Source organism: Erithacus rubecula (assembly GCF_903797595.1).
Source record: "Erithacus rubecula genome assembly, chromosome: 3".
Lineage (NCBI taxonomy): Eukaryota > Metazoa > Chordata > Aves > Passeriformes > Muscicapidae > Erithacus > Erithacus rubecula.
Genome location: NC_136689.1, coordinates 26,917,655 through 26,983,038, shown reverse-complemented (window position 1 = coordinate 26,983,038; position 65,384 = coordinate 26,917,655). Strand labels below are relative to the sequence as shown.

At 41.2% G+C, this 65,384-nt stretch overlaps 1 protein-coding gene across 4 annotated transcripts; it reads left to right on the top strand.

Moving 5' to 3' along the window:
- The first annotated feature begins 19,064 nt into the window (after window positions 1-19,064).
- On the top strand, window positions 19,065-62,391 carry SNX10 (sorting nexin 10). 4 transcript variants are annotated; one of them, XM_079302363.1, is made up of 7 exons: window positions 19,065-19,169; window positions 43,671-43,726; window positions 48,953-49,039; window positions 51,651-51,751; window positions 52,338-52,436; window positions 60,350-60,565; window positions 61,007-62,391. In XM_079302363.1, exons 2-7 carry the CDS (start codon window positions 43,703-43,705, stop codon window positions 61,083-61,085), a joined length of 606 nt encoding a protein of 201 aa, XP_079158489.1. In that variant the 5' UTR covers window positions 19,065-19,169; window positions 43,671-43,702; the 3' UTR covers window positions 61,086-62,391. The 4 variants fall into 4 exon arrangements, with proteins under 4 accessions (XP_079158489.1, XP_079158491.1, XP_079158488.1 ...); XM_079302365.1 differs by having other exon boundaries at window positions 19,144-19,166; XM_079302362.1 differs by lacking the exon at window positions 19,065-19,169 and adding an exon at window positions 19,411-19,523.
- Window positions 62,392-65,384: the final 2,993 nt, after the last annotated feature.

Genomic DNA, 65,384 nt, shown 5'->3' with positions numbered 1-65,384 from the left:
CTCTCCTGAAATGAAAAGTAGCTGCACAAACCTACTGCACCTTAGAAGCTGAAGTGCAAATGGAAGTAGGGCTGCGTGGTTCCTGGAACAAAATGTCACAGGATCAAACAGAACCATGTTTTTCCCTCTAGGTTTACAAGGCTATGTCTCCACCAGCTCAAGGTGTTGTGCTTTGTTTTGCAGGGTGAATATCCTGACTAGCTCTTGTAGGTTTACCTGACTGATGTATACTTTCACAGGTGGTTTCCACCTGACAGTGTTTTCCTATTCTCTTAGCCTTTAGTTGTGACAGCACTTGAGGGCTTGCAGCAGTGGAGCTAAAAGTGTTTGGTAGTACCTTCATCTCAGCAGGGCCAGGAAAGAGTTGCAGAGGCTTTGTGCTTCATTCCTGCTGCCTTTTGTTGGCACAGTCCCAGCCATGAGTTTGGGTAATACCACATCCTTTTGAACTTTAAATGGAAAACTTCCATGTCCCAAAAAGCCTGTCAGGGACTCCTATGAAAGCATTCTGGGTTCTGATTTCAAATAAATGATAGACGGTTTAAGCTAAAAAACTATTAGATTATGCCAAGCAAAATTGAAACACTTGTCTCAAAAAAGCGAGCCTGCAATTGTTCCAGTCTGATGCAAGTAGAAATGGTGCTTTTCTTCCTCGTAGAGTGCTGTAGCATTTTTTAATTTGGTGAGAGAATTAAATATGATTCCCAGGGCTCCAGATGGCACCTGCCAGATGGAAGCTCATATTGTCTTAAGATACTGGCATTGATGGCATGGTGTTTGAGAATACAATAACCTTTTGTGATGGGTTTTCTTACTAGATAAAGTGGTCAAGTATTTACTTGCATTGCAGTATCTGCCAAAATATTTTAATCTGGTGAAAAGGTCACGCTTTTGAGGATGGGATGGCAGAGTTTGGTTTCTTTTTTTTCTTTGACTAAATCTACAAATCCCTCAGATTTGCTTAGACAAGAGGAAGCATCATTGGCATCTATATACAATTTCTTCTTCCCAGAAATGTTATCCAGGTACATTGTTCTGCACAGAGTTACAATTGGAAATGTGTGTAGTTTTGCTTCAGAATTTTTGTTGAAAAGCACTGGGTCTTGTTGCCTGAGTTTTTACAAGCAGGATCAACAATCAGGAAGTTCTGTCTTTATAAAGAAAAGGCATGTTAAAGAAACTTAGAATCAAAGAATCATTTAGGTTGGAAAAGACCTTTAAGGTCATTGAGTCCAAACATTAACCTAGCACTGCCAAGTCCATTGCTAAACTATGTCCCTAAGTGTCACATATACACATCTTTTTAATACTTCTAGGGATGGTGAATCTACTACTACTTCCCATGGGGCAGCCTGTTCCAATGTCTGACAAGCTTTTCAGCAAAAGAAATGTCCTAATATTCAATCCAAACTTCCTCTGGTGCAACTTGAGGCCATTTCCTCTCATCCTGTAGCTTGTTTGGGAAAAGAGACTGACATCAACCTAGCTACAACCTCCTCTCAGGCAGCTATAGAGAGTGACAAGCCCCTTCTGAGCCTTCTCCAGGCTAAGCAACCCCAGCTGCCTCAGACATTCCAAATAGGACTCACTCTCCAGACCTTTCCCCAGCTACATTGCCCTCCTCTGGACACTCTCCAGCATCTCAGTGTATTTCTTGTCATGAGGGGCCCAAAACTGAACAGGGGATTTGAAGTGTAGCCTCACCAGTGCCCAGTAGAGTGACAATCACTGCCCTGGTCCTGCTGGCCATATTATCCCTGATCCAAGCCAAGCTGCCATTGGCCCTCTTGACCACCTGGACACACACTGGGTGTATGTTCAGCTGCTGTTCACCAGCACCCCCAGGTCCTTTTCCACTGGACCACTTTCCAGCCACTCTGCCCCAGCCTGTAGCACTGCCTGCATTGTTGTGACCCAAATGCAGGACCCAACATTTTGCCTTGTTGAACCACAGACCATGGGCTTTGGCCCATCAATCCAGCCTGTCCGAATCCCCCTGCAGAGCCTTCCTACCCTCCTGCAGATCAGCACTCCCTCTTGCCTTAGTGTTGTCCCTGATCTGACTGAGGGTGCACTCAATCCCCTCATGCATGTCATCAATAAAGATCTGGAACTGGGCTGTCCCAGTGCTGAGCCCTCTGGAACCTCTGGTGACTGACCAACAACTGGATGTAGCACCATTCATCACCACTCTCTGGGATCAGCCATGCAGCCAGCTTTTTACCCAGTGAACAGTGTACCTGTCCAAGCTCCAAGCCATGAGCAGACAGTCTCTCCAGGGGAATGCTGTGAGAAGTGTGTCCAAGACTTTGCTGAAGTGCAGATGACAAAATCCACAGCCTCTCCTTCTTCACTAAGTGGGTCACAAGGTCAAAGGAGATGAGGTTGGTCAACCCATGCTGGCTGGGCCTAATCCCCTGGTTATTCTGCACTTGCTGGATATATGATGAGCTGCTCACTGACCTTCCCCAGCACCAAGGGTAGACTGACAGTCCTGTAGTTCCCCAAATCTTTTCAGCCCCTCATACAGATGGGTCTCACATTTGCTGACTTCCAGTCAACTCAGACCTCCCTGGTTAGCACAGGCTGCTGGTAAATGATGGACAGTAGCTTGCTGAGCATTTTCATCAGCTCCCTCTGTACCCTTGGATGGATCTCATCCAGTCCCAATAGCTTGTGTTTCTCTAAGTGGTGTAGCAGGTTGATCACCATTTCCCCTTGGATTATGGGAGCTGCATTCTGCTACCTGCCCCTCTCTTGCAGATCAAGAGGCCAAATACATGAACTAATGGACAATACATGACAAATCCATGAACAACTGGACTTGCCATTAAAGACTGCAGCAAAGGAGGTATTAAGTATCAGACTGAGCTCTAGCCAAAGCTATCTGTTCAGCCAGGGTGGTTTTCTCCACTGGTTCATCTTTTGCATATAGGGACAGTCTGCTTCTCTGCCTTCAAGATTTCCCTGTTGAGAAATTCCAGCCTTCCTGGACCCCTTTTCCCCTCAGGACTGCCTCCCAAGGGACATGTTGGCCTGCTAAACAGGCCAAAGTCTGCCCTCCAGAAGTCCAAGGTGCAGTTCTGCTGACCGTCTTTTTTACTTCTCTGGGAATTAAAAACTCTGTCAGTGATGGCTATATCATAGATAGGTATGGAGACAGAATACAGTGTAGTAGCACACAATTTTAAGTGGAGCACCATCACCCATCCAAAGTAAAAATGAGCATGTCTCTTTGGATGGAAGAGGAGCAAATTACCTTATTCTCAGCTTGAAGGTATTTTAAATTCTGGAACTGAGAATATTTTTTCACACATTTAAAGGCACACATCTGCTCTGGGAAATCATAATGAAAAGAAGATAGTGTCAATTTTTTTTTCTTCTCAATAATTTCTAGATTAATTTATTTCAATCAGGAGTAGTCTGTTTCTTTTTTTAAGGAAGTCACTATTTCCTATCATATTATTCTTTCCCCTTTTGTTTTCATCTCTGCCCCTATGTGCTGCACAGGCCTGGGATGTGCAAATCAAAGAGATGCTCTCCTGGATGGATCCCTCATTTCTACATCAGAGTTTGTCATGCATAAAGCTGGGCTTAACACCACATAACAATTCTATTTGATTCATAGAATCATAAAATGGCCTGGGTTGGAAATCTTAAACATCATCTAGTTTCAATTGCCTCACTGTAGACAGGGGAATTTATCTTCCTCTCACTAGTCCAAGTTGCTCAGAGCTCCATCCAACCTGGCCTTAAATGCTTCCAGGGATGGAGCATCCACAACTTCTTGGAGCATTCTATTCCAGTGCCTCACCACCCAGTAAAGATCTGTTTCAGAGTTGATGCTCACAACAATGTGCATGTGGGTCAGGCAGGCTTGTAGCATTTCAGAAATCTCTTGCATTTTTTCCAGAGAGTGTTTATAAATTTGCTGGTGTTAACAATAATGTGTCTAGTCTGGGGGCTTATTTATTGCATTGCTACTTAATGCAACACTTCACTGATTGCTGCTTAATTCCACACTGTGGACAGATCAATAAAGCATTCTGATCCCAATTTAAAGCTCTGTGGACTGAGCAGGTTTTCCCTGCAAAACTCAGGAAAAACAAGAGTTTAAAAAACCTCAGCTAAGGATCACTTAAGATCAGAATGACTGTTGATCTTTCCCCCAGTAAGGCTTATTTTGTTTTTGGAGGTATTGCTGTAGGCTACAGAAGACAGCCCCAAATGGGCTGCTATCTGAAATAAGAAAATTTTTGTGCTTGTTTGAACAAACTGTTCTTTTAGGCACAACACTATTATTCACATTCAAAACAACAGTAGAAAGTGCTGCTGTCTCTGCCCACTCCTGAAACAAAATGAGCAAAATCACCTCTCAGAAACCACCAGGAAAAAAACACATACACATATCTATCTCTCTCTCTCTCTCTCTCTCTCTCTCTATCTATCTATCTATCTATCTATCTATCTATCTATCTATCTATCTATCTATCTATCTATCATCTATCTAAGTTGAAGGTGTGTGCTGAGAACACCAGTTTAACACATCAGCACTGCAGCCAAGGCAGAGGGAGACAAGCTGGATGGAATTGCAGCAGCAATGCTATTGCAAGAGAGGAACAAAATTAAAAGCAGGAAACAGGAGAAGCCATGAAATCAGGTTGCTGATTCATGCTATAGCCTGAGTTGGCTCTCAGGGAAAAGGCATCTCCATAATTTTTGCAGGTAGTGAATCAGTTTTGCACACAGAGTTGCACATCACTTCTACATCACCACAGAAAAGGAGCTCTTAGAGAAAATTGGGTGAGGTCTAATGATTCTACCAGACCCTACTGTAATTCAAGACTTTGTGTTCAGTGGATTGTTTACCATCATTTGAAATTACTGACCCGAAACAAAAAAGCCCTGCAAAAAAGCATGTATTAATGTTTCAGAAAAGCTGGCATTGCTGAAATCAGAGATACATAAAGGAATCTTCTTTGCATAACAAAGAAATTGTAGTTCTATTAATTATTTTTTATCATATAAACAGAGTTGCAGTTGGTTTTTCAGTTAATTTTCATTTATTGATTAATTGAAAAAAAAAAATCCAGACGTACGCCTGTAAAACTAGAAAGGAGAAATTTTTCATCTGGGCAAGGAAAGCAATCACCTTATATGCTGAATCTTTAAACTTGATACTCCAATAGTTGTACTAAACCAATTCCCTATGAAGGCAGTAAAATCAGAGATTGAAGGGAGAAACAGCATCTCACATGGTTGTCACAGACATTCTGCAGTTGTTGCAGGAACATCACTGCCTCTTACTGAGCAGCATTTCTGATTATTCTCTATGATTCAATCTACTGCAGCTGATTAATCTACAGTTTTGGATGTTGCTGCTAAATATTTCTTGATTTTGACATGTCACAGCATGGTTGATTTTCTAGTATAAATGCATTTCTCTGAAATCAGGATTTTATATTTGGCAACTCCCCCCTTTCTCTCACTGCAGTGTAAAATCCGACAAAGAAATAGGTCAGTGCAACTCTCTGGATGAAGAAATTTAAGGCAAGAGATACTACAAAGATATATCTGAGATGTATGCAAAGGTGAATAAAGAGCACTTGCTTTCTTGAGAAATTAGGAATTATGAATTTTGATTTTTAATATAATTCTCAGCGATGTCAGCTCTAATAGACTAAGTTACAAATTTTCAAGTACTCCATAAATGATGTTAGAAAGTCAGATCTTCTCTTCCTGTAATGACAACCAAAAGCTAGTTTAAACTAGATAACTACAGTAAAACACAAATAAAACAGGAAAATACTGAGAAATACATTAAAGCAGATCTCAGCTACAGAGAACAATAACACTTACCACCACAATATTGACTTGTATTGTCTTTTGTTGTCCCATAGGCAGTAACAATTTCTCCTTAGTGTGCACATGCAATGGCCAGCATGCTAAAAATATCTCTCATTTTTGTGGTGTCTTAAGTTACAATGCAAAATATAACCAACAGTATGATTTCTATCACCATCTACTAAAACCAAGTAGGGAATCTTTATCTCCAGGGAGGGATATTATCTATTAATGGCTCATCCCTTAAAACCACGTGGGACAGTGTTCTTTATCTTTCCACAACCTATCCTTCCTCCAAAAAGGTGTATTTTGTTAATTAAGTCCCACTACATAGCTAATAAAATTACATCATCCCAATATAAAATGCTCCACCCAGGGGGAGGAGCCAAGCATTCCCGACCTAAATAAAATCTAAAATTTAAAACATCACCCTTTTCCCACTGGATTCCCAGAGGAAAACCAGACCCTTCTACATCATCATTAAACCTAAAAAAAAAAAAACAGAAAAAAGAAAAAAGAAAAAAAAAGCCCTACACCCTTCTACAGGACCACTGCTTCAATGAAAGCACATCTGTCACTCCAAGAGGGCTGCAGCCACCATTTAATCAAACTACTATCAACATCCTGACAGACAAAGTGTCAGGTTGTATTCTGACTCTGTCAGTGTTTTTGTATTACTGCATTTTATTTTAATTTTCCTATGAACTTGTAGTTTGTTTCTTTAGTTAGTTAGGGCTGGTTTGTTTGTTTGTTGGGTTTTTTTAATATTTACACATACTAAAAAAGAACTGTTATTCCTATTCCCATATCTTTACCTGAGAGCCCTTTAATTTCAAAATTATTATAATTCAGAGAGAAGGAGTTTACATCTGCCATTTCAAGGGAGCCTCCTCCCTTCCTTAGCAGACATCTGTCTCTCAAACCAAGATATGTGGACAATCTGTTTCAAAAGAAGCCAAGAGAATGTCACCAATCAAGATAAATACAGTAATGGAGGCTACTATACAGGAGCCAATATGTTCACACAAGTTGGACAACAGAAGGCTGCTAAATGCATTTCATTCTTCCACTGTCTGCAATTCAAAGGCTGCTTGAACTTCTTTACTCCACCTGTTAAATTACCAATCAAAAGGCAGGCAATGAATTGTGGCTTTGGCTTTCCCAAAACCACCAAATGCTCTTTGTACTAAATATATTGGGATGGTGAGGAACTGAAAACCTATTTACTCCTTCAATCACCATGCACCACAAGAACCCTGGACAGGACACAACATTTCTGTTGAACAAAAGCCAGGTGAAACAGTGTGCAGGCAGCACACCTCCAGTCACCTGAGAAATGCTTGTGTCCTGACAGTGTTAATAGCCATTGTATTCATGATCCAGGTGGAAGTGCTTAAAACTTTTGCTTTTACAGAATCATACCTGGTAGTTCTTAGATAAATAGAAGAATTTGTGTGCTTCTCATTGAAATTTTGCTGTTTCACTAAACTGTCACAGATGTACAGGTGGTGTGTCTCAGTATTCTGCACATCACTGCTTAGAAAATGTATGTTATCCCCTCAATTTAGAAAAGAACCTAGTTAAATCTTTTTTTTTTTTTTTGTTGCCTTATAACTGATTTTACTCCTAGAGGGGCAATGGAGAACAAAACTACTAGGTTTAAGCATTTAAACATGTGGTTAGATATAAGACATATCTTAAATAAAGGTGTTGCTGCTTTTATTTCACCTTCTGGATGACCAAAGTGCCGGGGTAGCAGTGGTGGTGATTCAGCAGATGGCACTCCAGCCTGGGAGTCACGCTGCTGCCTGCACCCAGCCCTGCCAGCCCCCAGCAGGTGGAGTGGCCGTGCCTGCACTGCCTGCAGGAGATGATTGGGAGCCACAGGCACCTGTGACAACACCTGGCTGTGCATGGTGTGAACGGTGTCATGGTCTTGCTGGCATTCAGCCATCCTTGTGCCATCCTGCTGTTGACTCTTCCATGAGTTTCATGGCTAAAGGGGCCCTAAGCTGTTGTGTTTCAACAGCAGATTGCTGCAGTCTGTTCTTCCCCTTTCACAAAGGTGATGTTTGGGTTTCCCCATGAAACTGCAGAGAATTAATAGCCTGTGTGCTATTCTGCAATGAAATACCTTTTGTCTGCCCTATGTAAGGTGTTTTACAACCTATCAGAATACTAAGGATTGGGGTCAAACCAACAATATACCCCTTTTCCATGTTCAGTGCTCCAGAGTAAATGTGCTGATAGCGTTCTGGGTGCCATATTCAAAATACCAGATGATGCACCATCTTTCTGACAGACACTAATAATGGACTGCTCTTCAGCCATATTGGCCCTGATCTTGGTGGATGACTTCAAAGAGTTGGAAGATGGGGCTTTGAGCAACATGGTCTCATGGAAAGTGTCCCTGCTCATGGCAGGGGAGGTGGATCAGGTGATCCTTAGGGTCCCTTCCAGACCATTCTGTGATTCTATGATTCTATGCCACTGCAATATAACATATGGAAAAGGGGAACCATGAAAGCAGCTGCTCCTATAGGGTCATCTCCTTGTGAAGGTCCACTCAGGATGTGCTAGTCCCAAGAATGGAATGGCAAACAGTGGCCAAAGAATTTCAGAGACGAATGGTGACTTCCCTCAAGATGGTTTTAGGTATTGACATCTCATCCAGGAATCTAATTATGCTCATTGCTTGCTAGTGACCAATCTATTTGCTGCCAGTAGATCAGCAGTCAGAGCTCCTGTCATGAAGATTAGTGCCTCCATTAAGAGGATGTTGTGATCATTTAGAGGGAAGTAAGTGAACCAGGGGAATAGAGATAGTAACATAAGTCTTCGATATTAACTGCTTAAGTACGGGTCAAGGCTTGAATAATGAAGTTTTGATTTTCTTTGTCTCATGGCAGATATGTAAGATCCATGCTGAAGTTTGTAAATGCATTTTTAGGATGAATGACAAACTAAATATTAAACAAAAATTCAAAAGGTATGTAAAATGGCATGGATTAAAATCCCTGACCAAAGACATTGTAAAGGGTTATTTTAAGCTACCAACAATTCTGATGAAAAATAACAGCTTTCCAAGCTGAGTTTGAGGGAGTCATGGTTGCCTTCTGGCTTGTGATTTCATGGCTGCATGTCACACTGGTGGTGGTGTGATGTCCTAAATATAAGACTTACTATTTGCTTCACTGGCTTACAAATGACCTTGTTGAACATTTGGGCAGGAGGCAGAAGTTGTTTTACTCCATCCAGGACAGGTGTGGAGTGGCAGGAGAGAGCAGATATGGAGGAGTGCACACCAGCTGTACACAGAGATGTGCAGCTTGCCTGTGCAAATGTCCAAGGGCAACAGGAGAACCAGAGCAAATGGTGATAAACAGAGATTTGGGAAACGTCTCAACAGCTGAAGTGCTGCCTCTGCAAAATACAAATATTTCAAATTGGTTTAAAGATTATGCATTGATAAATTGCCATTTTTCCAATAAAACTGTAGTGCTGAAACGGCCCTTGGAGCAGCATCTACCAAAATATTCCTGTTCCTTTTGCAGTAGCACCACTCACATCCTACAACATACAAATGCTGGACTCTACTCACAGAGCTGACCTGCAAGGCTGAGGATGCAGAAAAGCACCTGAAGAAGAACAGTGAAAATAAATGAGAGCATTTTGCCCATATAGACAGAATGATTGAGTATATACTGGGGATGTTATGTAAAAACAAAAGACACAGAGCTTTTTCTTTTCTTACACAACTGCAAGAAATCTGTAACACTAAAGCCATCACAGGCTTGATTCCTATTCCTTCACTCTTTCCCATGACGGATATAAACTTCTCTCAAAATAAGCAATGCTGCATTTATAAAAAAAGAGACAAATTTATTTGATAGTGCTTTGAAGAAGCAAAATTAAAGTTTAAGGCAATACCAAAGCTTGAATTAGCAGAGGACAAGGTATGTCCTTAAAGACATTGGCACAGAAGTAGATGACAAGAACAGTTACAATCTTAAGAGATAATCTCTCTTAGTGGAGAAATGAGGTTCAGATATTTCAACCAAAACTGAGATTCAACATCCTTCTCTTGCTTATCATCCTTCATATTCCTTGCCATCTGAAGCTGCTCAATTAGAATGGCCACAGACAGCCTGCTGTTTGTGTCCATTTTGAATAAGCAGAAAACCAGATCCAACCTCATCTTTTTGTGTCTGACCCAGCCACATATCATTATAAAGACAATTTGGCAGAGTCTCACTAGAAATTTACATGCCACTTTCCTGTACTTAGTGATAAATTAACTCTATAGCTGCTAAGGCTGGTCTGAGGGGAGGTCAGTGTATCAAGGCCTAAAGATATATTGCAGATATGAATGAATACATACTCAGCAAAGGCAGGTGAGTGCTACAGGTAAAGAGCTGCTTATGTAGTCCCTTGAAATCTCAGTTCTTCTCTCTGTTCCCCAGATATTGCACAATTTTTCTGTAATCAGAGTATAATCTCTGTAACAGCAGCAGCAAGCCCAACTACCATGCTCTCCATTCGCAAGGGCAAAATGCTTCTTTATTATTTTGTTTTGGTTTGGCTTAGTAATACAAAAACTTTCTGGGAAAATAAATAAATTATTGCAAAACTGCTTCTGGTTTCTTGCTTAACTGTGCTAATGAACTGAGAGAATGCAGTGCAGTACAGCATGGAAATAATTACATGAAATCACAGCAAGTGCATACTGGAGTCCCACATCCCAAACTGAGATGAGACAGGAGGCATTAAAAATCTCTCTAGGAATAGTGCAATGTCAACAAATCTGAAGGTCAGACTAAAGACTTTTGTAAAAATTTAACTAAGAACCACTCTTCTCATATTATGTTATTATCCAACATTGGTAATTTACAAGGTATTTGAAAAAAAACCTCAAATGTTTTGAAATTTGGAGTCAGAAAGAGGAAATCAAGCCACAGGTAGAAATTAAAGACAATCAAATGCCTAAAGCTATATCTAGTTAAGTGACATGTTTCAGACAGGTCTTGGCATTAGCTTTTTTTTGGCCATGTAATATAATTTAAAAGCCTCACACAAGAACATTAAGGGCAGACAAAGCAATGATCTACATCCAGGACTTGTCTACACAGGAAAGAGCTAAGAATAACCACCACAGAGTATCTGCTCTGCAACAGCTTTCCATGGGGACATTTTTTTTTTTTTTGCCCTAAGTATGCATTTGTGTGGTTTAGCTGACCATGAGAAGTGAGCTGTGTTAAAAGCAAACAAAAGCATCCATCATGGAAAACAAGAGCATCTTCTTTAGGAACTGGTACACCACAGCTTCTGGGCTCTCAATTCTGCACTTCAGATTGTTTCCCAGTAACCACTTTACATGGATCAATCCAAAGTGCACTACTCCTGCACTGTAAATGTACAAAATGAAGGAAATGGAACAACAGACCACATGGATTCATGATGAGGTAATGGTCAGAAGCTGCTGAATTGTGGTGCTGAGCTACTGCTGCAACTCACACATTTCATCTCACAAAGCCCAGGCTGCCAACTGCAAAGAAGCAACAATAGCCCAGCACTACTCATACCCTACAACATGTTTCTTTGGCTGCAAATGGCATTGCAGGTGTTTCTCAGGCAATCAAGAAGCTCTTTCAAATATACTAGTGCATACGGTGTAATTGTAAGTTCAAATACTACACAAATGTGACTGTTTATTCCATGTAGATTTTAGACTGAGTCTCGAATAAGTAGCATCTTTCCTTCACTGTAATAACCTTAAGACAATGGATACACTCTTCTGAAAGGAACAGAATATGTGGGAAACAGGGATGGCCAAACCTGTCTCATGTGCCAGGCAGCAGGAGGCATCTGATGCATCCGACTTTCTATTAAAAGAATGAAGCAAAACATTCTAAAACACAAAAGGTGATTCTGAACAACTGATAGTTTTGCTTGCCCATCTTCTTTGCCACAATTTAACTGGCCTGCTACCAACACCCTGACTGACAGGGTGTCAGACTGTATTCTGACTCTGTCAGTGTTTTTGTACTGCTGCATTTTATTTTAATTTTCCAAGTAAAGAGTTGCTATTCCTATTCCCATATCTTTGCCTGAGAGTTCCTTAATTTCAAAATAGTAATAATTTGGAGGGAGGGTGTTTACATTTTCTATTTTGAGGGAGGCTCCTGCCTTCCTTAGCAGACACCTGTCTTTTCAAACCAAGACACACATGTTCTTGTAAAATTTATTTGCAGCAATGAGGTATTGATATAACTAAAAGTGACAGCCATTGACATGTCAAAATGCTGTAGGTACAGGTTGCCTATGGGAATCTTAGTTTAATTATGCAGGTTTTCCTAAAATAATAAACTCTTGTCAAAGAGTTCATCAAATTGGCATTTGGAGGGTATATGCTTATTCCTGGGCTGAGGAAGAGACTAAGTTACACTGAGGCAACATAGTTTTAAATCAACTTAGCACATTAATACTAGGAACTGTACCAGTATATTTATTCTGGCAAAAAAAACCACCTTAAATGGCTTCTACAGGAGCACAAACCAGCATGTAACCACATGGCCAAGGCAGGGGAAATGGCAGGAGGAGTCCACCATTGGAGCAAGCATCGTTCCTCAGCCTGGAGAGATCCATCCACAGGCAGCATCTCAGAGCACTGGGAAAGCAAGGGGACAGCCTTTAGCTTAAACCTCTATTGTTTCCTGCTAATGAGATTCCATGAACCAACAGAAGTCATTGGTGCACAGTGACTTGTTTGGCTGCCACATCTTCAGCAGGGGTGTAAGCCCTGAGACTTTGCTGTCAAAGCACCGATGGGAGAGGCTTGCTCTGGGTGTGACTAGGATGTTAGGATGTCTTTGGAAAAGCAATCTGTTGCCCAGTACCCTGACCACTGCCAGACACTGTAAACCTTCTTGTTTCCAAGCCTCCTTCTCCTAGTTGCATCTCTGCTGCTCTGAATCTTCTAACTCCATTGGTATCCACCTGGCTTCAGCTTGCCTTCAAATATTCACCACTAACTTGACCCCTCCCATCCGTGCTAATCTCAGACAAAAACAATAAATCCAAATACCTTTAAAAATTACTAATTCCTCCCAGCCTCTTTATTGTCACACCTGGTTCCCATTGCTGGTACTCCAACTTCCTTCTGCCTGAGGGGAACAAAAATTTACCTCACCAAGCCATTGCACAGACACTGCCTAGAAGTCAGCTGCAGGAGTCTCACCCTCCTCACCAGGTGAGACCCACTTGCCCCTCAGGTTTGGGGTCCCATCAGCAAAAGAAGCAAGTTTCCAAGGATTCAGGAGTGTGGTGAGAACTGTGGGGTAATCTGCCAAAGGAAATAGATGCTCATTTGGAAATACACAAATACAACCTGCTTAAAGCAGAGCTCCATCTAAAGTCTATGAAGAATGGCTAATTTTTGAAGTTTTATTTTACTTTTTCCTGATATGGAATAAATGGCACATGATAATTTATTGCTGATTTCTTTTTGTCAAAAGGAAAAACAGAAAGAATTATACCAACTGAGAGTGTTTGGACTGAAAATATCAGAAGCCTCTTCTTATTCTACCTCTTTTTATGAATGTATCAGGACAACAGTGGGCACTACACAGTCATCCACATAGGCTCTGCCTTTTATATGACATGCATATTTTCTGTGCTAACAAAATGGCAGCTCAAAGCCAAGCTTCTGGAAACTTTATAAAAAGCTACCATTTTATAGCCAGTCTGACCCAGACATCTCCCACTTGAGGTATAGAATTGCCTTCGGCTGCTGCTCTGGACCTGGGGGCACAGGTGCTTTTAGAGGACCAATTAAATCCTGGGCAATCTGAATGGTGTGAAGGAGATATTTGCATCTGCCTGGACTACAAACATCTAATTACGTTGTATAAGCAGGGAAAATAGGGCAGCCAGCTGCTTGGCTTTTGTGCCCTGGATGCTGTAGAAAGGGACACAAATAGAAAGGGAAGATAGGAAAGATGGAAAAACCCCACCTACTTGGAGTCCCCTTCAAGAACAAGATTGTTCTGGTCTCACATTCTGCAAGAAACTAGCACAATAAGAAACTGCATCCAATAGGAAACTGCAGATTGAAAGCCAGCGTATGAGACTCTCCCAATCAAGCACTGCTTTAGACTATTATAACCTTCTCTGAAATAGCCACAATTATCAAGCCAAATTTTAGGGCTCTGTATCTTTTGTTACTTTAGAATTCAACTTTGATGTTTATTTTAAATGGTCAGTCTGGTGTATTCATGCAAATAAACAGTGGCTCTATGCCACTTTATTAAACCTGACTTTGAGAAATGAAACTAAGCAGAATAAAAATCGCCTAGAAAGAAAGGAAGGAAAAAACTTGTAAGAAACAACTACAGGAGAGAAAAATGAAAAGAAAATCTGTATTACTCTGCTCTTACCAAACATGTAAAGGAGGAGTCCCTTTAAAAGTATTAATGTTTCTTTCATCCTTGTTTATTTTTTTCCTTGCAGAGTATGCAAGTCCAGCAGGTTGACTAGACAACGCTATGCAAAACCAAGTGTGTGGCAATGAACCATAGCTCTTTCTGATGGTTTTCAGTTTTTAATAAGGCTCTTGGCTTCAGCTCAAGTTGAAAAGATGGAAAAGGAATTTCATTAATAATCCTTTTCTTGTCATATGATAATTTTCTTCTTCACACTAAAAACACCAAGGCCTTGCATTAGACCTTGCCTTCAGATCAGATATAGTATGTTAAACTGGAATTAATTATTGGTAAAAAATGAAAAAAGTGAAACAAAATAAACAGTCCTTTTACATATTACATGCAAATCCAAATAATCCTCTCCCTGCCACAGTCTGACCCAATTTTGCTTGGGCAGACTTTGTGCTTCTAAGGCCGGCACTTTTGAGACTGCAATTTAGCAGATACTGGTGAATTTGAGAGCACAGTAATTGCAAAAACAAGTCTAAAGCTGCTGAACTCATTGCACTAAAATGTCCAACTTGTTTATTCTAACCAAAAGTCCTTCCTTAGCCATGGTCATCTAATTGGACAAACTAAAGCCAAGAGTTCCATTCTTTCAGCAGTTTAGATAGGAGAACATTTGCCCAAGATGCATGAGGGAACATCCTGTTTGCAAGTGGGAGTATTTAAATTTGTTCAACTGCTTATTGCCACACATACTTGGAAAATGGATACAAAGTAGTAGCAAGACACTGAAAAATGTGCTGATTTCATGCTTTATTGAAAATAAGCTACAAAGAAATCCCTCCTTGCCAAACATGACACTATAGTTGAGGGACAGTTGTTTTCCACCACAGAAACAAACCAGTAAGGGGAAATGTTTGCAGAGTTCCTTCTTTTGCTCATCTCACTCTTTTCTTAATCCTTACACCTTCCATGAGATGAAAACACTGAGCATGTTTACCAAGCATTTTTCAGAACTGCCACCATTGACACAACTCCTCTCATTTTTTATTAATGCTTTCTAAGAGTAATGTCTAAGAATCCCACTGCAGCCTAAAGCTGTGTGATTTCCTCCTCTTCAGCCGTGAAAAGGAAATGATGGGAAAGTCTTAAAAATAATACTTTAATTTGTGTTCATAATATCCCACATTTCTTTGTTCTTTAACTCTAGTTATTTAGTTTGAAGCAGTGTATTTTGCAATTTAAGAACCTTCCTTTTCATCTGGAATTTTTCATTATATGATCAAGCAGTCAGGATGCAGTACTGTGACGTTCTCTGGATGCAGAAATTTATTCATCTTGAATTAAATAATTGAGGTATTATAAACATGGGGTAACACAACCAGCATTGTAATCCCTCTGTGACTTTGGCTAGGTCTATGTTAGCAAGCAGCAGGATTCCAGCAGGAAAAGCTCCTCAATACAAACCAGTTTACGTGGAAGTTGTAACCTTCTTTTTCTGTGTGCTCTGGAAGATTTATTCCAGGCTAGCTCCATCAGTGGTTGGAATGCAGCTTTTTGTTATGTTTCATACATTTCTTCCTGTGTCTTTTGGGGCTGCTCCACAAAATGAACCAAAGACCAGGAAGGAAGGGTAACCAGAGATTTGGTCCAAAAAATACATACCGCACCTAAAACAAAAATGTCAGTGTAGATGAATGTGCACTTAAGTTTACGCTTATGAATAAATGGAGGGTCATATCTGTGTCAGATTTAATTTGAAATATATCAAACTGATGGAAACATAGCAGAATAAAATATTTTTCCTGTGGAAATTTTAAGAAAGAGATGTTGTGGAATAAAGTAATAAAATTCCCGCTTCTTTTTGTTGTTGAAATGTGGAAAAAATACTTTACATAGATTTGATAACTCCCTGAAGCACAGGGAGTTTATCATAGCATTGAGAGGCAAGTTCTTGGAGTAGGGAAAGAAGTCCCCTGGAACCAGCAGGTCAGCCAATGCCAGCAGCAGGCCCCATCACCCATTCCAGCTGCACCCTGAGAAACACTTGGACATCATGACAGGACACAGTGCTACTGGCAGAAGGAAACTGGATAAAAATATCTTGAGGACTTCACAAGAACGCACAGGAATTTCCTTGATAAAAATTTTCATCTGTCAATAGAACTAAATTGACAACACCAGTTTTAGAAAACTCCCCCTCACCATGATTTGTGTCTCTTTCCTAGGAAATCAATCTCCTTTTTCCAGTCCTTTTGTTGTTTTTCTCCTTCATCTTTCCTGATCAGCTGTAATAATCTTGAAGTTTGCTGTTGAGCTGAAAGCTGTTTCCACTTCAGTAGGTCTGTTGGTAGATGCTCTGAGCAATAACCAACTGGTCCCTCTGAATTCTTCCATGAGACAGCTTTATATAGATCAAGGCAGAGAGCCTGCTTTTCTGGCAAAAGCAAGGAGGAAAAGCAGTTGGAGTGTACAGCCCTCATCATCCATGAATAAATGGAGAGAAGAACATAAAATAAACATAATGAAGGTGGCTTAGATTAGGAAAATTTTGTCCATGCTAACAAAAACTGGGTACACTGACCAAACTAGGTTATGGAAAGAGAAACCCAGCCCTGTGAGGAAATCCATCAAGAAGAGATCTTTCACTTCAGAACAGAAAATGTGAATATTATGATGATTGGCATATGGCCCTCCTGATGCAAGCTTTCCTATAAAAATAGGAAGGGAGAAAAATTCTGTAGGGTCATCATTCACATCTTCATTCTGCTGCTTGTCACAATCATCTTAGTAAGGTCTTTCATTTACCATTCTCTCCTGAAATATATCTGTGCACCATAGCCTTATGAAAGGTGATTATTCAGTACAGCACTGAAGTGGGAGAGAATAAAAAAATGTCTGGAAAATGAATGAAGGACTGAAATCCTACAAATAAACAGTTTGGAAGTTTGAACAGGCCAAAAGAAAAAAAAAAATGTGCCCTGTCATAATTGTTCTTTATTCCATTAAGAACAATTGGCTTTATAGTCCCTATTGTCAAATCTCTAATTTGACTATAGCTAATTACAATTTTTTTTTGGTGGCAAATTGTGTGGCTTATAGGTAGCACTATTTCACATTTATGCAGAGATAATGAAGGTTTATAAATCATACTGATATTAATTTTTGAATGCTAGAATATAAGAAAAAATTGATTTGTGAAAATGAGTTTATACTGACAATCCCACAGAGGGCTATTTAATTATGTTAGTCTCATTCTTTCATTTCAGTCTTTTCCTATTCTGGCCATCCTTTGTGAATCTTTTTTTGGACAGGGTGGTTGCTCAGAGCCACCACTCAGCACAACATCTGACAGCAATAGCAAAAAAGGTGATTTTCAGCCTTTAGGTGTTTCCACCATCCTACCACAAAATTTGGAACTACAGGACAAGTGACATTTGGAGCCCTATCTACACTCACATGGGGTGTCCACTGCCAGTGATGGTGAACCACCCTTGCCAGATATTTTGTGGAAAAAACTGATGCAGACGCTTCATGTAACATCCCTGTAATTCTCTGTACCCTGTTACTGTGTTCCAATAGTTGTTCATCTTGATCTCTACCTGTCTCTGCAGCGTTTTGATTAAGAGCTCTTATCAGATAAAAAGTTTTGGAGTACTCAAGACAAATTATTAACTATTTTCTTTGAGAATTTTTATCCTAGAACTTGCTTCATATTTTGATGTATTATGAAAAAAGTTAGTCCACAGTACAGAAAAAAAAAAAAAAAAGCTAATAAAAATTATAGCCTTTTCAGTACCTAGAAATTAAATAAGTATGTATAATGGTACTAAACTTATTTTTCTTTTTCAAAATAGGAGAAGTTGCTCAGATTTTCTGAGGATTCTTATCAGTACTGAGATAAGCAAAGATCATTCAAGCTCTTCAGAAGCAGAAACCCTTACTCCTTCTTATTGCAACAGAAAATTAACTCTTTTCCTTCCACCCTCATCAGTGGATATTTTCCAAGGCTCTTTCATTTATTACTCTTAAACAAATTTCATCAGGAAAGAAAAGCCTTAACAGCAAGAGACAAGAGCTGTCACAGATAGACTATTTCCCCCAGCTTGTCAAGCTCTTTCTCAGAAGACAGATTCCAAAACCCAGGAATCCAAGGTTTCAGGGTTGTGACATAATCGCTATTACGAAGAAAATCTCCAGGTGATGGCACAGAACATTAATCATGTATTTTACCCTCCTCTTGGAATTTTAACACCTAGTCAGTGAGGAAACAAAATTACTAGAACACTGATTTCCTGAGAAACCAAGTAAAGCCAAGAATAAACTTTCAGGAGATACTTTATTCATCTTTTAAAAACTAGTTAATTGGATCAATCACAGAACAACAGGATCATTTAGGTTGGAAAATATCCCGAAGATAATAAAATTCAACCTTTGACCTATCATCACCTTATCAACTAGAGCACAGCATTAACTCCTGCGTCCAGTCATTTATTGTAAAATTGCAGGGATAACTTTAATTTCTTCTTAACTAAAATGCTTCTTAAAAACTCCCAGTAAACCTGGACTTTTTCAGTCTGAGCACGACGCGTCCTTAGGGTGCGATCCCACGAGGCGCAAGCGGCGCCTCCGGCTGAGGCATCACAGGCTGTAAACACCCAAGAGCCCGACTCACTCCAGGGGACGCCATCACGGGATGTGGGGAGGATGCAGATCCCATCAGGATCACAGGACACCTCCATCCCTCAGGCTGGGGCTGTCAAACCCTCGGCTCGAGGAAAGCCATCCCTCCACGGCTCCTCTGCGGCTCCAGGCCCGGGCGGGGCGGGCAGCGCGGCCCCGCCCGCTCCCGGTGACGCGCCGGCTTCTCCCGGCTCTGGGCGGCGGCGGCGGCGGCGGGTGAGCTGTGCGGGACCGGGACCGGGATCGGGATCGGGATCGGGATCGGGATCGCGGCCGCGGCTGTCAGACCCTCCGGACAGCGGGGGTCACCGGAGCGGTGGGGCTGTGCGTGTGGAGCCGGGAGTGAGAGGTGCGGGCCGTGCCGGGGCAGCGGGTGACGGGAGGGCACAGCTCGGGGGCACGGCCGCGCTGCAGGGCGGCTCGGGAATCCCTGGCCCGGTAACCAGCCCTGGTTCGGCAACCAGCCCGGTTCGGAAACCAGCCCCGGCCCGGCAGCCAGCCCTGGTTCGGCTCCTCCCGGCCCTTCCGAGTGTTTTCCCCCCCCGATCTTTGATAGAGAGCTCCGCCGCGGTAAGTGACTGCCCTTAGCAATGATTAACGCCGGGCAGGGAGATGATTTGGTTTAAGCAACTGCTAATCTTGTTTTGGTCCGCTCTCTTTGTTTTGCTGTAGCGAATCCATCGCCTTTGGCAAGTGTGATGTAAATATCACAGGGATGTGCTAAAGCTCTGTGTGTGTGTATATACTATACATACATATCGTGTATATACATTATGTAACATGCAATATACATATACATATATAAATACATAATGAATATCACAGCATGCTTTTGTATTAAGTGCATTATATTCGATGTGCTGTCCTGTTAATCAGGAGACTGCCTTATGTTATTTTTAAGTTCTGTGTTATCTAAGTTAAGCAGCATGAGAAATTTTTAGGTGCAGAGTGAACAAAACTGAAAGTGAAATCTGCAGACAGCCTATGGAAACAGAGTATGCAATTAAAACTAACGGATTGATAAAGCAGTGGGAGTTCCAGCGTCTGAGGGCTGCTGGGTTTGCCTCGGTGGTGTTTCTGGAGCTGGGCACAAAGGCAGGAGAGCAGCTGCCGGTGCTTTCCTCAAGGCGCCCTGTTTGCTGCTCATCTCACCCTTGCTGGGATCACACCCCTGTGGACACAATCACCCTCGGATCAGGACAGCTGGCTGGCTGTTCTCACAGCCCTTCAAGGATAGGGCACTTCTGAGTCAATATTGCCTAATTCTGCCAGCAGTGTCCAGGGGATAAGTAAAAGCAGGCAGAAATGTGGAGCCAAGCCCTTGGGGATGAGGGTCTGGCTCACTCGGGTGTGTTTGAGGCACCCACCTGGCACATCCCCACTTCACCCATGACCCGGGGGAAACTGCAGCTGGAGTTTGCACTGCCCACTCTGCTTCTCACATTGACAGAAATAGCTCAGATGAAGGAAAAGGATTTCCTGTTTGTGCTGGGGACAGCTGAAACTGAAAGTAATGCAAGGCAGGGTTTCCCTGAATGGCACAATACTGGACTTCTTTTAGAAAAGTGGAAATACCAATGTTTTCTTTGTGTAGAAATATGCAAGTAATAATTATGCCTGACTCAGCCTGGGGTATTATTTATGATGCTTGACTTGAAATCCAGAAATCTCTTGTTTATGATGTATATTTTGTGTTGGATCTGATAAGTATTTGCCTTTTAATGAGTTAAAAAACTTTGCATTGATACACCATGGTTATAGTCATAGAAATACATGTACCTTTATTATAGATTATGATGATGGTTTTAAATTTTATTAGGAAAATAATTATACTTAATTTTTTTTTTTTTTAGAAAAGAGGGAAATATTTTGAGAATATTACTATTAAGGATTAGTGCTCTTCTATCATTGCAAAACAGCTGTGCTTCTCCAGATAAACTCCTGAAGAACAGCTGTTCTGGAGGTTATCCAGCCCTGGTAGATCTTCTTGAGCTAATTCTGTGATCTCTGCATGCCCACAGTGCCAAGATGATTTTAGCATGGGTGCAATGTACAGGTCACACGTGAGTGATGCCCTGCTGTGCTGAGGCTCCAAATGTCCTGAATTTTCCTTTCCCAAGCACTCTGCCATACTGAGCAAAAACACTGAAGGTTTGGGTCAAACTGAGCAGTTCTCCAGCTTGAGAACTGTGAAGTGGGCTGTCACTATTGAGCCAGGACTGGTGACATGACTGATGCAAGGCAGTTCGGTGCTGCCACGAACAGGTGAGGAACAGACAATAATAAGGGTGTTGACAGAAATTTCAGATCCATTGTGCTGCTGCACATGGATCTCTTACAGAATAGCTTTTTCCACCCAGACACAGGCCATGGCAGTCATCAGTTTGAACATACCTAGCTAAGCTAGCCTAAAGCACCTTTCCTTGATGCTTCCCTCCTCCCTTCCCCTGGCAGCTTATTGCCCCTGCCACAGAGCAGCATTGCCTTTGGCCTCCTGGGATCAGGCACTTGCTGCACTGGTGCTCCCCTCCTTCTCCTGGGCAACTCTTCTCCTGTGCACTGAGAGATGCTCTCAAAGATACCAATGCAGAAGTTGGGTCTTTCTGACCGTAAAGATCTGAATCAGTCTTGTGGCCTCATTTTAGTCAATTTCTGCTCAGTATATTTCCTAATTGCCATCGTTTCAGGCAACTGTATAACCTTCTCTGCTTTTGTCACACAATTTTGTAACTTCTCCATGTGAAAGAAGGAAGCACTCCTCTGGCAGGTCAATTTAAAAAAGAAAATGCAAACAAAAGCCCAAAACCACAAAAGAACAAACCCCACGCTATGATAAATCACAGAGCAAGAAAGTTGTGAATATTTACTCAGCAGCATGTACTGCTGGGGCTGTTTCTTGCTTCCTGGAAGTAGGTTGGTAGACAGGTATAAGACAGGTGACAACTTTAGTGTATTGTATCTCTGCCATGTGTCACATGGATCTTATTTCCATGTGTGTGGTGTAGTATGCACAAGGTTTTGGCTTTTGTAGACAGAGAAGTGAAAGAGATCTCGATAATTTAAGTTATTGTGTTTTTTCTTTCTTCTCATTAAACATTTTGCATATTTTTATTATCTAAAAAAATCCAAACTCTTACCAACTTTTTTTGTTTTTCCAATAAGAATACAAAGAGAAAAGCACAGCTGTGTGTCCTACAGGAATTTCCTGAGTTCTTGGCAAGATGGGTCTTGGAAAAGAGAAGCAAATCATGCTTTGTGTCTACAGGGAGTTACGTACACAAGGTTGCTGTGTAGTGTTTGGCTCTGGATCTTTGTATCATTGCTTGCTAAATCTCTACACAGAACTTAAGAATAGAAACACCTTTCGTAAGCATTCTTCTTCCCCAGCTTGGAGGGGAAAAAAAGAAACCCAGAAGAATCCTTGATTAGTATGTTTACAAAACATTCATGTTTTGTATATAGACACTGAAAGGCAGGAAGGCAGAAATAAAGAGCTGGTCATGCCACTTCATTGGTGGCTGCAGGTGTGACCTCTCCACCCACAGAAAGCGAGCTGCCATCACGATTTCCTTGTTGGCAGAAGCTCCAACTGAATCACACGCTTGGTCAACAGCTCTCTGTGCTGTTAAAATGGGCATCTGTGGGAGGGAAAGAAGAAGCAGAGAGACTGCACAGACAGCTTTCAGCAAAGGAGCTGAAACCACCTGCAGCATGGACAGACCCTCACGGTGGGAGATGTTGCAGAAGGAGCAGGGTCTCCTGAGGAATCCATCTACACTGCACATAGCACCAAAGTGCTGCCTGGGCAGCATCCAGCAGTTTGGGCACAGACCAATGGCCTGATGTGTGTGACTGGTGCCTTCCAAGATGACTGTCCAGAGGGATCCAGAGCCTTAGTGTGAGGCTAGCACATGACCTACAGTTAATCCACCCTCTTCTTGAGCAGCAGCTGAAGAGTGAATAGGACACCTTGTGAGCGTTCACAAAGACACCGAACGTCTAAGTTTAGCTGTCTGAATCTTGTCCAGATTTCTGCAGACCAGGCAGAACAGTGGGAGTTTTAATGGAACATAATCCAATGATGAAACCACAAGTAGTTCTGCAATTCCCACAGTGTTCCTCCAGGGATCCTCTTGCGACTTGGAGAAATTCAAACCAGTATTTTTTTTTTCTCAAGGCCTAATTAATGAAATATCTTCAAAGAATCCTTAAATGTCCCCAGGGCTCTTGGTTTCAGTTTCCTTTCTGATTTTGTTGGGCCTGTTTTCCACAGAGAAAAGAGTCCAAACTGTCTGCCAGCCTTTGTGCTGGCACTTGACTTGCTCTCTGGTGCATTTACTCCTTAGGGGACAGACATAAAGTTCTTGCTTGTTTTCTTCTGCTTTGCTGAAAGTCTGCAGTTAAAAGGAGTATGTCTCTGAATTGATGCTTTGCAGGTGTTGTTCAGGGTGTTCACACTACACCAACACTGCACATTGTCTCACTGGCACCTCAGCATGACTTATGGCAAACTGTCTCCCACTATGGCAGATTAATTCATCAATACGTATGAACTTTGAAAAAACTATTACAAAAAGCCTCACACTGTGGGTCTGGCCCAAAAGGAAGTACTTGAAGGACTAAAGGGAATATCTCTTTGCTCCAGCATTTTCATGTTACAGATTGTCACAGAGCTGAGGGACAGGATGCACACCAGCAAGTTCCATTTGTTTGAAAACAGATAAACCAGCAATGATTTCATTATGGACCTTCTCTCTTGTGCATGAAAAGAGGAAGCAATTTACCCTCCATGCCTGCTTTTTTGTGGTGTGAAGGAATTCCTGTTTCCTGATATTGAAAGGATTAATGGCTTAAGAAAATCACTTCTTCCTTTCCCTTTCTTCTCCACCAGAGATGTCTTGGAAGATGGACTCACTTACAGCTATAGCTGCATTTCAAAGCCAGTTGTTCTACTCTGTAATAAAGCATCTATTTTACTGTAGAATTGACAATGGATAATTTACTCTGACCTCTGTTGGTGTGCTGCCCACGCATCCTTCAAGTTCCTGCTCCTCCTTTCCCTCAGGGGAGCCCTAGCTGCTCACCTACCTTGCTTCTTGTGTACAGGAGCAGTCACCAGGTTATAAGTTTTGCCTTCTAATAGTCTCATTGTTTTAATTGTGTAATGGTGATGTGTGGTTTTAAATTAGTCATAACTTCAGCTTCTGTTTTAATGAGCTCTTCAGTTGCCTTCCCAGAGGGGAAGGCTTTGTTTTCTCATGAGCAGTGTGTCTTTTCCCAGAAGAAATGAATTTTTACATAAAAAAAGGTGAGGTGGCAGTGGAGGTGTTGGGGAGTGATTATGGGGAGAAGGGACGTATCTGCAAGTCTCAGGCACTGAAGAACATCTTGATAATGCCAGAGCCTATGACGTGCCAGGCATTCGTGTATAAATAGTCACGTTGGCATGTAGTGTCATTGCAGTCATGCTTTGAGAACAGCTGAGTCTAACAGCCTTGCACAGCCCAAAGACACCCTCACATGTCTTCAGAAATAATAAGACTGGTGTTTAATGCCTGAGACACGAGCTGTCCTCCCCAAGGATTTAAGACTACGTGGCATTTGTTAGATCTGTTTGGCCACTGTTTGCAGGTATGACTGGAGTTGGGGAGGCAGGAAAGCAAATCACCCATTCCAGATGGGAGAAGGCCCTTTGTCTCCCCCTCTCTGGGTGGATGAAGATGAATCACAGAATATCCCGAGTTGGAAGATCTGTTTGACCTCCTGGCTGGGAAGAAGATGTCAGCAGTAGGTGTGCAATCCAGTGCCAAACCTTAGAGTGGAAATGCAAGATCCTCTCCCAGCTGAGGCCTTTTTTTGTGAGCTTTCCACAGCTGAGTTGCAGGGGTTTAATGCACAGGGGTTTAATGGTAGGTTGCTGTTAATAATCCAGGTCAGCTTGCAAAGAAAGCATCTTGATTTTCTCAGGAAAGCTATCCATCAGTATTTGCACCAAACCTTGTGACTAATGCAAGACAACCACAAAGATAATTTGGGGTCCTGTGAGCTATTTTAAAGAAAACATAAGGCAATCTTTAGTCTTCAGTCAGACTGGGAAAATAATATCCTGAATTATGGCATATGTACATAAGCAATGATTGTCTTTCAAAAAAGGATTATTTCCTTTTCTCCAGGGTTTCCAGAGGCATAGATCCTTTGGACCAAGGAGAGTTGTACACATTTAATATCTGTTCTTAGAGTAATAACTTTGCTTGAATAAATAAGACTTTGGGACTTATAGCCAGTGAACAACACTATGTAAACACTAGTTGACACTCCAGCCTGAGGATCACTAGAGCTTCTGTCATTCCAACCTTGAGTGGAAATTGACTTGTCCTAGACATCTGAAATAGAAGTTTGTTAGCAGTGTGGAAATATCATAAGCGGGTTCATGTATATGATTGCCCTTTCATTGGATTTCTAGCAAAGCTTAATTCTAAGGAGTGCTGTCTTTTCTCTGTAAGCTTGGCTAAGCTAGATAACTTTCCAACCTTGAATAGCTTCAGTCTCTCTTTAAAGTAGATGAAATTCTAGATTTCAGTGCTCAGTTAATAAGTGTCTTTTACAATTGCAAAAGTTGTGTTGTTTTTAGTCTAGATAACTAAAACCTCTAATCATTCTCCTTCCTGTTCTCCTGCTAGAACAATAATACAGACCTTGTCAAGGACAGTACTGTATTTACAAAATGCTTTCCAAGTATGTAAGGTACTTGCTGTGCATTATGTAGTGCAGGGTTTGAAACTCACCTATGAAGGGGAGATGCATCCTCAGTAATGGGTTGTTTATATCTCCAGTGGCTCTAAGTGACCCAACTGTGTCAGTTCTCCAGAAAAGTTTCAAGCAGTGAGGAGTAGGCTGGATACCTGCAGTGGGGCTTTCCTCCATGGGCTTCCAGCTGCAGGGGGTGTTTGGTACCTGGTACCTTTGGTCTGAGCCATCGAGGTGCTGTGACTGTGATTTCATTCTGAGATCTGTGTGCAGCCCTTGCCCAAAAAGCCATTTTCTCTGCAACATCACTGTGTTCCTACAAACCAGTAGTGCTGGAGAGGATCTCTTGGTGGTTATCAGATCCTACCAGCCATGTGATGGACATTAGTATGGATTTAATTGTAGGACCACAAAGTAGTAGTTCTAATACATCCATACATAATGTGTAAGTTTCAACTGGTTTAGTTAAAGGTGTGGTTATATGAATTGATGCTTGTTCTGTTTTAAGACTGGATTGTGCTTTTTTTTTGGCCTGAAGTGAATTTATTTACGTGAACTTGGAATAAGTGTTATTTAACACAAACCAGTTTTCTCTCAATCCACAGTTTTCCCGTAGGCTTGCCATATGGATCTGTGCATTCTGCTCATTCCAGCAGCGTGTGCTCTATGAGTGTGAAATCTTTCTCCTACTGAAGACAGAAGTTGTTGTTCAGACCACTTAGTGGTTTACTTGAACTCATCATTGGAAAAATATCACATGGTTTGGGCACTGTGAAAGCAAGCTGTGAGCTGTACTTGTCCTGCAAGCACAGTTTTCTACCTCTGCTTCTCTTACCACTTTATCTTGAACAGTTTGTTCCAGGCTTGAACCAGCAACTTCTTTGACTTGGCTGTGATGGTGGAGCAGTCAAACCCAAGCTCTGTTTTTCTTCTCTCCCTCCCATTTTTGTGTATTTGCTGTGCCTCCTACTGCTCTCTCACAACTTCTTTATGAAGTTTGCCACATCACCTCCTATGCCAGGAGTTGGCCAAAAGCTGATATCAGTCTTAAAAAGTCAGGGTGCAGCAGTGGGGTGAAAGCAACCAAAATCACATCTTAATTTTTAGTAGGCACAGAATAAATGAGAGGTAGAAAATCCAAGTATACGGATGAATCACTGATTTCTGGCTTGTTTTTCTTACTGGTCAGTCTCATGAAAAGTTTCTCCTGCCAAATGCTGTTTCTTTCTCAGAATTGCCTGCTTTACTAATAAGTAACACTATTTAGAAGCTATTTGCTTCCAAAATACTGTTTTCATGCCACTGGCACAGTCTAGCATCTAGAAAAACAGCAAAGTGAACTGCCCAGTCAAATTCACTGTTAATACATTATTGAATTGGTAATTTGATGGTTGATTGACCCAGCCCACAAACTAAAGCAATATGTGGATACAGCTACACAAATGTGACAGTGATAAGATCTTGTGTCAGTGGCCATCTGATGCATTCTTCAGGGGAAGAGAGGCCAAGGAGTGAATTGTCATTGTGTGAAAGACTGGAGTATGATCCAGCTGTGCTGTTGTAATGATCCGTCATGGGTTTGGACAACTTGAAAGACACAAGAGTTTGAAGAGAGCTATGCTTTGTGGGCACACTGTATTGGCTGCAGTATTTCCTGTCTTACCCACTCTTTTGAGCTGCAGTTATACAGACTACTTAGGATCAGTCTGTCTCAGGATGTTACTGCTTAGCTGTTTGTTTTATTTTTCACTATATCTGTGCTGGGTCTTTCCCAGCCATCTCCCCAGACACATATCATGAGACTGGGACTTCTAATTCTGCAGTTGTGGCCAAAACTATAACTCTTGCTTTACTTTTCTCTCTGGGCACAAGATCAAACACTAACACTTCCTGGATTGGAGCAGGTAGCACATCACAAAAATAGATGTTTTGATAGCATATCCACAGCTGGAAAAAAGCCAAGCTAAAACATGTAGTGCTAAGTTACAGCAATTGAAGCAGCAGACAGAAATTGTGTCATAAATTAAAAGATTTTGAAATAAATAAAAAATGAGACGTTTCTGGCACATGAGATTCAAAGTGTTCCAGTGGGTGGTCAGGAAAGAAAGGGTTGGGTGATGGCAGCCTCTGCAACTGAGACAGAGAAGGAAATGTAGCAATAAGGCTGCATAGTATTTGCTGACTTTTGCTCTGCTTACTCAGCAGCAAAGATACAGCTTCCATCAGCCCTTCTTTTCCTGTGATAAGAAAAAATTATTGATTACAGAGATACCTTGAGAAAGATACTATTTTAAGGTGACTTAATTTGATTTAATGCAATGAAATACTTAATTCCTGAGATAAACATGAATTTTTGAAAGATGTATGCATTCTCTGAACATTCCTTCAGAAACCGCATTTTATACTTTTCTTAGGAATTTAGTCTGTATTCTGGAATGCTGAGACCTTAGTCTCGCTTTACAGTTCCCACCTTGTTGGTTTCAAAAAGTAACAGCTGTCTGATGTGTTGTTTGTAACTCACTTCATGCAAAAAATACCTAGGGGTGGCTTATCTGTCTGTGTTGGTGTACCTTGTAAGATCAGGGTATGGTTTATGAGTGCACAGTGTGTATGTCCTCACTTACCACTTCTACAACTGAACTGACATTTGCAAAGTACACAGTGCTATTCAGCAAGTGGTTTAGCCTGGAAATTACTTGCTCCTTTCCCTTCTCAGAGGTAGTTTCAGTGCCAGTGGTGTGCTGTTCTGTGTAAGTATCAGAAGCCTAGTGCCTGTCCAGTGTTTTCCATGTTGAGTACAGCTGAAAAGATGGTTGAATTTGCCAACTTGCCAAGGCTGCTGTTTCTTCTGAAATTGATTCCTTCTAGCTCAAGGGATCTCCAAAGCTCTCTGGAACAAGCACACTTCCTGAAACTTTACCTTGAAGGTAACCAGTGCTTCCTTCAAAGACTGCCTTATCTCTTTGTCTAGCTTCTGGAAATGTCCTAGCAACAAAATTTGGGATTATGTTATGGCAAAAAATCATTTTGCATAGTTTAATCTACTTCTTATGCACCATAAGAATTGGAAAGAGTAGGAGAGGCAGGCTCACATGACAGACCAGCTTGACAGGCTCCCTGGAAAGCACAGGAGCTGGAGCTGCAGGAAAGTTTTGGGTGGTCCTCTGGTTGTCTTCAGAAGCAGTGGCAAGCATTAGCCCTGAGTAATAAATAATTACCATGACCGGCTCTGCCATGTACTATTCTTTCAGCTGACCCACAATCACCATTCTGTAGTCATTGCCTAAAATCCCAAGATGCCAGTGTTAGCCTTACCAGTAGTTTATATTATGAGAAAGCCAAAGTAATAGTTGCTGTAAGATCAGAAACCCACTGAAACTGCAGAATATTCATGAAGTCCTTTGGTTGCATATATGTCTGCAATTTGAGCCAGAAAAAACTAAAAACAAAACTAACAAAACCACCTTTCCCCCCCCCCCCAAAAAAAAAACAAACTGACCCAACAACGATGACAAAAAGAGGAGAATGGGGAAACATCTGATGCTCTCTCCTACTCTGGACAGATTCCTTAGTACTTCTTCCTTGTTTATCTTTAGGCTTTTAGAGGTTTCAGAAAGGCTTGGCACATAAGTCATGCTACTGTCCAGCAATATGGTATTAACTTGAAGTAATTCAAAGCGTGGTATAATGCCACTGTAATTGGAAATCTGTGACCCACACCTGACACTGTAATCCTTGTGATGTATTTACTTTGGAGGGTAGAGGGAAATTAGTATTTTTCATTAACTCATTGATTCTCAAGTTCCTCTGAACTGAAAGAAATTAAAATTTCTTATATATTGTCTTTTTTTTTTCTCTATTTTTAATGATCTCAATTCATTCTTCTGGTAAAACATGTCATAATAGCCAGGAAGATTGCAGGACAAGGAGATAGCTGACTGGGGAGAAATGCTAATGTAATGGTTAAGGAGAAGCTGTCTTATACCTTGTGGCCATAAACAAGTGTTTATGGAGTGAAATGGAGTGAAATTCCATAGGAAGGAGTAGTTAACTAAGCATCTTGGCAACAGTGCCTGGGAATTTCAAGTGCAACCACAAAGACATGATATTTGGCAGTGCATTTCTGCATTGCATTGTAGTGGAAGGGAAGGTTTGTGAATTCTGTCAGTGGTTTGGAAAGCTCTTTTTAAAAGCAGTTTAGACAGTGTGCTTGTTTTTTGCTCAGCAGTGAAGTAATCATGCTCCTACTGTGATACAATACTGATGAAACAGGTACCTTGACCCTGGGAAGTGAGAAGGATTTGCTCAAGGGGTACTTCACTTTTGTTGACTTCACTAAGCAGGTTGTGGACTACTGACTGTTGTGTAGAGAGTATAGATGAAAATGTTGATGTCTTTTGTACTCTTTTCACTTCTGACTAACAGATCCTTATGGTAATTTGCTGAGGGAGGATGAGGCAAATAACCATCAGGATAGATGAAAGGAGGAACCTGCTCTGTGACCTGCACTGTTTGGTTTTAGAGGTTTAGGGTTTTTTTGAACTCTCCAGAGCTTCTCTTATTTATCCTTCCTGTTTCTCCCTCTTCCACCATCATCTCTGCACACAGATAACTTGCCTTTCAGGAGCGTGGTGTGGCCAAGTGCACATGGGCATGTTCTTTGACAGTGAATTCCATGTATGGATGCAGCTGAACTTTCTACATGCTGAAAATGAAAATTATTATTACTTTGAGTCTTAAGCTGAGCAAAACATAAGATGCAGGAAAGACTTGTAAGCATTTAGAGATTCATTTTTTTTCTCTCTCTCTTTTGGTCATATTGAAACCTTGAATTTAAATTTCATTTGATACTGATGATGGGAACAACCTTGAAAGCAGAGCTGAGGACTTTGCTTGTGACTGGATAGTACTTTCAATCATAACCAAGGCCTAAAACTAAATCACACTTCCCCATTAAAGCCTGAAGGTGGTGATTTAGTGATATGATTAGAAATAACCAAAGATGGATGGATGGATGGATGGATGAGCTGACTACCAGCATTTATCACTGAGAGGAAACACTGGCCACATGGAGTGCATGAGCACTCCCAGAGCAGGTAAGGATACTGCACAGGCCACGGTCAAATAATGAGTGAAATTGTAAAATTTCACTGCAGCTGAATAGAGCTACTGGTGAGGCAGCCAGGAGGGCTTGCATTTGTTCGTGGAGCAAGTTGATGTGGTTTTTGTCTGTGTTAGTGTGTGAGTTTTCATCTTTCAGTATGGGAATGCTGGGGAGAAATCAATTCCTCCTTTAGTAGCAGTTGATCTACATGATAAAATGGTATTTCCCTAACAATGGTAGATTAGTATAATTTAGATTTTAAAATAGAAACTAATCTCTAAAATATGAAATAAAATACAATACTTGGTGTGGTAAAAAGTCTTAGCTGAAAACCATAAAACAACATTGCTAGAAGAGTTAAAAAGATTGTTGCTTACCTTATCGTTCTATCCACTCATTCGTTTGTTGGTTCTTTGATCAAGTTGTTATGTTCTTTTCCCCAGTTAAATGTAGTCCCTATGTAATTCAAACCCTGGTTTATTGTATTTCCCCTATCCCAGTTACTTCCTCCTTCCGCCCTTCCCCTTACCTCATTTCCGGCCTTACCATTTCCGCCCTTTCCCTTACCTCATTTCCGGCCTGCTGCTGCCTGCCTATCAAGTTAGCCACACCCTATATGTAAATCTCCAGAAGTTTCCCAGTACCACCATTACTGGAAGTTGTTGTTGAAGAAAAGATTCACAAAAATAGTCAACCAACACCGAACCCAAGTTCACAGATCATCTCAACTAACAAGCCAAGTCACCTGCAATATGTCCTTTGTAACTGTTTAATCACCACAACCTTAAGGGCAGTTAAGAAGAATGACACCCCCAGACCAATGAGCCACTATTGAGATCTCGGACGTGTCCATGAGGCTGAGACTCCCATCCCTACGTTCGTCGGGATCAGCAGGACCTCCTCCCGGCGTTGCCTGGCAGCAGCAGCAGCAGCAGGCGTAGGGCCTATTCCCTGTGACCCCCCATTAATAAAGAGCTGTTTAATAAAGGCCTTGGCCCTGCTACATTCATTACAACTTGGGGGCTCGTCCGGGATCGGCCACGCCCAGAAGAGGACGTCGGAGGGGGAGGCACCACCCCGAAGAGGCCCTCTGGGACAGCTGGCCACCCCGGACCCGGAGCTGCGCGGAACCAGGACAACGCCTGGAGCACCGGTAAGTAGACCGGTGGCGGGCACGGGAGGCGAGCGAGTGTGGTGTGGATGAGACGGGGGCTGGCAGCTCAGACCCCCGAAGCGAGTGTGGACCCCTGAGTACCGCGGTTCCGGACTCCCGCGAGGGGGCCGGCCGGGAAAAGGGGGAAGCGAGTGAGGCCTACCAAGGCCTACAGTGTGAAAGAGGCGCCTCCTTGGGGCCTAGGCCCAAGCTTGGGGAAGAAGGAGAACCTTCGCTAGGACCCAGCTTTCTGTCGGTTGGGGAAGGAGGGGAACCTTCGCTAGGACCCAGCTTTCTCTTGCTTGGGGAAGAAGGAGAACCTTCGCTAGGACCCAGCTTTCTCTTGCTTGGGGAAGAAGGAGAACCTTCGCTAGGACCCAGGTTTCTGTCGGTTGGGAAAGAGGAGAGAACCTCACTAGGACCCACCACTGTGTTATTTTCAAAGAAGGGGGGGTGCAGGAAGGGGCAGCCGGCGCCCCGCTGGGACCGAGCCCCCAGGGACGAGGGTTTAGGAAGGGGTATCCGGGCCCCGCTGGGACCTTGCCTGACTCCCACTGGTGGAACTGAGAAGAGTAGAGGGAGGGGGCGACCGGGGCCCCGTTAGAGACCGGCTCTATCTCAGTTTAACTGTGGGCCAGGAAGGAGCATAGGGAGGGGGATATAGGTAAACCCCAGTAGTGACCAGCTCTTTCCTTTGCCCTGTTTTAGTTGCCCGTCATTAAATTTGCTTTGAAGTAGGGGCACCGTATATTTTTTTTTTTAAAGAAAGAAATTATACGTTAAGTTAGAAAGGGCCAAATTTTTTGTTGAGTGTGTCTTTAGTTGCCTGTCAGTTGTTTCCTTTCGAGTAGAGGCACAGTGAGTTTCTGTTAGGCCCGTTTGAAAAATCACTATGGGGTCTTGTATGAGTCAAAAGAGTAGAGCGAAAGAGAACAAAAATGTAAAGAACATCCCTCCTGATAGCCCTTTGGCGATAATGTTAAATAAGTGGGATACTTGTGAAGCTACTAAAAAGTTAGATAAAATAAAAATGATCCATTATTGTGTTGAAGTATGGCCAAAGTTAGATTTACCAGGAGCATGGCCATGGTTCGGTACCCAAGATCCATGGATGTGTACAATGCTGAATCAATATTTAAAGACTTGGGGAGGATCAAATGTGGAACAACTTGAATACGCAGCTTGTTGGAGAGGGAGTAGAGCAAAAGAAGAACCAATAAAGATATGTAAAGTAGTAGAGAAAAAGGGACAAAGGAACGAGGAAGAGAAAAATAAAAGTAAATGGGACCCCCTTGATTATCTTCCCCCTCTTCCCCCGCCTGTCAATAACCCCGATTACCCACTTCCTCCTCCTCCGACCGTCACTCCCCTTCAACCTCCTCTTCCTCCTCTTCCGTCCATTACTTCCTTCGAACCCCCTGCTGTTTCTCTACCCACCAATGCTTCCAATAACCTTCCTTCTGCTCCATCTGTCAATTCTCCTCCTACCTCCTCTCCACCCACCAACACCCCCACTTACTTTCCTTCTTCTGTTCCACTTGTCAATTCTCCTCCTCCTCCTCCTCAAGCATCTAGCATAACTCCCCTGTCACCACCTTCCCTTAGTACCCCTATTCCAAATCAGCTTTTTTTACCTATGTGCCCACTTCCCAACCTGCCTTCACCCCTAGTATCTCCACAAACCCCAATTCCTCCTGCCTTGGTTCAGGCCCCTCCACCAATAGGTGTCCCTTCACCTCCTTCCAATTGGGAACTGAGTCTATCTCCATCCAACAGTAGCTCTTCCTCCAGTAATCAACAGAACCCTGTACCGGCACAAGCAGAGGGACTATATTATAATACGAGGTCAAGGGCAGCAAAAGCAGAAAGGATGTTTCCACTCAGGGAAGTCCCTATGGGAGGAATAGAGGGCAGACTTGGGTTTGTAGACGCACCGTTGACGGCCTCAGAAGTGAGAGGATTTAAAAAAGAAATTGGGAATTTAGTGGAAGATCCCGTAGGCATTGCCGAACAGGTAGATCAGTTCTTAGGACCTAGCATTTATACTTGGAGAGAAATGAATTCAGTTATAAATATACTATTCAACCCAGAGGAAGTTAGGATGATTAGAGAAGCCGGCCTACGCATATGGGAGAGGGAAAACCGGCAAGGACCACCGGGTGACTATAAACTACCTCTCACAGACCCGGGATGGAACCCAAACCAAGAAGAGGGGAGGCGGAATATGATTGACTATCGAGCTTTAATAGTGAGAGGAATAAGAGAGTCTGTTCCTCGCCAAAGTAACACCAAATTGGCCTTTGGAGCAGTACAAGAAAAAGATGAAACCCCATCCGCGTGGTTAAATCGGTTAAGGAAGAACTTTCAGCTGTACTCTAGTATAGATCCTGATAGTCCGGATGGCCAAGCAGTATTAAGAGTACATTTTGTCACCAAATCTTGGCCTGACATCCGAAGGAAATTAGAAAAGATGGAAGACTGGCAGGAAAAAGGGATAAATGAACTACTTAAAGAGGCTCTAAGGGTGTATCTGAGAAGGGAAGAGGAGAAAGCGAAATCGAACGCCCGAGTGATGGTAGCGATAGCTAGAGAATGTATAAATGCAACTGGAAATAAGCTAGAGAAGCCATGTGGATCTAGAGAAGGAGAACCTAAGATTGCGCCAGGCGCAGGAGGTTCTAATGCCAACCCTTGGCAGAAGGTCGGAAAATTTCAGGGCAGATGTTATTACTGTGGTGAAGTGGGTCATCTCAAAAGGTACTGTAAAAAGATTGCCATCGATGAAGCAATTGAAAAAGAACAGGAAAATTTAGAAAAGATTCTGAGAGGGGAAGATTAGGGGTGTCAGGGGCTCTTCCCTTTAGGGGACCCAATGAAACATCTAGATGAGCCCTTGATAAACCTCAATGTTGGTCCCCAGAATTTAAGTTTTGAGTTCTTAGTTGACACGGGAGCTGATCGGTCCAGTTTGAAAGATCTTCCAGTAGGAGTCCATATTAGTAATTGAACGTGCGAAGTAATAGGAGCTGAAGGGACACCCTTCAAAGCACCAATAATTGAAGGAGTAGACTTAAAAGGAAACTTTAAACAGTGTGTGGCAGAGATGATTTATTTACCACATTTAGAAAAGAATTTGTTAGGGAGAGATTTACAAGTTAAGTTAGGAATAGCAGTTATTCCAGAAAATGGGAGGATGGTTGTGCGTATTATGAAATTGACCGAAAAAGATATAAGTGAAATCAATCCCCAAGTATGGGCAGAAGAAGGGAAAACTGGCTTTTTAGACATCACGCCAATAAAAGTGCAAATGCAAGAAGGAACTACCCCAGTCAAGGTAAAACAGTACCCAATATCAGAAAAGGGTAGAGAAGGACTAGCCCAAATTATAGACCACCTTCTGGCGGAAGGTGTATTAGAACCATGCATGTCCCCCCATAACACCCCAATTTTAGCAGTCAAAAAGGCAGAGGGAAAATATAGATTAGTCCAGGATTTGAGAGAAATTAATAAAAAAATCATCGCTAGACATCCTGTGGTGTCTAACCCTTACACTCTGTTGAGTAAAATTCCCAGGGAACATGCATGGTTCACCACCATAGATTTGAAAGATGCCTTTTGGGCGTGTCCGCTAGCAGAAGAATGCCGTGACTGGTTTGCATTCGAGTGGGAGTACCCAGGAGGGAAGAGAAAACAACAATTAAGGTGGACCCGTCTACCTCAAGGATTTACTGAGTCCCCCAATCTTTTCGGACAGGCTCTAGAAGAACTATTAGACCAGTTCACCCCTGAAAATGAGACACGAATCCTCCAATATGTAGATGATTTGTTAATATCTGGAAAAGAACAACAGCTAGTTAGAACAACTAGTATAAAACTCCTTAACTTTCTGGGAGAAAAGGGTCTAAAAGTATCCCGGAACAAATTGCAGTTCGTTGAACCAGAAGTGACATACCTTGGTCATATAATTGGAAATGGATACAAAAAGTTAAGCCCCGAAAGAATTTCGGGCATACTAGCCATTTCGACCCCAAAAACTAAACATGACATTCGAAAACTTTTAGGCTTGTTTGGATACTGTAAATTATGGTTAGACAAATATACTCAAAGTGTAAAATTTCTTTATGAAAAATTAGTAAACCCTGAACCCATAAATTGGACTGCACAAGACGAAAAACAATTAGAAGAATTAAAAGAGAAATTATCTTCGGCCCCAGTCCTAAGTTTACCAGATCTCACAAAGGAGTTTGAACTATTCACGAACACTGAAAGGGGAGTAGCTTACGGTGTACTAACTCAGGAATGGGGGGGTTTTCGAAAGCCAATAGCTTACCTCTCTAAATTATTAGATCCAGTAGCAAAAGGATGGCCACTATGTCTCCAAGCAATTGCGGCTGCAGTAATTTTGATAGAGGACGCACAAAAACTGACATTTCAGGGAAAACTTAAAGTATATACTCCACATGATATTAAGACTATCCTCAGCCAAGGGGCCCAGCAATGGCTAACAGAAGCCAGAATACTAAAATATGAAATTATATTAATGAATGCAAGTAATTTAGAATTGGCCACCTCTAAAAGTATTAATCCGGCTCAATTTCTCTCAGGGGAACCCTTGCCAGAGCTAGAGCACAATTGCCTGGAGCTTATAAATTTCCAAACCAAAGTAAGGGAAGATCTACAAAGTACATCGTTGCCATATGGAGAAGTATTGTTTACCGATGGTTCATCTAGAGTAGTAGATGGAAAAAGGGTATCTGGGTATGCAGTAGTAAAAAGAGCAGAAGGAAAAGAGCTAGAAGTGATAGAAAAGAGGAAGCTACCATCCAATTGGTCTGCACAATGTTGTGAGATCTATGCGTTAAAAAGAGGTCTAGACTCATTAGAAGGAAAACCAGGAACCATTTACACTGATTCAAAATATGCATTTGGAATAGTCCACACATTTGGAAAAATCTGGGCAGAACGCGGGTATTTAAACTCAAAGGGGAAAGATTTGGTACATAAAACCTTAATAAAATCCGTATTAGAATCCTTGCTCAAACCAACAGAAATTGCAGTTGTGCACATAAGAGGGCACCAAAAGGGAAATACCTTAGAAGAAAGAGGAAATCGGTATGCTGACAAAATAGCCAAAGAAGTCTCATTAAGTTCCGAAGGGCCTATAGAAGTCTTTAAATTAAATGAGATACCAGAGAAATCAGAAATTACAAAGCCCATTTTTAGTGAAGAAGAGTTAAAGATAATAAAAAAGTTAGAAATACATCAAGGAAATCAAGGAGAGTGGGTAATGAAAGATGGGCGCAAATTTTTAAACAAAAGTCTAGCCAGAAAGGTATTGGCAGAAATCCATGAACTGACCCACTGGGGTGTTCAAGGATTATGTGACCACTTCCTCAGAGAAAATTTTTGTATTGGGATATATAATCTGGCTAAATCAATAACTAAAGGGTGTTTAATCTGCCAAAAAGCTAATCAAAAAGTTATGCGAAAAATTGAATATGGGGGAAGGGAATTAGCATTAAGACCATTTCAAAGTGTTCAAATTGACTTCACCGAAATGCCCCCAGTTCAAAAATATAAACATTTATTAGTTATTGTGGACCATCTTACCCATTGGGTGGAGGCCTTCCCCACTATTAAAGAAACCTCAGAAGTGGTCATAAAAATAATCCTTGAACAAATTATTCCTAGATATGGATTAATTAATCACATCGATTCTGATAGAGGCCCACATTTTACGTCACATATATTACATCGAGTCATTGAAGCACTGGGAATGAAATGGAGGTTGCATACTCCATGGCATCCCCAAAGTTCCGGCCGAGTAGAAAGAATGAACAAAACCTTGAAAAATGTATTAACAAAATTAATTGAAGAGACCCAAATGAATTGGCTCAAATGCCTACCTCTTGCCCTATTACGCATTAGGACCAGACCGCGTGCAGACATAGGAGTTTCACCCTATGAAATGATGTTTGGGCTTCCCTTTTTAATTACCCCTTTTAGCTCTGCAAACTATCTAGAAGGAGAAGCTGCCACCCAAGAGTATTTAAGAATCATTGGAAGAACAATAGAGCAACTAAAGAAAAAAGGATACCTGCCCCAAACCTCTCCCTTAGATTCAAATGCTCATCAGATCAACCCTGGGGACTGGGTTCTTGTTAAATCCTTAAGTCACACATCTCTATCTCCTAGGTATGAAGGCCCCTTCCTAGTCCTCCTAACTACACACACTGCTGTAAGAACAAAAGAAAAAGGTTGGACTCACATATCACAAATTAAAGGACCAATTCCACCTTCCCCTGGTGAATCGGACTCCACAGTATTTCAGCCAAAGGCACCTGAATGGACCATTACAAAAGGAACTACAGACCTCCAACTTAAGTTTAAGCGAAAAGAAAAAGACAGCTGAAAAGACTTAGACAGTTCCAATTTGAAAGCAAAGTGTTACTGTACGCAGTTTATGTTAACTCTAGTTGTTGTTATAACGTTGTTGTTGCACACCTGCAGTAGTCTTTCAAGTTCCCAGTAGTTCACTAAAGTTCTTGTTGTTACAAAATTGTTGTATCATACATCCTTCTCCGATTGTAAGTATCATTCAATCCTCTGTCGAAATCCTCAAATTAGAAGTTTGCCAAACCATAAAGACCAATTCCCCTACAGAACACTTTCTAAAAACACCTAAATTAGTATAAAAAGGGGATGAGAGAACTCTGGGAAAGTAAAATCTTACCTAAGGGGACCCCCACCTCCAAGAGGCAAGCCCGGGTGAGACTGAAAGCAGTTCATACCGGACTCTTGAGAGGAGTGTTGCTGGCCTTGCTAACAAATAACCTGATAAGCAGCGAAGAGGTTAAATGCAGCAAGTGTTACCATCGGATATATGATGGGGAGACCCAAGAGTCCCTAATAAGAATTCACACCAACGTGAATCCCAGCTGTTTCAATCATTCCCAGATCTCCACTTGTCAAGAAAGTGGAAAAACGTATTGGATTGCTAAGAATACTGCCACTTTTCGGCAGCGGTTGCTCGGAGAATGTCCTATAGGGGAAGCCTGGTTTTGCTTTGAACATGAGAATAATCAAGGAGAATTAATAGATTTGATCAAAGAAAAACAATTAGTAATAAATACCAAAAAGGAAAACGAATTGGAAATACCTTTAGGGAAAAATTTATTCATAGATTTAGTTGAAAGAATTAGTAAAGAATTAAATATAACCAATTGCTGGGTATGCGGTAATACACAAATGTCTGAGATTTGGCCATGGGAAGGGATCAGTTTAAGCCCATTGGAAATTCTAAAATGGAAGCAAACTAACCAAACATCTCAATTACCTAAGCAAAAACGAAAGAAAGAACAATGGAATTTAAAATATAAACCTATTGGAGAAGAATGTATTAAAAGAGTTGGAAACCCATATAGAACATTTGTAGGAACTATGCCCTGCAAAAGGTACCTAACTATAAAAAAGTCAATTATAAGGTGGATACCTAAGGAGCCAAACAAATATTGGACAATACACCAAAAGGAAAAAGGATGTGTTTATCACGAAGGATATGATTTACATGAATGTGCTGGAAAGAAAATAAATCCCTTTTGGGGATTAGAGGAATTATCCAAGTATTGGTCATGTCCCACCGAAACCAAACCTTTTGGACAGCACCCGAGTATCTATTCTGGATATGCGGAGACACTGCATATACCAATCTTCCAGGAGATTGGGCCGGGAGCTGTACAATTGGGATTATAAAACCTTCATTCTTCCTACTTCCCAAAAATTCGGGGTCTAAATTAGGAATTCCCTTGTACGATGATTTGAAAAGGGCTAACCGAAAGAAAAGGAGTATGATTAATTTAAGAAGTACTCAAAAATGGAAGGGACAAGTGTGGACACCTGAACGCATCATGGAAGTATATGGGCCAGCTACGTGGGCACAGGATGGGTCGTGGGGATACCGTACTCCCATTTATATGCTGAACCGAATCATCAGACTCCAAGCAGTATTAGAAATAATATCTAATCGAACAGCCCTCGCATTAGACCACATTACCGAACAGTTAACTCAGACCCGAGCAGTGGTCTATCAAATTCGGCTTGCAGTAGATTATTTATTGGCCGATGAAGGAGGTATTTGTGGAAAATTTAATACATCCGAATGCTGCCTGGAAATTGATGATAAAAGCGAAGTAATACGAAACATATCTAAAGAAATCCGAAAAATAGCATATGTAGGAAACCAACAATGGACCCCTCTAATGGACACTAGCTGGTGGGATGACTTCTGGTCCCTAAAAAATAAATGGTGGAAAAAAGTAGTAATTCAAACCCTGGTTTATTGTATTTCCCCTATCCCAGTTACTTCCTCCTTCCGCCCTTCCCCTTACCTCATTTCCGGCCTTACCATTTCCGCCCTTTCCCTTACCTCATTTCCGGCCTGCTGCTGCCTGCCTATCAAGTTAGCCACACCCTATATGTAAATCTCCAGAAGTTTCCCAGTACCACCATTACTGGAAGTTGTTGTTGAAGAAAAGATTCACAAAAATAGTCAACCAACACCGAACCCAAGTTCACAGATCATCTCAACTAACAAGCCAAGTCACCTGCAATATGTCCTTTGTAACTGTTTAATCACCACAACCTTAAGGGCAGTTAAGAAGAATGACACCCCCAGACCAATGAGCCACTATTGAGATCTCGGACGTGTCCGTGAGGCTGAGACTCCCATCCCTACGTTCGTCGGGATCAGCAGGACCTCCTCCCGGCGTTGCCTGGCAGCAGCAGCAGCAGCAGCAGCAGGCGTAGGGCCTATTCCCTGTGACCCCCCATTAATAAAGAGCTGTTTAATAAAGGCCTTGGCCCTGCTACATTCATTACACTTGGTATTATTTATCTATTACCCTTAAGAAGAGTACTGCAGTTTATCTGTTTTCCCTAAGAAAAGTACTGCAGTACTTGTGTTTTTTTCTTCCTTCTTCCTGATTCTTTTTTAGGCACTGGAAGTATGGCAATTCATCCTACGTAATCTTTTTGCTTTTGAGTGGTTGTTGTTAGCAGTTGTGGAGCTGTTCCCTGGCAGTTTTGTTGGTTATGCAATTAAGAACCAAAAAAAAACGTACTGCAAGAAACAGTTGATGTTGTAAGTATATGAAACTAATAAAAGGAAAAGGAAGTCTTCAGACTGATAATGGATCAGAAGCAGAACAAAAACTTACTCAAAGCAATAAGGGGGGGTGGGGAGGGTGGTTTCCCAGTCTCAACAGAAAGTATTTTATCAAAACTACAGATTTACCACTGGCTTTTTTGATTCTGTTTCCCAGCACTCGTTTATCTCCCTGTAAAAGGAAATTTTGTTTAAAGTAAAAAGACCAAAGACCTTCTGTTTGTGTTTTGAAGGCTGCTTTTCTCCATCACTGGTATTTTGGGTAGTTTTTTCTCACGATAAAAAGATAACTTCTTAAGCAGAAGTTTCACTGGTTTCACTATGTGTTCTGCTTCAATGGCTTCTCTGTGTTACAGAAGTCCCCAAATATATATCTTGCTACCAGACAGGATATTACATTCAGTATATTTGCAAGTGGCTGCAGCATGACTGAGCAGTCTCACTAAAATCAGTGAAAAAAGGCAGCTTTGGAGGGGGGCTTGCATTTCCAGTATTGATTTTTTTTTCCAAATTACTTGATGAAAAACTGATGTATTTTAAATATTTTAGGAACCTTTTTGGTGTTGAAATATTAATTTTTTGCCATTAAATATTTTAAATTGTGGTGACTGTTTGGAGTTTAAGCTGTTGTTGCTAACCTGCACCAACACATAACTCAGTCATTAGAAAAACAAATGACAAAATGAAGCGTTCTATTTCAGCCTTGTCATTCACTAGCAGTGTTAGGAATGAGATATTTTGGGCTTGCATAATTTCTCACTAAAATCAGCTTAGAGACAGGAGAGAAGCACACTGCAGAATTTCATGGAATAAAGATACATTCCTGGAAAAAAAATTGAGTTGCCATTTTGGAAAAAAACGCAGCACATTCAACCAGATCAGAAAGGGGGGGAATTAACATCAAACTATATAGGTTTACAGCTGTACTCAGTGGGGAGAGATAGCAGAAAGAATCTTCCTCAAACAGCCCAAACCCAACACAGTGGGGTTTTTGCCTGTACTCAGCACTTGTGAGGTTGCTCCTCAAGTCCCCTGTCCAGTTCTGTGTCCATTGCTTGGAGAAGGACATTGAGGTGCTGGAGCCAGTCCAGAGGAGGGCAGTGGAGCTGGGGAAGGGTCTGGAGAGTGAGTCCTGTGAGGATTAGCTGGGGGACCTGTGGGTGCTCAGCCTGGAGAATAGAAGGCTCAGGGGAGACCTTACTGCTCTCTACAACAGCCTTGCAGAGATGCTTGACACTGCTGAGCCTGTGCAGCAAGAAGTGTTTGAGTGCTCTTCTATGCCTTCAGCTTGGAGCATACATGCTAGTTAGACATACATAAAGAGTTAAAAAAAAAAAGAAAATGTGAGTGTGTTTTGATATTCCTATTTTATCAGTACCATTCTAGCTATAGAAGTGAAATGATGGCCTTATTTTCATGGAGATGGGAACTACATGATGACACCCTTTAGGATGAAGCCTTATGTATGGTCATTTTTATTTGGAAACAGAGTATCCTTGTTTTGATGACTAACCCTATAGAAATTTGACAACAAAGTGTTTGTTCCAGAATGATTTCCTGGTCAAAGAAATGTATGTGTGCTTATCTTTGTGCCCTGTTTTATTAAAATAGGTGGAGTTTGTAATTCGAAAGTGTTTTTAAGAGGCATTGTGCAGGGGTGGGGTTGTTCAGCACTCTTTGGCTGGGCTTGACCTAAATATGTAATTGCATAATAAGAGCAGCATCAAGCTCTGTATCACTAAACAGGAGGTGGTGTATATATATGTATATATGGTGTGTATATAAGCTGGCAAGTAAATAAAGCTGTCCTGCTCTGCCCATGTGGGTCCCTGTCTTCAGCAAACTCTCCAGTTTATTGGACTGCAGGCACAGTTAAAAATTTGGGATTTTCAGTGAAAGAGTAGGTTTAAAATGTAAGTTAATGACAGGATGTTTCAATTTGGTCTAATTATACCCTTCCCTACATGCAGGTTTGAAAACACTGTGACATTTAGCCTGAGTTTTAGCTTTCCTACAGGATCCGAGCAGTTTGTGTCTCCAGTTCTCTGGAGGAATGAGTTTCAGGATAATGGTTGAGACAGGCATTTGATTCTTTAGACTCAGATGTTTCAGAGTCTCTGGACCTCATCTGCAGTCACACAGATCTGTGCTTGGGCACCTGGGAGTGAGGCACAGGCAGCACTGCCTTGGCTGTGTTTGTGTACTGGGAATTCTGGCTGAGCGGAGCTGTTGGGAGGTGGGTACAAGGATGGACCATGAGATGGCTCTTGGAGCAAAGAACAGCTCTGACTTCCTGAGATGAACAAGCATCACTGGACTGTCAAGTATGACAAATATGTAGAGAAGGGGACTAGCCCAGTGCTTCTACAAAGGGATTATTTTTTAAATTAATGAATTCTGAGATATAAGTAATGCAAACATGTTTTCTGCTATATATGATACTAAGCTTGGCTTTTTCCACTGTCCACTAATAAAGAATAAAAGTGATAATGACCTTTAAATGAAAACTAAATACCAATCTGATGTCTATTCTGTTTTGTTTTTCTTTAGGTTGATTTCTTTTTTACTACAAACCAGTGAAGATGACACCAAAACATGAAAAACAGGTAAGTTGTATCTAAGCTTTAATAAAAAAAGGATTCAAGTTTTGCAGTTGTGGATTGAATTTCATTAAGGTTCATATGGATCAGGGAAGATTGGTTGTATTCTTCATACTTCTAGTTGCCAGGATACAGAATATTCTGGAATGATGCAGTGCCAGTTCCTTCTGTTAAATTCTGATAGAAGAATCAGATACTCATTCAGAGTAAGTGACTGTGCATAAGGGGCTCAGACATTGAGACAGGAGAAAAGGATTTGGATGGAGTCTTCCTTTTTTCAGTTTCAGATATTTTATAGGGCTAGTGTTTGGATCTGGGTCTTGACTCTGATGCAAGGTTTCAACTCCAGCTGCATGGACCACAAGAATCCCACTTGCTTGTTTTCTTCTGCTCAGTCCAATGACCATTAAAAGTTAACAAATCATTCTGTCTTACTACAGAATCAGCCTTACTACACAGCATACATGGAGTGAAGATGCCAACATCCACAGCATGAAAAGTCCCATGTCCTTTGTGGCTGATCCTTTTACTAACAGGCTTTACTGATGGATATGCTATTTTTCTCGGAAGCTTTGTGGAAAATTACTCTTCAGGGGTTATTGACTAATCAGATGTGTAACAGGAACACAAGCTCATCACCTGATATAGTCCTGGGCACAGACATTTGAATTAAAATATAGCTGAAATGATTAATACAAATAATAAACCAACGTGAGATTGCTTTTTTCCTCCTTCTTCTGGTAATTTTCCCCTTCATACTAAAAATAGTATTTCCATGTCAGATTTCCTATTTTCCTAGTAGGAACATATTAGAGATTTCTGAGAAAGGCACATTTTTTGTGGTCAAGTTCTATATAGTAAGACTTCTGCCTTATCCTTTTCTCTGAGGAATCCACTGCATTATACAGAAATATATCCAACAAAAGAAAAGAGAGAAGGGGAAGAAAAAAGAAAGAGAAAAATTAAAAGATTTCTTGTGTTTGCTTCAGCTGCCTTTATATGGGTTGTTTTTCCTTTTGAGGCTGATCCAAATGAAACATTTTGTTTTTCCATGCTTGTGTCTGTGTGACCTCAGTGCTGTCCTTTTAGTCTGCTGTCAACACCCATGTTCTTTGTGTAGGTCTGTAACCATAAAGGAGTAGGTTTAATCCAGTTTTGGGTGTCACTTTGGCCATTTTGTCATTTATGTGTGACCCTATCCACTTGAACTGCTCCTGGCCTTGAAGACAGGGCAGCAAAATACACCAGTGCCATGCTTAAACTGGCTGGTTTAGCCAGGAATTAAAAGGCACGTCCATCCAGAGAAACTGCTCTGCAATTCCTGCTTGTTAAGTAGTTGTGACTAATTTGGGGGCAGATTTGAAGATTCTGAATGTTCATGAGGATGTTTAGGCCATCCATCGTGGCTGCTGGGATCAATATCAAACCTATAGCTTTAGCAGTTTGGAGAGAAAATAGTTTGCCTCTGAATTTAGCATTTTCCAGAGAGAGGGAGTAAATGGAGATGCCACATCTTTCAGTAGCCTTCTCTTGAGTATATACTATTCCCAGTGCAAGAGGCCTCCTTGCCCAAGCCTGGACAATTTTAACTGTCAGCAGCAAATTTTGGATTTTGAGGGAATTGTTGCTCTGAAGTGTGACAGGACACATACTCTTGAATGCATTGATATAAATGCCTGTATCGTGCCCCTCAATTTAAAAAAACCCAACAACACAATCAAGAAAAAAACAAAAAACACCAAAAAACCAAAACTGAAAATATATCTAATGTGACCTAATAGCTAGATCTGCTGTTCTGGAAACACCAAGCAGCACTGGGCAGGGGAAAAAGACACCTTGTACAGCATTGCAGCTGTCAAAAGTAAAAAGTCTCTGAAACCTTGGCTGACTTTGTTCTGAGTCTCCCATGTTGTACAGCTGGACTGCAGTACAGTTTTGTGATAAATGATTAAGTTAGTCTTAAGTGGTCTGTGGGAGGGAGAGGTCAGCATCACTTCCCCCGGGTGGACAGTTCATTTCTTGAGAACAGACATGTCTATTGAGAGTATCCTCATTTTTATAGCAAAATGGAGTGGAATACATACAGAGGAGAAAGGTAGTTCTTACCCAGTATTGCTGTAATCTGATTGAATGCAGGATGGACTGAGCATATAACAGCAATCTCACAGAGGAGTATTCTCTAACTAATTCTAACCTAACTCTGCTTGGACCATAACATAGCCTGTATGTGAATATTGGTGTTTACTCTAGGGGTGCAAAAGTGTAGGCACCTTTTCTGTCAGTGGATCATCACTTACATTGGGTGGTTAGGTCTGCTTTGGTTAAAGCAATGCTGTTCTCCCAGTGGGATCTTGTATTTTGGAGAAGAATTAAAGGTCAAAAGAGAAGGAACAGTCTACATGTGCAATGCCACTGTTTCAGAGCAGCAGAATCTGTAAAACACTTCCTGGATTCAAGAGATGAATAGGGGAAGCAACCCTAAATCTTGAGAAAGGCTGTACATTTTTATTTTTCATTTCTAGTTGCTTACTGTTTATCTTGCATAATTCTAAACTCAGTATTGTCCATTTTTTGGTAAGTAAGGGGAAAAAAAAAAAGGAACACTCAGTCTTCTGTTGAAATCCTAGTGTTTCAAATCAAAGCTGACAGTGACTGTGTGTGAGGGCTGCATTTAGCTGAGGTGCTCTGCTGTTCTGCAGATAATTTTTCCTCTTGGCTCAGTTCTTTACTGCTTAGACACTGCCTGCCATAGCATATACAGCAGGTCTCATTTCTTTCTTCTCATTCTTGGTAGGTATGTCTGAAGGGTTTTAACTTCGTCCATGTTGAAAATCAGTGATTAGCTAATTGCCAGTTAAGTTTTCCAATGTAAATCTTGTGGTCTGGAATGGTTTGCAAGGTAAGCTGTAGGTAATTGACAGCATATCCAATAGTGCCTTTTAGTCACAATACTTTGGTATTATAAAGGTTAGAAAGAAGTCTTTTATTTTGAAGAGTGTTTTGATTCTGTGCAAAGGAGAGGGTTATGGAAGGTTTTTGGGAAATGTGGTAATTTGGGGAACCTGGACAAAAGGGAAGTCAACAAGAAGCTGATACAGATGAGATGGTACAGATAGATGAAAAGAAGGAGACTGAGGTCAGGTTATGAGCAGGCTGCCTGAGGATGTGATTCCTGTGCTGCAGTTGAAGGGAAGAGGGGTGCAATGTCCTGAAGCTTCTTGGCATAATTTCTCTTCTTCCACTTGCAGGACTGATGCATTTAGTGCTCAGCAAAGGAAAGAAAGTTTGTTGAGAAGTGGTTGCAGCTTTGGAGAAGATTGGGACACAGGGAAATAGGAATTTGGGGAAGATAAGATTTTGTGACGTAAAAAGATGGCACAGTGGGTCTAGAAGTCTGCTTTACCTACCTACCTACCTACCTACCTACCTACCTACCTACCTACCTACCTATGTATGGTAAATATTATTGAAAATGAGGCAGGTGGAGAAAAACAACCCAAAAAATGGTGTCTTATCCTGTGTTCAGCACATTGCTGAATATCTTCTCTGGAGCAGGAATAACTTCCTCATATGTCCCACTAGTGGTTTTGTAAAAGTAAAGGCATGACCCTCAGCTGGTAGAAATGATTAAAGCTCTGTTCATTTGTTCCTTTTGTGTCATGCTGGCATGGAGTTAAAAAGCTGCAGGGGAAAATTGGCCCTCTGATGCTCTTCAGTGAGGAAAGAAACAGCAGAGGTGGCAGGATCCTTTCAAATGTGCTTTTTTTTTTTGGTGAAATGTTCATGATACTCACCAGAAGGGTAATCTCCAGTTCTACAGAAAACACCCCTGGGACCAGGAGCTGGGCTAGGTGACCTAAAACCAAAAGCTGTGTCCAGACATCAGGCCACAGGCTCCCCGTCCCTGAAGCAGTAACACGTGGAAATCAGGGAGGAAAATTATTTAATCCATACCTTGAATGTCTCCTTGCTGTGTACAGAGTGAGTGGCTGTTCAGGAAGAAGTGAATCTTCACCTTTCAAGGTTGTTATTGTTCTCCTGTCAGTTCACTGAGGGTTTGCAAGTGTGTGTTAGGGGAGAAGAGTAAAGCTTTTATTTCTGATGTCTTCGGTTTGGGCATAGGAAGACACATTTTGAGAGCTTTCTAGTTCAAGATTTCTTGATTTATGCAAATATGTACTAAAAAAAGCATGTTTTTTACCAGAAACCTTGTCATTCCTCCCACAGTTGATTCCTGTACCTGGAGATCTTGAGCAGTGCCTTCCTCTCAGGGGGAATATATCCACAGCTTAAAGTGATACACTTTTCTTTAAGTCTTTACCAAGTGGTTGGCTTAGCTTTTGGGGTGAATAGCTTATTTAAGCAACTGGAATAGGGCAGCCTGTACATGTGCTCCAGAAGTAGCAGGTATTTAAGCACACTTTGGATCTTTGTATATTAAAGGAATATTTTCCATCCTAGTGTGAATATACAGATTTATCAGGATTTTGTGAGTTGATTTGATTTTGTTTTTTCTGCAACAAAATTTTGATCATTAGCTGAGAGTAATGAGAAACATTTAATTCTTCAGTCTCTTCCAGTTCCCATTAGTGATACCCAGTTATATTACAGTAGCATCCACAGGCCTTCTCTCTCTTTTGGAATCCCTCTAAATTATGATATAAATGTAAAAATTACAAGGAAGTAAGCTAGATATGACAGCTTCTACAACAGATACTCTATATGATTGTCCCCTCAAAATGGGGAATTTTGCTCTGCAGTGTAGCTATGTTGCTTCCTTGGACAGGTTGATGGGCAGATTGGAACAGAAATGCCCCAGTTCTGCATTTTCAGCTGTGCTCTTTGTCAGTGTTGATTACAAATGTGGGAAACGCCTGAAATACCTGCCTCATTCTCCTTCACACTTGTGATTTTGAATGTTAGGTTTTTAGTTTGTCCTACCAAGATCTCATGTCCCGTGAGTGAAACATGTATGATTTCACAATGTTACTTAATCTGAAATACTCCTTTTCAGCTAGCAGTTTGGCAGGGATTTTCCCAGACATGTGGTGTAGCTCAGATGATTCATTGCTTTATGCTTCTCCATTTATAGGGTTGCAAAATCCAATAAAACAGCACTTCAGCTTTTAATCTGACTCAGTAGTTTGTGGAACAGCAGAGCAATCAAGAGAGTCTTTAAGGTTGCCTTTGACTTCTGAAATTAATTGCTTGATTTTTATTATGCACTTGCAGGAATTTGTAACTGTCTTGGTGCGGGACCCTAGGATACAGAAAGAAGACTCATGGCATTCTTACATAGACTATGAGATATTTATTCATGTAAGTATAAAAATATGAGAACAGTTTCTTCAGGCTCTTACTGCTGTTTCTGTCCAAGCCAGGGTTGTCTTTGGGATATAAATGGAATTTCTGCTGCTGGGATGCTGGAGGCTATAATGATTTTTTTAGCAACTGGGATGCAGTGGAACAGGTAAGGTGGGTTTGCCAATGGCCGTGTCATAGGTCTGGCAGAGCTGTGGTTGAACCTAGTATGTCCACACATGCATTCCACAGTGTCTTGCAACAGACAATTCTTAGTTTTACTTATCAGCTAGAACACTGTTGCAGTCAGTTGTATCCTGCTGTTGTAAAAGAATGTTGATGTTCAGGTATTTGTGGGAAAGGAACTTTCTTTTCAAGTAATTATCTGGTTATTTGTACTTTAAATTCTCCTCAGTTCTGTTTGCCAAGTTATTTGGTTGCTGCAGTGTTTTTTTTTTTCAGGGTACGTGTACATTCATATGATGCTAATTTAGTTGTGCTTGGATGTGTGAAGTAGTTGCATTTGGATTTGTGATTGTAGCCTACCATATGTTAATGGGAGTGCACTTGGCATTGTGGTGCTTTTGTGCCTTAAATCTGCCCTATACACAATTTTTTTTTTCTCTATTGTTCTTTGGTGGATGACATATGGAAGGCATTATCCTAATTTGCCAAATCTAGATCCAAGGATTTTAATTGCAGTGTAAAATAAAGGTATTTGAGAGTACCAAGTTACATGGTTAATGCTTGGCACAAGACCAAAAGCATTTCCTTCTTGTGTGGAAGAGTTAAGCAGTTACTGTATGAGAGCAAGCAGTCAAATGATGATTTATCAAATGTCTGTATGACAAGTAACTTCTCCTATGTGGCAATCAGAGTTGTGAAACGTTTAAATTTGCAATGTGCTTCAAGTACTGCTTCCAAAGCAATTATATTTTTCATTTCTGGTAAATAGAAATTCTGTAGATTCGACAGGGTGGGTGCTGTGTTACTGTTTCACAGACATCAGTGTCTCTGAATTAGTGTATTAAGGCTTTCTGAGGACTGCTGAGTTGGGGGGATGTTGTGTAGACCCAATGTGTCTTCATTCAACTCCAGGCAGCAACTAAGCACCACACAGCTGCTTGCTCACATCCCCTGTGCCCCACCAGCGGGATGGAGGGAAGAGAATTGGCAGGGTGAAAGAGAGAAAACTTGTGGGTTGAGATAAGAACAGTTTAATAATTGAGATGTAGTAATAGTAGTAATAACATTAATAATAATATTAAATAATAATACTATTAAACAATAATAACAACAATATTAATAAATAAACTAGAAAAGTATATAAGACTGTAGAAAGACAAGTAATGCAAATAAAAACTTATGCTCAGCACCAAGTAACCAATGCTCAGCCAGTTCCTCAATGGCAGTCCCCTGCCAACCTCCACCCAAGTTTCTTGCTGAGCATGATGCCATATAGTATGGAATGTCTCTTTGGCCAGTTGGGATCAGCTGTCCCAGCTGTGTTTCCTCCCAGTTTTCCCTGCACCCTCAGCCTACTCACTTGTGGGGTGAGGAGCAGAAAAGATCTTTATGTTCAGCAGTAACTAAAACATCCCAGTGCAGCCAGCGCTGTTTCCAGCACAGATCCAAAACACAGCCCCAGCTACTGTGAAGAACATTAACTCTTCCCAGCCAAACCCAGCATACAGTGATGAATGATCCATCATTGAGCATCTCTGAAGTTATTAAGCATCAACTCAGCTTCTTGTCATGACAATGCCAAGGATTTTGGAGACCAAGTCACCAGTCAGTCCTACCATCCAGACTTCTCAGTGAACTCAAAGTATTGTGTCTGCCTGGTGTTTAGGCAGACTGAGTTCCCCTTCTACCCAGCTCTTAGAGCACTTATCTTCCTAAACTGTGCAGTATCCTGGGTGTGCACCTCTGTTCCAGAAGGCTGTCATCTTCATGCTCTCCACAGTCTGCATCTTGTGGCTGGCTGGAGTTACTGCTCCTGGCAGGCAGGGAGGGTGGGCTGGACTGCAGGCAGTTTTCTGATGGAGTCTCGTCTGGTGTGAGGGATTTCATCTAAATGTATGCTCCATGGGAGAATTTGGCAAAAGTATTTAATTTCCACAAATTGTTTTTCTTTTGATGAATTGGCATTTTACTAGTGAACTAATAGTGTTCTGTGGGGAAATTTCCAGATGCTGCTACTTGCAGAGAGCAGTCACATTGGTTTCTTTGGTTTGATTTAAGTGGGACTGCACACTGGAAAAATTCTGTGTAGCTATTTGCAGGATTGTAACTGGAATAGCTAAAGATCTTTTTCCCCTGCAAAGATTGACATTATCTGCTGAAACCTTTTTCTGAGGTCTATTTTTCCTGTTACTGTACGTTGTACTGTAATCTAAATCTCTTGCTTTTAAAAAGAAAGCAAGAAAAATGTTTCCCTGAGAAGCAGCAGAAACTGACACCAGTCCTGCCTGAAGTAAAGCACAATCCTTAACACAAACTGAATTAATGTCAAGCTTTCCATTGGTGTCTCGGGCATTAGTATAACATCTTGGATGTGTTGTTAATACCATGGCTGCATTTTAGCTTAAGCTGATTTGCAAAGCAAATGTTTTTTATTTCCCAACAGACAAACAGTATATGCTTTACAAGGAAAACATCCTGTGTCAGACGACGCTATCGAGAATTTGTTTGGCTCCGGCAGAGGCTTCAGAGCAATGCAGTGCTTATGTGAGCAGATTTATATGTGGCTATTTAATAATCTCTCAGTCCTGGAGGGAAGGATTTTTTCATCTTCATTCAGGGAACTACAGAAATCAGATCTGGAAAGTATCCTGTGTCTCTTGGTAGCACAAGTTTGTTCTGTAGAATGCATTTTATGTGCTTTAAACCAGGAAGAATGTGATTTGTACTTCCAGCCTTTTTTTGGTGAGCCCCTCTCTAATTTCTAAGAGGCTCGATCTGTATTTTCTTTTGCTATGCACAGGCAGCAGAAATAACAATCTAGTGTAGGTTTTTGTACCTCCTCTTTGCTGTACTTTGATGTGCTTAGGTCTTGCAAGCACCATAAGAGACCTAGCCAGACATGGATGCAGGCTTAACAACTGGATCAGAAAAATCAGATTAATTTATTTTCCTCTTTGAGGGGTGTGAGAAGCCCTTCAGTTTCTCAACCTTGTGTTCCCAAATTTATTTCAAGGGCTTCTGGAATATAACCCATGATTTTCACATGCTTGGGGTTGGCATTTGCTTACTGCATTTTTCTCTGCTGTTTCACATTTGGTTTTAACTGTGTATTTTTTTCCTGTTTATAAAGACAGCTACCTGAACTGCCATCCAGAACTCCTTTTTTCAATATGAACAATCCTAATCACGTGGACCATCGCCGTCAGGGTCTGCAAGAATTCCTGGAAAAGTGAGTACAGCCTATCCAGAGGTGTTGGAATTTTTATGAGGTCATCAATTTCGGGTTTAAAATAACTCATCTCTGGTACTTGAGAGCCACCATGTGGTCATCTGTACATGCTACACGTTTAGTTATATTTTTTTACTTGCACTGTCATCATTCATACACGTGACTTCAGCTGTATTGGTTATAAGGAGACTTCAGCTGGGGCTTTTCCACTGTTTCATTGCACTGATTATAAATAATAGGCTTAGACTTAAATCACTTTGCAATTGCATGCTAAGTTTGGATGATCTTTCACTGTGATGTCTTATTTCTAGCTTTCAATAAGGAGCTGGATATTCTTGTACAAAGCTCCCCCCTTTATGTTCATGGAAAATCAGTGTCTTTGTGGGCTGAGCCCCTGTGAGCCTGGGAAAATTCTCTAGTGAGATCTCCTAACACAGAGCTTTCCTATAATGCAAATTATTTTTTTTTACCAGTCCCACTAACATAAGCAAGCTCTAGCAGCTGTGATCATTTCCAGTGTAGCTGCAATCTGTGTAAAATCACTCATCAGGTTTAGCTAGACCCTGACCTGCATTACAAGGCAGTAGTGTACGAGTTTCAGTACTGCATCCCTCAGTCCCACTGCTGTGACTACTTCACCTTCTGCAGTGGCTAAGCCCCTGTTGGTGTGATTTTCTGCTTTTTCTCTGCCATTCTTGTCATGCCCTGGCACTGCTGGTGTGAGAGCAGGCTGCTCACAGCTGCTGGAGCAGGAGCTGTGTGTGCCTCTGCCAGCTGCCTTTAGCTGCTGCTCAGGGTAAGGGCGTGCTGAAACACTGCAGCAGAGGCTATTCATCTTCTTTCCAGTCAGTGTATTATAAGCCTCCCTAACAGACAACAAATCATTGGTCCCGAGGTATATTTGTTAGGCTTAGCAGCTGAAGGCAGGGACAGCTAACTGCTGCAGGAATAATATTCTGCATGCAGTTATATAGGATCTATGGCCAAAAGGTCAGCCAATAAATACTGGCTGAAGGCATGTGAGACAGGGAAGAGAAAGCAGAGAAGGATTAGAGGGTATTTTTACACCTCAGGAAAGAAAAGCAGTGAAATGGAAGGGCTGTGCTCCTGGAAGCATGTCAGTGATAATATGAAGAGTGTAGTAGCTCAGGTTCCTGGGTCTCAGCAGTTCTGTCTTAACTGTGCTGCCCCATGGAGCAGTGCATATCTAAAAACACTCTCATTTTAAAATGGCAGAGAGGCCAGTCAGATAACAAGGTGTATCAGCATCAGAAATGTTTACAACTGCAGTCTGCTCTTCAAAACGCAAATCAGAAAGGTAGATTATCTTAAAAGACATCCTCATGCTCCAGTTGTGTGGATGACTGTAGCTTAAATGAGTACTGACAGCAGAAAATGACAGCACATGGAGCATTTCACCATGCTGCTTTAAGTCCAGGAATAGGAAAAGAGGCAACTCAATTGTAAAGTAGTGATTTAAATGCTTCAACTTGACTGAAAGGAACGTGTCAGCCTTCTCTCAGACCTGGGGAGCAGTTGGAAGGAATTTTCAGAGGTTGTGTTGAGATGCACTAGGCTGGCACATTATGTGCTGTACCATTGCCCTCTGCTGGCTGGCCCTGCTGTGCTGCTGCTCACAGAAGGCATCTTCCTATTGGCTCAGCTGCCATGATGCTTCCCCTCCCAACCCCCCATTTTATGACTCTGAACCAAAGGTTGTGATTATCTTTCTGAAATTGAATTTGTGGAGCTGCCTAGCAAGAGTTAGTATAAAACATATATATATTTACACACCTATGTATAATACATAGGTATAATATACATATGTGTGTAAAATATATATGCATATTCTGTATATAAGTATGGTCTATATGTACAATATGTATATATGTACAATATACATATGCTACATAGATATTGTGTATAATATTCACACTTGACTTTACTGAAGCTCTGGGTCTGGATACTGAATGTTCTGTGGGGTTGCAATGCCAGGTAAAGCAGAACCTTTCTGATACATTAGAAAGGGAGGGCCCTAACCCAAAACTGCTAAGCTGAGAGCTCTATTCACCCCTGCAGTGACAGCAGCCACTGTGCTCAAGCTCACAGTCCTACTGGTGTTTGTGGCAGTGGGAAGAAATGGGATTCAAGTTTATGTGGACCTGTCTGGGGAGAGGCTCGCAGGTGACATTTTTAAATGCTTGCCTGTGATGCAGGAATCCCAGGATCCAGGGCATCTCTGAATAAGGGGTTTAGATCTTTCAAAGTTGTGGTTTTTGCCCTGTGCTGTGTGACCAGATTGCTGTAGTGCCTGCCTGTGCAGGAGCCACGTGCCTGAGGAGCCAGGATTGAGCAGCTGGAGGCTCTCTAGTGCTCAGCTTCTGGCCTGGGAACACTTCCATATTGCCTATATGTTGATGGCTACAGAGTTCTGTTGTCCTTCCTCACTTCCCACTCCAGGGTGAGTTAGCACAGGGCACAGTGTATACTTAGAGCCTTTGTGAAGCCTCTGCCTGCTGAGCACAGTAGCATAAGAATTAGCCAACAGCTGGGAAGTTAAGCACTAGACTTTGGTGAAATCTGGGAACAGGTGTCCCATTTTGATTTGGTTTTACTGCACAAATGCAGGGTAAGACCTACTTGTCTTACAGGTTATTATCTCTGAGTGATGAAGAGCTGTAAAGCTCACTTCTTGTCTGGGCATAATTTAATATTTCAAGAGGCCATTTGCATTAACGGAAGTCAGCTAGCCCTTTTCAATTATGAATTACTTTGTAAGAATAAGGAAAATTATGTGTTTTTTCTGCTAAGTATCCTCATCCTTTGAGGATGCCTGTAAATTCACAGGAAAAGTTTATTCTTAAACTAGAGGTCAAAATTAAAATATTATATTATAATTTTAGCTTCTGTAAGATCCTCTTTGCTTTCTTCCCTTTGTAGCAGTGCAGGTCTAACTTTGGGATTTAGATTACCCTCACAGAAGATCAATTGGATTTGCTCATGAGAAAACTAATTAACAAAGCCATTTTGAATGAAGTTGAGTTCAATTGATGACTTTTTTTTTTTTTAAACTGAATGTAGTTGGATCCCAAAAAATTATGTGATTTAGGGAGAAGGATTACTCTTCAATTACTTTTCAGACATGAGGTTTATGATGGGGTGGAGGACACTGAGAGTATTGAGAAAGGAAATGCTTGGATCCACAGGGAACAGAGGGCATCCACAGTGTCACTGCTCCAGAGGGCCATGCATCGGGCTTGTTTGATGCTGGAGTGAGGAAGCCACCCAAAATTCATCTGCCTACAGCAGAACCATTTTCTGAAGGTGTCTGGTGTTTTTGCCCTTTTTCTCCCATCTCCTTGCATTTTCCAATGCTGTCCCACAAGCTGCAGCTGGTGCAGAGGGTCAGAGGTCTCTTCTGGAGGTGTCTCCACTGGGTGCTGTCTCAGGGATGTGGAAGGTGGGAGACTGGCTCCAAAAGGGATGGATGCCAGCTTTCCCCTACCAGGAGCATTGGTGGCTGTGGGGCAGGTGGAACCACCATGGGCAAGTTGCCTCTCTCCAGTGGAGCCTTGCTGCTATTTCCTTTCTGGTGAGGGAATAATGTGTAGCAGGCACATGTGGCTTAATCTTCTCCTAACCACACAAATTATCACATACCCAACAGTTGCTTCACAGTTGGTTGATATCAGTAACATTTCCTCCCTTATAAAAAGTGAAGGAGGAAACACAGTCAGCTTTTTAAAAGAGGAAACTGGGGCTTTGTTTGGTGTGGGCTGGGGCTGAGGGGCTGGATGCTCAGTAGAGGGCACCACAGCACAGGCTGTCATCCCCCTCCTCTAAGCTCCTTGGGTTTTTCCCTTGCTCTTGTGAGCTGATGTAAATGGGCAGAGTAAATTTGTCGAAAACAAAATCGGAGTGTTAACCTTCCACACACATTCAAGTGTGCATCTGTCATTGTATTAGGTTACAGTAGATACAGGAAATCTTTAGTTAGGATTAAGTTGTACTGTTCAGCCATATGTTGTTTTTCTCCAGCAGAACAGTGTATAATATACCTAATAAAATCATGTTGAAGAAAACCAGATTTTGGACCTTGTCCAAATGAGAAAAAACATGTTTTTTCTTTTGTAAATATTTTTGCCATAACACAGGAGAAGAGAAATATTCCTCATATAGTATCCAGCATTTCTTAAAAAATGACATTATTTCTTCTGCTTGTGATGTTTTCCAGTCTTGCTTCTTTAAAGGTCTAGAGATCACGAGCATTTACTGAAAGCTTACAAACAAAGATTCACATGGCTGTGAATAAAAAATTATTTTATTATCTCTAATTCTAATGTAGAGCCTTATCCTGCAGCCCCCTTAATCACATAAGTAGTCATTATGCATGTGAGCAATCTGGCCAAGAGGAGTGAAATCTCTGACAAGTAATGACTACTGATGGGATCAAGACTTGCAGGGTTTAGCCTTTCGTTCTTCTCGCAGCGTGCATAGAAGGTCTGTTGTTCTCTTCAGTCTGCTCAGTCAGTTTATAGGAGTTATTACCGTGACTCCTCCGGTGCTGATTTACATCCCCGTGAGCACAGCCCTGCCTGGCACTGGCTGCAGTGGAAGTGTTGGAGGAGCACCGGGAGCGCGACCGCTCGCGTGGAGACTGCGCACGCGTCCAGCCTCCGCTGAGACATCCGACTGTTAATGTTAGACACTCCTCCCTTCCTCTTCTCCTGTCAGTGTGTTAGGTGGTGGTTTGTAATTTTCATTTTTTAAGTCCTTGAAGCCAAGTCTGCTTTTTAAATGTACAGCCCTTCAAACAGTGAGCCCCCAGGACAGCAAAAGCCCCATAGAGCAAATGCTGTGCCAGCACTTAATACTATTAGAACCATCTGGTGACAAATGTATGGGTATTCCCCTGAAGAAAGAGTATTTTGAACAGGAAAGCATAACACTTACGGCTACTGCAGAATTTATTTTTCATTTTGATTGCTTGAAGCATGCAATTAAAAAGCAGTCTAACCTGTCAGTTCAGAGGGGGTGGGAAAAGCAGCAGTTATTTTTTAATTAAAACAGAAATTCTTCAATGCTTTAAACCAGGTAAAATGTCTTTGTATATCTGCTTTCAGGATGGTTTTAAATGATCTGCAAAATACATTGAGTGTTTTGTCTCAATATGAATACCTAGTGAAAACACACATATATGAGTATATGAGTGTGGGTGAGATTAGCTTTATGAGCATCTTTCCATCTCTGCACCTTAGTTTCTTTTCACTCCTTTCACCTCCAGATGGCACTATGAAGCAGAAAAGAAAATTACTGTGAAATAATGAGTCCAATGTAAAGTAAAATTGGAAATTGAATTATAGCTGCAGAAAAAGGACAGTAGCCTTGAGGTCCTGATCAGTCTGTACTCTTATCACTTTTGTTTGCTGTTCCATGTGTTAGGTTACTGCCGAGTTAATAACAGTGCTTTAGCAGTTCAAGGCTTAGCAGAATTGTACCGGACATGAAATAAAGCTAAAATGAATTTGTGTCCAATATCATTGACATTAGTGCTCATTACTTCTCTGGTGTAATGCCTCAAACCATCTAAAATCAATTTTAAAGATTACCCGTTATTTTATAAAGAAAATAAAATACATTTCAAACAGCAACAGAGCTGTAAGTGTAGTGTAATCTCATGAACAGTTAGTTACTCGTGTTTTCACTGGTTGGCAGGAAACTTTTGAAGGTACAGCAAGAGGAAAATCTGTGAAACTAAATGCCATTCACAGAATTTAATGACTTGGCTTTTTGCTGTGTTACTTGGCATTAGACACGCAAATGTTAGAATTGCAGAAATGTGCATCCCCTCACTGTGCCTGGGAAAAACAGTAACTGTAGTTACTCTACAGGAAACTTTAGCACATTATTTTTCTTTTGTTTTTCTTCTTTTTCTGTTTAAGAGAACTAGAAGGAGAATATTTACTCTCCCGATTGCATAAGCTATAAAAGTGGATTTATTGTTCAGAACGATACCTCTACTTTTTGTTTGTCTTTGTTTGGAATGTGGGTTTATCCAGAGTCAAGGCTGAAATCCTCTTTTAGTGGCTGCTGAATGATGGCTTTTCAAACTGTAATCATGAAGCTGTTGCTGTCAAGGTGTGTGGACCTGTAAATTCTGTTTGGAATAATTTTTACACAACCTTTGCTGGATTTTAGACTACAAAGAAGTTTTTCTCTCTATTAATACGCTACACCCATTGATTTTACAGATGTCTATTTGCTATTAAAATTGCAAGAATTCGGATTGGATTTAAAGGGCTTTCTCTATGTATGAAAGTGTGCTTAATTTGAACTTCAGCAAAATCTGATCTTTCTGAGACTCAATTTCACTCACACCTGGTAGATCATTAGGGTCTAATGTTGGAGACATTTCCTTATTGGAAGGTGTCAGAGTTGGAGTTGTTTGGTTTGAGAGTGTGTGTTCACCTAGGCAAGTGAAATGTGCATGCACATGAGTGTCTCATGGTTTCATGTAGATACATCTTACTACTTATTTTGACAGATTTTTATGGGCTTGAATGAAGCCAGAAATCCTCTCGTGTGCTTATTAAATGTTATTGTAATGTTGGCTGCTTTAGAGAACAGTTTTCAGAATGTATTTGTGTTTAAAACGTTGCAGTCCAAACACACCATTAATCTTATTCAAGAGAAGGAACTAATCAGTTACACTTTTCATTTTAGTCAGAGTACCTTTAAAATGCAATATTTCTTTCTGCTCATACTAGTTCTTACATTAATGTCATCTCTTGTTTCCTGTTGCACAGCAATTACTTTTTTTGGTAAAAACTGTAGCCTAAACGGGTATAAATAGGTAAATATTGACTCTGAGTAGCTTTGAGTTGTTTAAAGATATTTTAATAATTTTCTGTGGAGCATTCTTTGGCATGGTCATAGCCTCTGATGTCTGTGTTACATAAGTAAAACAACACACACACACATTGAAGAAGTTTCTTGTTAATCATTCTAGGATTTGTATAGCAAAGAATTCCTTTCAAGAAATGTTGAAGAAAAGTTGTGTATCTTTTCTTTAAAAATAGTGATGATGATCCTCAATTCTCAGTCCTTGAAAGTCTCTCTGCAACTTTCTGTGTTGTTACTGGAATGTACTGTATTTTGTTTACTGTCATGTGTTTTAAGTAAATACTCTGTGCTAAATGTATTTGGAGACTTAATTTAAAATATATATGAATGAAATTCTAAAACCGATTTTTGAAAATAATAGCTGGAATTAAATTAAAGAGTCCCTGAAAACTATCTGCATGTAAATTAAAACCAGCATTCAGTATTAGCATTTTCATTCTAGCTTAAATGTACACATATTTGTGACAGCATAAATAATTTTGGCTAGTGTTGGCTCACTTGTTGGTAGTCCTGATGTTGCACGTGTATGAAGTCTGTTCTGCTTTTGCACTGTCTCTCTACAGACTTTACTCCACCAAACAAACTGGTGACTTGTAATTTTTATAAAAGTTTGACGATTAAAAAGAAAAAAGAGACCAAATTTTTGTGAGAGTATATGCCTCCAACTGCCTAAAAAATCATTAATTGATCCATGTGGTAATAGCAGATGGTTAAATGGAAGAAATGTCCTTGAAGTTATTCTAATAGCAGATGTGCCTAACTATTAGCTTCATGTTTTTACTCACCTAAAATTCCAAATAATGTAATAAGAAAGTAACACGCACCTAATCATTTTAATATGTTCACTGCCTTCTGTTACTGATTTAGGATTCATCTGAAAACTTTAAAAGCAGGACATCATTTAGAATTTGTTCTGGGAAAACACTTTAAAATATATATATATGTGTGTGTGTGTGTGTGTGCACGCATGCAGGTTATCTGTAAACCTTTGCTTTTTTTGCCTTTTCCAGGATCCTACAAGATGCATTACTGCTCTCAGATAGCAGGCTTCACCTCTTCTTACAGACTCAGCTAAGCCCAGAAGACATGGAGGCCTGTGTGTCTGGGCAGACCAAATACTCTGTTGCTGATGCGATTCACAGTTTCGCCTCTCTGAACAGGCGTTTTCCTATAGAAGATGAAGAGAGAAAAAAAGGAAAAAACGATGCAGACTCTGATTCAGAGAGGTGAATTCTGTATATCCTTACTTTCTGAGATTATATATCCATACATACGCACGCACATGCTTCACTTTTTTGTTGATGTAATACTAAGATAATGAAAAAATTAATTGACTGAGATTTTATTGAGCTGTGACAGCTCATCATAGAAGTCTTCACACACACCTCCACACTGAATTAATGAATGCAGTAGAAATTCAATTATCTGCATTCTGATTATGTGAATTTCATTTAGTCAGACTTGAATTATTCGCGTTTAAATTATCTTGCTAAAAAAATATCCAACTGCACTCCAAATGGCTAATTAAAAGTCCAAATTTCCTGTCTCTCTTTGTGACTGGAGATAATTAAAGTTCTCCTCTGTTACTCAGGCTTTGAGTGTGTTGTGAAAACCAATTTCCTCCTTTTATTTTTTTTTTTCCTCCCCCCCTCTCCCCTTTTCTGCAGTTCATCCTCCGGGCTCGGACCTAGTGATGACAGCATTTCATGTGGATGTAAAGCAAGCCCAGCTTCTGAAGAATCATGAAAAATCATTCCTATATTGCTACCTTAAGGACACCACAGAGCAGTTTCTGCTTTGTTTACTGGTTATGTGTAACACACAAACAGGGATTTCTGTTAACCTGTACCTAAAAGACCCATTGTTAATGCAACCACATGTCCTTAAAAATACTCAAAACAGACCTCAACACTATCTTTTTGGTGATTTTATTTTTTTTTTTAATGTATTGTGGTGCAGGTCTACCTATTTATGTTTTTGTGCTGTTAAAATCTGAGTATTGGGTAAGTTGTACTCTTCTGACATACGTGGCAGTTCAAATAATTCCCTCAGTGAGTGCATGTCTTGGATTTGAAAAATAAAGATAACTTAATTCCTCATCTTAAAGTTGGTATATCATATCAAACATATTCAAAGCATCTTTTAGTAATTTGCATCAGAGAAGTTTCATCTTTAGAAGTCATTTGACATTAGTGATGAAATTACACACCCCAGCAAGGTACTCACTTTTTAAAGTAGCTCAGCAACATCAGCAAAACAACATTCGTACAAACGAAATGCTGCTGACAATTTGAGATATAAATACATCTTCCTCTGGTCCTTCTGTAATGTTTATGGAAAGACTGGTTTTATCATGCGTAAGTACTGAAGGCAAAAATTCTTGAGCATGGTTGCTTAGAAGTTTAGAAATATAAATAAAAGTTACATCATTTCTAGGCTTGCTGGAGATTCTCAGCTCCCGGGGAATTATGGATACTCATTTCCAGTGAAAATCCTGGACGAGGTCCATCGAAACCAATGCTTGAATTTTGCAATGACCTCACTTTCTAGGGCCAGGATTTCACCCAGTGTGTTTAATTTAGGCATCAATATTTGAAGGTGCTGGTAGAGGTGTTTTAGTTCAGCAGCTGAAATGGGGAGTATCTCCCTCTGTGAGATGATGATAATCATACAGCTGTAACACCCTGCATGGATGTGGCCCTCTCCACTCTGTGGGTAACAGGAGCTGCTCATTTCATTGTGGCAGTAGTTACCACGCTGGAATATTGACTTCTTCACAAACAAAAGGCAGGCTTGAACACAACTTCTTAACCACCAACACTTATTTTGATTAAACGTCAGTTTTGCTCTTTATTGTTCACAGCAGCTGCGCAGTGTCTTGTCTCAGATTCTGTCAAAGGAATATGTTTCACTGTGGTGTTGTATTTATATTTGACATTTAACTGTTATTAAAAAGAGCTAGGGGGTCTGATCACCCTAGCAAAGCTCCCATTAACTTCAGTGCGGTAGTTACCAGTCTAGAAATGGATATAAATATATGCTTTTTTTATTTTTTTTTCCTTTCCTTTTTTTTAAAGGAAATCTGTGATTACTTTCAAAGAAGGAGCATTTTAAACCTGTGAATTACAGAAACAATAGAATATTGAATAGCCAGCTAGTAAGGGGCAGCATAAACATGTGTGGGCATGCTTTTTAAAAGCATCCAGCTGGGAATCTGTGTAATTTTAGAAACAGGTTTTAATAGCCAGGAATAACGTATCTTAGGTAACTACTTTAAGCCACTGTATTTTGTTGATGGTAGCACTTTGTAAGATAAGTATCTGTGTTTCTTTTTGCTCAGTTTCACTGAATTGCACAAATGTATCTATTCACCATCTCAGCTTGAATGTCAGTTAGCAGCAAAGCTATTTTTAATGTAAAGGTGGTAAGGTTTAAATAAAGCAACAAGTTATCACTAAAAGTAGCTTAAAAACAGCTGTTACTGCCAGAGATTTAGATTACTTGGGGTTTTTTTCTGTATTTTTTTAATATGACACATTACAAAAAAAATTGTTTAGCAAATTTATTTAAAAAGTGGGAAGGATTTCAAAACAAAAACTGGAATAATGTTGAGAAGGATATTACCATTTTTATTTAAGACAATATAGGTTTTTCTTTTGTTTTTAGAGATTGAGTTAAACTCTTGAAGCACTTTACAGTTCTGGCTTACTAACACATTCTCAGTACCTACAAAAATAACAGAAACACAAGGTTTGGAGAGCCTTTGTGGCTGATTTTATTTTTTATTTTGAGGAGATTACCAGTATGCCAGCGAGTGTTTTCCAAATGAAATAAATATTTGTTTTCTAATAGCTCTGTTGTTATTCTCTTATTTTCTTCATCATTCTGTTTAAAAAATCTTAAGACTACTATAATTTTCTTCTCAGCTTTGACAAAAATTTGTTCAAATATTTATCTTTTGAATGTTGTTTGTGTAGCTGGGTTACTGGAATTTTTCTTTGCAATGGGAGAGGGGAAGTATTCCATGCTCTCTAGTATGTTTCCTTCATGTAACAGCTGTATATAATCACATATAAAGGCTTTAAGGTGTTTTGTTTCATTTGAACATTAAATGTAACTTTTACAAATGTAAATGTTAAAAAAGAATGTCTTTTGTTACTTTAATTATTTGGTAATTTTTCAACACGATGACATACATTTTGATCAGTTGATCACTGGTATTTTGATTCTAATTTTTTAGTTTTGAATAATGCTGACATTTCCTGCTAGCTTTTTTTTTAAAAACAAAAAAAAAACCAGAATAGTACCTAATTTATAAATTAGAAGTAGTAATAAGATTACATTATGTCTAATTGCAATAATTCTGCATTCAAAAGCTTCTCTTCTTTTTTTGCTTATAGCTTTACATCCTTATTTTTATGATGATTTCTTAAAAGCATTTAAGTAATTGAATAAAACGTTACTACTTTCTAGCTCATGTTTAAACCTGACAGTGAGGTTTCCTTTATTTCAATATCAATATCCTAATCACTTTATGACTTACCATCTGTAATTTTCAGTTATTTTTGTAATATGTGTACATATACATAAATGTATGTATACATATAGTACATGTGTGTAGATATATATACATACTTGTATACACACACACTCTGTTGTGTTTGGGTTTGCACTTTACATTTTCTATAAAAATAATAGCAAAGAAACTCCACAAAGATGGTGCATAAGAGTGAAAATTGTTGTTTGCATAGCAATGTATTTCTGTAAGCTCTGAGGGAAATTTATACTCTAAATCCCACACTGTAGAACGGTGCAAACTTTGGTGTCCACTTCTTTTTTTTTTTTTTGACAGGTGGCATACTGAATTTGTTTTCCAGATGAATATTTAAATTTTATATAACTAATATGAATTATTAAAACAGAAAATGTTTGTGACTTGCTCTGTTATACACGGTATGGATAAGAAGAAGAAAAAACCTCGTACGGTCCTGTGTCGTTTCCCTATAATTGCAGGAGTCGGCTCAGGGTTAAGGACCGGGGGCTTTACTTTTCTTCCCTGGCTTTTACAAGGTGGCAAAAATGTAAATAACAATTTCCAGTCTCGGGCTGATTCTTTTCACGAAAGGTCTAAACGCTTTAGGAAATGATTGCACAATTATTCTCTGCACGGTGTCAAAAATGCGCCGTAAGGGGTTAAGTCGCTTCTTTGCCTTCTGGAACAAAACCTCCTCAGAAATTAATTGAAGTGGCCTTGTGAAACAAACCGAGCTGTGGCCTTCGGGCTGGGTTTCGGCTTGCGGGGAGCCCGGGGATGCTCCGCGGGTGCGGTGCGGGCGCTCAAAAAAGGGGGAGAGGGGAAAAGGAACAAAACACCCAGCGGGGGAAAACAGGGAAGAGCAGGGAGCATCCCAGATCGCGCTCCCCGCTGCGCCCCGGCCCGGCCCCAACTCGCGCCCTGCCCTGCCCTGCCCGGGGCCGCGGAGCGGAGCGGGCGATGCCTTACCTGGGGCCGCCGCGCTCTCCGCCCCGCTCCGCCCCGCGCCCGCTACTCGGGGAGCGGGGCCGCCCAGCCTTCCTCCGGTAACTGCTGGCAACCGCAGCGACAACCATGGCAACGGCGGCGGGGGAGCCGGGGCGGGGGCGGCCGCCCGCGCTGCCGCAGCGCTCCCTCCCTCCCTCCCTCCATCCCTCCATTCCCTCCCTCCATTCCCTCCCTCCATTCCTCCATTCCTCCCTCCCCGCTCGGTCCGCGCCGCCCCGCGGGAGGAGGGGCCGCGCCCGCTCCGCGCCGCCGCCGCCGGGGGGCGCTGTGCGCCAGCGGGAGCGCCGCCGCGCGGGGCGGGGCGGGGCGGGGGCGGGGCGGGCGCGGCCCCGCGCCGGGAGCGCGCTCCGCGGGCGCGGCTCTCCGCGGGGGCGGCCCGGCGTTTTTGGGGTGATTTATGGGTTTTCCTGCTCCCCGCAGCGGCTGCCCCCGTCCCTGAGCGCCTCCCGCAGCCGCGCTGCTCCTCAGCCGGGCGAAGCGGGGATGGGCGCAGGGGCGTAGCG

Bases quoted from the DNA above. Each gene is read 5' to 3' on its own strand.
- SNX10 (XM_079302363.1), top strand. From the start codon at position 43,703: ATGACACCAAAACATGAAAAACAG. The intron at 51,752-52,337 runs GTGAGCAGATTT...CTGTTTATAAAG, and splicing joins CAGAGCAATGCAGTGCTTAT to ACAGCTACCTGAACTGCCAT. The intron at 60,566-61,006 runs GTGAATTCTGTA...CCTTTTCTGCAG, and splicing joins GCAGACTCTGATTCAGAGAG to TTCATCCTCCGGGCTCGGAC.